The sequence below is a fragment of the Dipteris shenzhenensis genome, chromosome 32, assembly GCF_047967505.1.
Source record: "Dipteris shenzhenensis isolate YYH24624 ecotype China chromosome 32, Dip_SZ_1.0, whole genome shotgun sequence".
Classification (NCBI taxonomy): Eukaryota; Viridiplantae; Streptophyta; class Polypodiopsida; order Gleicheniales; family Dipteridaceae; genus Dipteris; species Dipteris shenzhenensis.
The window spans coordinates 22759410-22831498 of record NC_141627.1 but is presented as its reverse complement, the minus strand read 5'-3'; the positions used below and the strand labels follow the sequence as shown (position 1 = coordinate 22831498).

Below are 72089 nucleotides of genomic sequence, written 5' to 3'. Positions count from 1 at the left end.
AACAAAACAATCTTTCCTTTCTAGATTCCTACCTTGTGGAGAAAGAGTTAGGCTATGCATAATAGGAGGATGACGGTAGTGACAAACAATACAATGAAATAGTAATATAGTAGTGGTAGCGATAAAGTACACATAATAATAAGAATATTGCTTTTGTGGCTATTAATAATGGACAATTCCCTCAATCGGAGACAATATTTTCTTTCGTGGCTATTAATAATAGCAATATTGCTTTCACTACTATTAATAACAATATTGCTTTCGAGGCTATTAATAATCGACAATTCTCTCAATTGGAAAGGTAGCCTCACCACTATGCTTTGTGCTCAGCTTCACCTTAAGTACTTCCAGCCTACTGCCATTTTCAAATAAGTCAATCGAGTCACTTTCATCTAGAGGTTAGGACATCGTCTTTTCATGTTAAAGACATGGGTTCAATTTCCATAGTGGATAGTTGGGGCACAATAAAACCACACTGAACATCAATTCCTATGTCAATTGATAGTGAAGTAAGAATCACTTATGGGCCACAAAATCTCAGTGATTGCTCAAATTAATATTTTGTCTTTAATTGTTATTGTTGTATTACAATTGTTGGTAGTTAAACTTCTCGGATTAATGTTTTGTCTTCAATTGTTGATGTAGTACTCTTGTCGCTAGTTAGACTGCCCATACTTTCAAGTCATCTTATCTAAGGGTTTGGAAAAGAACTCTTTTTAATTCTTATTTTATATCTCCTTGAAAGCTTCGACCATTTGTACATGAAGAGAGGTCCCTAGAGAGACACACACCACATACATAAGGACTTGGAGGCACTTGGAATCTATCTAAAGGTGACTCCCCTATGGACATGTATTAAAGGGATCCAATCTACCGTCCCTTGTCAAGATAGGGTTAATGGACCAAGTAGTAACTGAAATTAGGGATTTGTTTAGTCTCTACATCCTTGTATGAGGTCACCCTAGAATGGCACGAGCTCGGTGGGAGATGAGACAAGGACTCTCAAAGAGTTTACTATGTGCTCCTATCCATGTTTTCCATTTATATTTTCATAATTTTCTATTGAAATGAAGTGTGGCATGGCACTGTAGAGCGTGAAGATATTGGTTTTTAAGAATCTTGCTCTATAGAGCTTGTCAACATTCAATGGAGATTGGAGTGGTGTTGATCTCTCCCGAAGGTGTGATTCAATTGGTTTTTCATTTCCTTCCTTATGATAAAAGCTAGAATTGGGGCCCCTTTGAGGGATAGTAGCGTCTAGAAAAAAATTAATATGATTACTCATTTAGAATTCGCTATTAACTTGAGTCCTAGAATCAAACTCTACTAAGGTTTGCTGGCTTGATCTTCAAAGTGTCCAAGTCAACCTTCATAGATTTCTATTGATTACATATGATGACACAACCAATATCCTATATGGAATAGGCTTGATTGCATCCACGAGCATCCAAGTATCTAGATCACATGACCCCAAGAATCTTTGGCACATGCATAACAATAGATGTTACATTCAGAAGCAATCAAACTACCTCCACCTATATATTACTATGGGTGGAGTTTTAGTTTGATCTAGAAGTAAAAAATAATATTAGAAAATTAAATTTAAGAGGGGGGGCAGAGAAGGGGAGAGAAAAAAATTATTTAATTGGGAGAGATAAAAAATTGGGATAAATAGGGAGGGAAATGATAGGTAGAAGTCATGAATTAAGATAAAAGAAAAAAGAAAAAATGAGCAAAATGGATGAGGTGGTGTTATAGGGGATAAATATAACATGAGTATCAGAAATAAGTATAAGGGAGGGGGAAATTAGATATAAAAATTAAGAGGGGCGCTGGGGGGGGGGTTGACGTGACATTTGAGAAGGGAAAGGATAATTATAAAGGAGAGAAATGCAAGGTAGAGACTAAAGGGAAGAGGAAAGAGGCTTTTGGAAAAGAAATTTGTTACAAGGTAATGAAGAAAAGGGTGAGTAATGTAGGGATATAGGAGCAGTGAGAAAGAATTTAGAACTAAGAGAGAGAGGGGGGGTATAGTAAATAATTCCTAATGAAAAGACTGGACCTGAGAGTCCATGACTTCAATGACAAGTCCAAGGAGAGAGAAGGTGGTGACGATCGCCACTAGCTGTGTGGCGGTGCCCAAGGTTTGAGTTGTAGAGAATCCGTAGCCTTTAGGGGAGCCAAAAAGGGCAGTCGCCAAAGTGCGGATAGTGATGCAGGTGGAGAGAAGAGAGCAGTGAGGAAACGAGCGCAGACAGTGAGCACCAAGTATGGCAAGTGTAAGTACAAGGTGCATGGATGGTAGTGTAACGTAGAGGTAGGGAGAGCATGGGTAGGGAATGTTGTAGTGAGAGGTTCTTACTTTATCGGCAAGTGATGGTTATTCAGGGATGGGTCATGGGAGAGTCGGGGAGATGAGGCGTCCTGGAGAGATGTGGAGCCTGAGGATCTAGAAGCATAACAGTTGGCGTAGAGCCCAAAATGAGGCACGGTAAGAGGCATAGATTGTAGATCGAGGCATGGACGAAAGCGTAAATTGAGGCACAGACAAAAAGCGGTGCACGTGGGGATTACGGGGGGTTATTTTATTAAAGAATGACAATTTAAAACCAAGATAAATAAGGAAAAACAAGGGGGGGAGTTCGGGTTAAGTTTGGTAGAGCTAGGAAAAAAAGGGGGGAATAAGAAATAAGAAAAAATAAAAAGAATTTAGGAAAAATAAAGAGATGTTGAAAAGGAAAAATTTAAAGAAATATTCAAAAGGAAAAATAAATTTGAAGAGAGGGGGGGATAAGGTAGTTGGATAGGGGGGTAAAAAATGCATACTGCATTTGGGGGGGGGGGGAAGTATTAGGAAAAAATGGGGATATATTAAAAAGGTATAAACTAGTAAAAAGGAAAATAAAAGGGAATAATTAGGAGTAAAATTAAAAGATTAAAGTAGGAGATAAGGAGGATAAGTTGATAACAAAGTAGAGATTTTATAAAAAGTACAAAGGGAAAAGTAGTAATTGAAAATTAATAGAGGAAATTAAGAAGGGATTTAAAATAGGAGATAAAGAAGAAAAATATTTTTTTAAAGGGAGATAAAGAGGTAATTTAGAGAGAATAAAAAAGAAAAAATGAAAAAAAGGAAACAATAAGGAGAAAAAGAGGGGTTTGAGGATAAAAGGGAAAAATAGATTAAAGGAGGAATTTGAGTGGAGATTGAATGGGGTTTGAGGATAAAAGGGGGAAAAAGGGGGGGGCGAAATAGGGTAGAGTGAATCTAAAGGGGGAAAGGAATAGGAAGTGTGTGTGTGTGTGTGTGTGTACCCACCTTTTCCCCAGTAGAAGGTGAGACAGTAGGTCATCACCGAGTGTGATGACCTACTGTCTACCCGAAAAGGGAAAGAGGTGTGTGTAAGTTTAATTTAAGATGCGGAAAGGAGTTCGAGGCAATGTAGTCTCATGAATAATTTTCCTGATTTTGTGGGGGAGGAATTCTTTTCCTTTACAAATGTCAATAAGTGATGAGATATGAAAAAAGGCTTCGAATTCATCGGAACATGAGTAAAGGATAGGGAGAATGAAAGTTAGGCAAACTTTGTAAGAGGAGGAAAAAGGTCGGTTGCTATGGCAACAGATAAGGGAGACAATGGGAAAGTTGAAGAGTTTTTTCTTCCAAACAAATGTAGAAAAAAATTGTCCAAGAAACAGGGGGAAAGATGAAGAGACATGGTAGCTAGCTAGGAATGGAATGGAATGGAAATATGGAAAGCAAAATGAAAGGCAAAATGGAAAGGAACGAAGTACAAGTGCAAGGCAATAACCAAAATACTCACAATGTATTGATAGCTTGATGTTGACTGATATTTTAGACAATAGACAAGTACAGCATGGCTACATGACCAACTCATAGGTCTAGGAATACACCAACATCCTAGAACTCGGCCAGGCCTGATAATGAGACCTATCAAAGCCAATACATATGGCTCTTACAGTACAGCCCCCCTTGGCTTCATAACAGGACATGTTAGAAAGCCACACACCAAAATAGGAAAACCAATACATCTTTTTAGGAGGACTATCCAAGGCAGAGGACCTTTAGACTCAATGAAAACCAAACACTCAATACATATCATTTTAGGGGGACTACCCAGGGCAAAGGACCCCAAAATACATCAAGCTATAGTAATAAAAAAATAGATCTCTTATGATAAGAGATGTCCTCCAAGTAGCCATTGCACATGTGCGCACATCCCTACGAGACGATGACGATGTCAAAGAAGCGCTAGGCAAGAATGCCCCAAAAGATGTGTCGGTGAAGTCCATGGGGTAGCTAGATGGAGCACTCACATAGTGACTCCCAAAATGGCTAAGGGAGAGTCACCGATGTTGAAGTAGAGGCCAGAGGTATCACGAGCACTCAGAGAGTCAGTCAAAAGTGGAGCTCGGGCACCAAGGACAATCGGGCAGTAATTAGAGAAGGCGAGAAATGTTTGGAGCTCACATCAAGCTCGGAGCACTCCTATAGAATGTCAAGAAGAAGGAGCAAATGGTGGGCTAGAGCAGAGGTAAACGATGAAGAGGATGGACAGCTCCACGTTGAGCTGGCTACATCATGCTTGGGCTGTCAAATCATTGAGCTCCAAAACAAAATTCGCGCGCAGAAACAAATTTCGTCACTTCTTGCAAAGGCTGTAACTTTTCACAAAAAACTCAGATTGCAATGATGTAAAAACGAAATTTGTAGTACTCAAGATCCTCTACAACTTTGCTAAGACACAAAGCTGTGATTCTGCTTCTAGCTTCGAATAGAATCATCATATCATCCACAGGACACAGAAAGATGTAGCTGAAGGAAGGAGAAGAGAGGTGGCAAATCATGGCATGGAGAAGAGAGCTCAAGGAAGGAGAGAAGAGGGAAACATTCCAAGGAGGAGGAGGAGGAGGTAGAGTAGCTTCATTGGCCTCCCTCACCTCAACCTCCTGGAAGGGAAAGGGAAAGAGAGAGCAGGGCTAGGAACATGGCTCTAATACCATATGAAGAGACATGGTAGCTAGCTAGGAACAGAAAGGAATGGAAATATGGAAAGCATAATGAAAGGCAAAATGGAAAGGAAGGAAAGTACAAGTGCAAGGCAATAACCAAAATACTCACAATGTATTGATAACTTGATGTTGATTGATATTTTAGACAATAGACAAGTACGACACTATATAGTGTGCCGCTAGACTCTAGAAAGTCACAATGTCTATGGGATATCTCCCAATATGACATGTGGCATGTCTAGGACTCACTAGACTATTAAACCACACCTAGACCACCTAGAACACTCATTTTAGACTCACTTTGGCTTCATATTCCAACAAAAGAGAGATGTAAGTGTTAAGAAAGGTGCAGGAGAGTCCTATGAGATTTTGGTTGATGTCGATAAAAGAGGACGTCAGGCTACATTTCAGGAAGATGATAAGTGGGTCATCATCATTGAGAGGTCTAGAGGGGTCAAGAAATTTAGAAATGATGGGATTGTTGATAAAGAGGATGTCGTCGACATACCTAAAGGTAAGAAGAAAAAGACGGAGAAAGTGGGAATGGCCAAGACGTGCTAGTTTCTTTGTGAACTTGAATTCAAAGGAAGTGAGGTAAAGGTGGCACTAGAGAGGTGAACAAGAGAAGCCCATGGGGATACCTTTAGATTGGGTCCAGCAACGAGAACCAGCTTGAATAACACATGAATCAAGAAAAGGTGGTTGTAATTAAGAAAAGTATCAAAGCAGTAAAGGAATTTTATATTATCCCTTTTAGTGACGTGGAAATTACCAAATTTGAGGAAGAAGCCTTTGTAACCTACTTTGGAAGCAAGTTCGCAAAAGTAAGTGAGAGATTCCATAAGGCTAAATGGGCCAAAGTGGGGAATAGCTTCATAGCAATTTGCTATGTCAGTAGAATATAAGGAGTGAATCTCATGGGAACTGTAGGTTAGAATCAATACCCCAAAGCATGTTTGTGGATACATCGAGGAAATTTTTATAAGTGGAGTGTCATTTTTCTCCCTCTACTCTTTGAGCCTTGAAGCTAAGAGATCAGTAAGTGAGGAGAGGATGCAATTGTGTCATTTTTCTAACTCTTTGAGCCTTGAAGCTAAGAGATCAGTAAATGAGGAGAGGATGCAATTGTGAGCATTGGTAAGCCAACGAAAGCTATGCTTGTGTGCCTTATAGGTACACATGAGATAGGGGAGATAATTGAAATTAAAAGGAAGATTAAGAGAGTCAAGGGTATTAGAAAGGGACAAAAGAGTAGCGAAAGGGGGGTCGGATGAGGGTAGGAATTCAGGGGAGTTTAATCTTTCAAGGGTTAGGGTATGTACTAAAATTTACAAAGGATGATGGGAGTTTGGGAGGCCTTATCTAAACTGGTGATGAACACATGGCCAAGAAGTCAGTTAACTTCATCAAGAAGAGATTTGTCTTCTAGAGGAAACTTTTGGATTTTAAGCAGGGGAAAGAGGATGGAATTCTTTCTAGAGGAGATGGGAGAGGATTTTCAAAGAGGAGTAGGGTCCAAATTTAGGGAGAGACAGACAACATGGAAGGTTTTGATAAGTGCTTGAAGAGTGAGATGTGGGTCTAAGGGCATGATAGGAATGTGATTGAGGCCATATTGAATGTGAGAGCAGAGGAAGGGATGATGAAAGAAGTTGGGGTCAGAGGTACAAACATGGAGCTTGTTATCAAAGATTTTGAGGAAGGGTTTAAATCTCTTGAGAGATGTGCAAAGACAAGAAGAGGTGAAGTTTTTAGCTACTATGAAGGTAAGTTTAGGTTTGTAGAGAAAGGATCTAAGAGGAGGTGTATATTTCCAACTAAAGGAGAAAGAGTCAAAAGTTTGAACAGTGTCTGAAAGGGAATTGTAATGTAAAAGAAGAGTATTTTTGTAAAGCAATTTGGGGGGGATTTTAGTTAAAATTTTGTTAGCATGAAGAACATGAAAGTATTTCAGGCTCTTTTGATTTGGAGACAAGTACAAATAAAGTAAACCATTATTGAGAAGAGTAGTAGTGCATACCTCGAGTGAACCAGAAGGGGCAATATGCAAAATCAAAGAGCTGGAGTAGATCAATGTTTATCCCAGTCGATGGAGTAGTGCAGATCATCGTCATCAAGTGCTTTTACTTTGGGAACTGAAGCAGAGGAGGAGCTAGGAAGGTAATTTTTAACAAGGGAGGATTGAGAAAGATTAATATAAGGAGCTAGAGGGGATGTCTTTTGAAGTTTAGGGGTATACTTGGGAGGGGAGTTGTGTTTGTGTTTGAGAGGAGGATTGGTTTTAGAAGAGGAGGGAAGGGAGAGAATGCTAAGAGCAAGAGAACGTTTTGAAAGGAAGAGGGGAAGGTGAAGTCAATGGAGGGTATGAGAGACTTGGCTATTTCAATAAGTATCACTCTAAAATGATAAAAGGTAATAAGGGAGAAAATGACTTCCTTTGGTAACTGAGAAATCCAATTAAGGAAGACGAAGAATTTAGCTTGAAGGGAGTCGAGAGGGAAGAAGATATCTAGGTGATTTAGCATAAACCATAAGACATGGTCAAGCCAAAGAATGGAGGATTTGCAGGAGAGATTGGTCTTTTTGATAAGGCAGGTACATTTAATGTAAGGACGAAAAATGTTCCACTAGTTTTTGACATAGTAGTTATCATCTTTGTTTGAAAAGATAGAGTCCTGCCAGTTGGACCCTTTGGAGCAAAAAAACATTTCCTTAGTGAGACCACACTTGGAATGATCAACGGTTTTTAGAAAGAAGGGAATGTTGAGGAAGTGATTGGAATTTAGATGCTGACGACCATGGGAGGCATCATTTTTGCATTGCTCCACCTCTTTGGAAGATAGGTTACAAATGAAGGCGAGAGATTGAATGGAGAAAGGGGCAAGGAAGCTAAGATTATCAAGGCACTATATTTTGTGATCAAGCAACGGGAGCCTTCATTTTGATGTGTCTGGAAGGGAGAAGTGGTACACATGAAGTGAAGTTCTTAAGTTCCTTGCCATAGAGGGGTTGAGCATGCTGGGAGTGAGACTGGGAGAGGGTCTCAAAGGAAGCTTTTTCCTCAAGGGCGAGGAGGTCAAGGTTGATGAAGGAGTGAAAAGTGCTATTGGGAGGGGCAAGGCCAGCAGGGATGTGGAGGGGGAAAGCACCATTGAGGATAAGTATGTCGTTTGGCAAGGCCGGATATAATGGAGTGATACTCATTAACAGCAATAGTATCATTGAGGTCAATTACAACAAGATTAGAAGCGACTCTTTGAAGTCTTGCAAGAGAGCCGTCCATTTCAGTGCGGGAGAATTTTAGAATTTTAACCCAATCATTGAAGGAGAGGGTTTTGATGAGTAAGGGGGAGGTTTTTGCAAGGGCATTGAGATCGTGAGTCCTAATTAAAAAAAGAACTCAAGAACCTGGAAACAGGAGAGTACCGTTTGAGATGAGGGAGAGGAAGCACGAAGTGGGTTGTTGAGGGACTTTGACTGGAGCGAGACATCCCAAGATTGTTTTTGAAAGGAAAAAGGGAAAAAAAAGGAGAACCAAGTTAGATCAGGGATTCAAAAAGCCAAAGAAAGGCCTTGATGACTTAAAAATCCTATGTGCAACCGTCCAAAGTTGTAAGGGAAAGCGTGTGGGTTAAGAAGATATTACAACACCCCTTTCCATAGTGAAGAGAAGACAATTTAGACTAATATTGAGAAATGTTTTGTTGATAAATAGAAAATCCACTATAAATGAAGTAGCATCACTAGAGGGTGAACATTTTTTTAAAGAAAAAAGGAAATGTGAGCAGTTGAACTTTGATAAGTCATTGGTAGCATCATTTTTATTGAAGAAAGGAATCTGCTTACTTGCCACCATCCAACAAGCAAAATAGTGAGAATCAATTTTAACTTTAGTTGGGAAGACAGGTGTCATAAACACCCCTCCCTTGTTATCGGAGTCACAATAAAAATCAATGCTTGGCCATACACTTATCAAGCTTAATGTAAATATAAGATTGTTTGGGTAGCACAATCAGTCTAGAGGTTAAAGAGAGAAAATAATGAGCCTTTGTAGAAAAAAGGGGGGGAATTTCAATACAAATTAATAGAAGTAATGGGGGGGGAAAGGGTTTCAGAGAAAGGAATTTTAACAAGGGGGGTTAGAAGAGGTTAAAAAAGTAATAATCTAAAAAAAGGTAAGCTAAGAAGAAGAAGAAATTAAAGATAATTAAATGGGCTAAGGAAGTGAAAAAGAATTTTAGAAAATTAATTTTAAGGGGGAGGGAGGGGAAGAGAAAAAATTTATTTTCCAGCTTATGACGATGAAGTCGCTAGCTCATAGGAGTCTTTTGCTGCTATAGGTCGCGGTGGCCGTTGGTTGTCTATGGGCTTTGAGGCTTATTGAAGCATGAGCACTTGAAGCAGGAGGTGAGAGTTGTCTTGCTCATCGATGGAGTATAGGCTACTACACCTTTGAATCACTGGGAGCTGTAGAAGCTCGATTGGGACTGGATTTGTGATCACTGAAGATGAAGGTGCTCAAAACCGTTACATGCTACTAGTTATCCCATGTTGCTAGCGTATGTTGGAGAGAATCATTGACGAGGTTGTTGATGGAGCCAAGAGCCGGGAAGCTAACTGTTCAACTGAGTGGGTGGAGCAGTCGCGTGGCCTTTTGCAAAAGGTCGTTGGTGAGGCTATTGACGATGCGTTGTAGGAGCGCCAGGAATTAAGCTGTGGCTTAGAAGTAGTTGGCTATGTAAACTTGGTGCACCTTAGCCAACAAGGAGTTCTGTGTGCTGGTGGTGCCTGTGAGCTTTGCTGCTCATTGGTTGTTCATTGCTGACTATAGGAGCTTAGATTCATCGGGTGTTCACTGCTTGTTGTTGCAGCCAGCCTTGTAAGCCCACCTTGCAACTAAGGTGGAGCTCATCCTTGTAAGCCTGCCTTGCAACTAAGGTGGAGCTGTAGGTCTTTGGAGCTTCTGAAAACAGAACTTCTCACTTGAAAAAATTCTCAGTATGGCTATATATATATATCTCTCTCTCCTCTCTGAGTACTCAAGCAATCTCAATGATGATCTCTCTCTTTTCCTCTCAATGAACCCTACAAAGATCTCTTTCTCTCAACTGAAATCTCTCAAGAAGAAAGTGATCACTCTTGGAATGGAAGTGAAGTTCACTCTAGAGGAAACTCAAATCTCTAAATGGAGCTTCAATATTTAGCCAAGAGAAACCATGAGTACCTAAGGTGTGCCTACAACTAATCAAGGAGAGCTAGACCTAAGCTCGGATACCATGATAAAGTGCAGATCGTACTTAGCCTAGTGCACACAAGATCAACGGAAGAACTGAGGATCAAAGCACACTAAATAAGGCATGAGAGGGAGATAACAAATCTATATCTCTTGCAATGTGTGTACTCAACAATACATGATAGGCCGCTTATATAGAGAGTGCCCTTAGAATAGTCAACACTTGTGGGATCCTCTGATCCACATCTCTCCTTGTGATATCCTCAATCCAGATCTCCACATCATGTAGTCCACATCCTAGGGTGGCTACTCTAATACATTCCTTAGCACATACCTTAGCCTTTAATCAATGTGGTCATGGCACCATATCTCAACACTTGTATCATATACTACACCACAAGTTGTATTAACGTGTTGTATCATGTACTATACGTTGGATCATGCACTATACATTGTATCATGTACTATACGTTGTATCATGCACTACATGCTATTAACACACAGATTTTGTCTATGCAGAAATTATATTTGATTTCAAACTTCTACACAGTTTTTTCTTCAAGATGGAAGGTTTTGTTGGCTCTAAGCATAAGCATTCATTAACATTAAAACAACACAAGCAAGTCAACCAAGCACTTTGAGAGGAAGTGCTAGAGCAAATAAATAGCTTGCATGAGAGACAAATGGAGACTATAATAGAGTGCATCACTAGGCTGAGTAATTTCAAGACCAAGGTTATACAAGACTTGAAGAGGATGCTAGAACAATGTGTTCAGACCCATGAGCTTGCTAGCATTATAAACTAGGATTCTACTGCATTTCTTTGGGTTGAATCCCAAATTGGTGATGTTCATGCACGATTCAAGCTTGGCAAGTAGTACAAGGGCAATGTTGGTGCTCATAGATGAGAAGCATGAAGAGAAGGGGCCATGTAGATAGCACATCCTGTCCTCATTTGTGTTATTTTTTCTACGTGAAAGGACCCTCTCTAGACCATCACACCATACTTCAATGGTGGTAGCTTGTCTCAAAATTTTCTTCAATTGCCATATAATGAAGGGTCCTTTAGGTGTTATGTTGATACACACTTGAATGGAGGAGCTGAGAAGAAAGCACAAGCACAAGGCAAGCTAGAGGATGCAATCAAAGGCTTTGGAGATGTGATGCAAAGAATAACTTCTTTTGTGCCAATGTGCACCATTTAATCCATGCTCTTCTAGCTAAAGTAACGTGCTTGCATAAGGCCCAACGGTGACCTTGGCAACATCTTGCTTGATTTTACTCCAAATGATGCATGTCAAGTTGGAGTCTTTGATTGGGGAATGGCTCAAGATATTTCTAAGGATCTTAGAAAGGCCTTGAAAAAGATGGTGATTGAAGGACGAGAGTGATAAAGATTGGGCACAATGAATTTGCCATCACGAGCAAGACCATGCTGAAAAACACTGGCTTGCACCAAATTTACAAGTTTTGGCAAAACAAGGGAGATATAGTCCACAATCAGATATGTTTACCCTTGGTTGGATTATCACCGAAATGGTGAGGCTCTCTTTGATGCTCGTAATTATTTCACTCTAGGTGTTCGCATGCCTGATAGTGCACTTTTGTGTGCCATTTCGGCACACGTTGGTCATAAGATGATGGCAAAAGTCCATTGGAGAGGCTTACACCTAATGAGGCAATGCCGTAACTCAAGGTGCTTGGTTGTGATGGAGAGTTCGCTATGCGGCCTATTAAAGAGGAGATGGACCTTACTCTAAGACTTGCGAAGTAGTTAATTGTTATAGAAGGAAAATATTTTCAGCCATCTTTTGTTACAATGATGTAATAACATCACATTTTGAGTCTCATTTGTAACACTGGTTTGGTAGCTCAATGAGTCATAAAAGATAGTTATTGTTTGGACTTGTAGAAATTGCATGCCAATTGCACTTTGGACTCGTAGAAATTGTTAGCTGAACCAAATTCAATCATATATCTATATTTTAAAAAATAGTTTGGTAGCTCAATGGGGCCAAAAATCATATTTTTTAGGGGTCTAAAAGTTTGAGTTTTGCGCTTTTAACCTCTATTCAGTATAAGTACCCATTCAATGTTTTACTCTTAACATTTTTTAAACATTGTTTCAATACTAAGAAATATCTAATGTTCATTAAAATTGAACAAACATGTGTATGTCATCATTGGATGTGGTTTAAAATTTACACACATAATTAAAGTCTAAACCTAGAAATTATGTTAACATGATACAATTTAACATCAATGCATAGTTATTCATTTTTTGACCCTTCAATCATTATAAACCCCATAGTTAGTTGATTTAAGGACTTGAAAAAGTAAATATTATCCTTCAACTACAAAGATATTTCCATCCATATAGAGAAATCTCAAAATAGGGATAGCCATTTTCATGAAAAATTCTTTGATCAAAATAAAAGAAGATACAATTCAAAACCTAGAGACATTCCTAAAAAAATTTCGGACATTTTTATGTTTGAGGACATATTAATGTCCTATTACCAAACTAGTGTTAAGCCTCTTTGTTGCTATCATGAATATTACTGGTATCATGGATATTACTTCTTATTTGAGCCATCTTTCTTTTGCATAACAATATAGATTAAGGAGTCATCTCATTATGGAATTCATTGTGCTCTTTATTACAACTAACTTTGTGGTTTTTAATTGTGTTAGAACATTAATATATCTTATATTCTCTCTGTAATTGATTTTTTAATGCATCTTTGTCAGAACTACTTTCTTGGCAATATGGAAGCAGAGCAACGAAAAAATTGGCTGAAAGTCATTAGACAACATCTTTGTAAAGGGATAGGCTACCCATCTCCAATGAAATGAATGAATATGGAGTGTACATGATTAATAGTGTCATAGGTAATATGAAAAAATGTGCACAAGACTTGCAGGATGAATTATGTGCTAATATTAACATGGACAAATTATATTTTTGGGATTTGAAGTGGAAAGAGGAGAAGGCCAAAAGCAAGAGGGAAAAAGATATAGATTCACATTTCACTATTTCAAAGCGAGTGCGATATGAACAATTAAAACATGCATGTGATCTAGCTTCCGAGGCATGGTTAGCTGTGGAGGGTAGTCAAGGCAATGCTTCTCCCAAAGCACATTCATTGAGGAATGCCAATTGTTCAATTGTGTTAGGTGTCCCCCATGAGGCTATAGAGGAGGGTGAGAATCTCGGTGCTGGCTCATTTGGGGTGTGGTTCAGAGTCACTTTCAATGGCATCTCTTTCTTTCCTCAAAGTATCACTTATGCAGCAAACTGCTACAAAGGGGTTGTATCTCACATACTAAAGTCATTTGATAAGGAATATGGAATGTAAATATCACATCCAAGGATTGTTAGGTGCATAGGATTTATGAGAAGCTTACCTTGGATCAACATTTTTCCATACTTCAATGGAGGGAGTATTGGAGATACGATGATGTAGCTACCCTTTGAGAAAGGGACGTTTAGAAAGGAAGTATTATGCTTGAAAGGAAATGGAGTTACTAGGACAGAATAGTTTTTGATCTTCTGGACCAATACTTGTTATACTCAAAGCACTGTAGTGACTACCTACTCCACGTAAGAGTAGCAACATCTACAAAAGCTAGAGAATGTTTTATTATTTTTAAAAGACCATGCACAAAATACGAGTTCAAAACTTCCCTCCCAGGTTGATTAGAAATGGGGAGACATTATAAAAGATGGTAAAACTTAGCTCTATACTCCTCCATTGTTAAATGCTTTTGGTCCATCCAGTTGAGCTTGGTAGCACATGGACTATTCTCTTTTCTTCTTGGAAACAAGCACGTGGACTATTGTCTTTTCTCCTGGGAAACAAGCAAGGAAAGCATCTCAGAGTTTGTTGAAGAGCCTGATGATCATTTACCTACCATGCATTTGGTCCATCCAGTTGAGCTTGGTAGCACATGGACTATTCTCTTTTCTTCTTGGAAACAAGCACGTGGACTATTGTCTTTTCTCCTAGGAAACAAGCAAGGAAAGCATCTCAGAGTTTGTTGAAGAGCCTGATGATCATTTACCTACCATGCACTTTCACACATTAATGTGTGTATCAGCATTATCAAAGGATTTACCAGAGAACTTGGGGTAGTTCATCATCATGGCAATATGCTAAGTAGATCCAAGCCAAGGGATATATCGATGAAACTATATTGTTTAAGGACACAGGGGTGAAATTGTTTAAGGATACAGGGGTGAAATAGGTATTTCACCTGAGGAAAAAGAGAATAATGAATTTTCAAAATAGCTATATAATGAGGGTCTAGTGCCACTTGCTTCACCATGAGTTTAGAGAGAAGCAAAGCATCTTATTCTTCTCAATGGCATTATTGCTAGTCATGTGCAGACACATACCGTTTGCATTCTCTTGAAGAATGTGGTGGCTAAAGTGTCAACGTGGTTTGTTGCACTAGCCAATAATAGATAGAAATAGTCAAAATACTCAGAAAAATACAAACTTATTTCAATACACAGTTTTGTGATTCAATGTCTAATAAAAATGAGCCAAAAAAGTTTACAAGAACTAATAAATGGGTAAGCTTTACATTTGAGCAGCATGCTCTTCACATACACTTCTTGCCAGCAATGGTCATCCATAGATGTGCAATGTTAGCTATATAAAGTTGAATGCGTGCATAATTCCCTAGGTGGTGGTGGCTACATAACTGTCCTAAATGCCCTATAAATGTGGGATCCTACAATGATATAATATTTAAAACTCTCGGTAGGGATGGCCACCAATGGAGTCGGACTCATCCAAGTTGGAGTGGTTGAACCTCCAACACATTGGCACTCCCGCATGGAATGAGAAATTGTCAAACCCGCAATTATCGGGAAGGTGCATTTCAACGTCGGACTTGACTTGAAAAGTCATTGTTTCAAAGTTAGACTTTACTTGTATGGCATAGCTTCACACTGAAGATCACAGACAAGCTTATGCTTCCTATTATTGACAATAGCTAGTTTCTATTTTAGTTTGTAATTTGTAAGTCAAAATAGAGCTCGATCCTAACTTATCGTGCCTCCCTTCTTTGAGTGTGCTCTAGAAATGACATCTGAAGGGGTGCTTGAAAATCTTCCTGACTATGGTGATAGAGAAGGTCAGCTGTAGACCATATGATGCTTTCTAAAGACCATCATTGGAAGCAAAACCATATTACCTAGGTGTCCACTACCTTGGGGACATTCTCATCCTAGGGAGCATTAGTAGTTGGCGCAATAGCAAGGACAAACAAAGTGGAGGAGGTGGGAGCCAAGGAAGGGTAGTGTAATTTTGTGCATAGCATTGCACAAAGTTGGAGAGGGACAGGTACCACTGAGGTTGTGGTAATTGGGCTGCAACCATTATTTGGGCAAGATGTTGATGCCCATGCTAGTGTCATGGGTGATCTAGCCTCAAGAATCAAACCACCTATGAGTCTCATCAATTGCTTGGCAAGGGTCTACCTATTGCGATTCATCTCCAAATTGCTATGTGCAAGTCTTCCATATCCACACGCATCTATGCTTGACTATGGCCACAACTTTGGGGCATCAGAGGGGTCAAAACTTTTGAAGCTGGGTCAAAAGTGGGGTCGGAGATGGACTATCCAAAGGGTGAGAGGCTACATGAGATGGAGTTGGTTCTTTTGCAACCTAAGCTCTCAAAGTTTAGAATCAAGTTTAAATAGCGTTCAAGTGTAGGTAGACACTTTTGATCTCCAGTTGCTTTTCTCTTGCTTTTGCTACCTCATGAGTAGATTTGTAATATTCCTTGAAAATGAGATTCATCACTGTCCTTGGTCTTTGGTGATCTCAAAGCTTTTTAGGAGGACCTAAATGGCTCCTTCAAGATCTAGACTTCCGGGGGGTAGACCCTTGGGCTAGGTCTGCTGACCACATCTAAGCTGGTGGCTCCATAAGGGGTGCTTTACCCTTTACCTTGAGTCTCTACAACTCTACCTCCAACTACTTGATATGCTAAAGAAGTTTAGCCATTTGTTTCTTGGCAGGTGGTGTGCTACTTGGGGTAGCTACCTCCTTGACTAGTGTGTTGTTTGTGGTCGAGCCAATGATTAACACTGGGGTTGGAAGGGGTGTTGTGGCCGCACTCCCACTTTTGGTATCAGGCCCGAGTCAGTCATTTTGAAGTTTCTAGCAACTCTTCTGAGAGTTAGATGCAATCGCTCAATTGGAACCCCCCAAATCCCTTTCAAGGCATTTGTCAATGTTTCCATTAGTTCTGCTAGTTAATTGGCATCAATTGGAATGGTTGATGTTGTAAAGAGATTAAAAAAGGCTTTAACCTATGCCTCTAAAAATCTTTAACCTATGCCTCTAAAAAGACTATCTAGGACTAGGACTATAGATGACTTTAGAGCCCATGGAGGTGCTCTACTACTCCGACTTCATTGGTGTCTCACAGATTAGATATTTCTTGGGTGAGCTTCCACACCCTTTTGTCAAGCCATGCATGCTGCTCATCAACTTCTTAGTTGGTACAAGTAGCACAACACTCAAACATTAAACTTATTGTTGAAGCATTACCTCTTGGTCATCAGTTTGGAGGTATCAATTGGCATACTTGGCACATTTCCTTGCAACCTCAAGGTTGACAAAATCTGGCAAGTGGATGACTATGGTATCTGAAGGACGTGCTCTTGTTCATTCACCTGAGGGCAATAAATAGTGAATTTCTTGTGGATGATCACCTTATGGGCAACTAGCTCTTTGATCAACTTGTTGAGGAGGTGGGCACCTTGGTCACTGATCAATTAAATAGGACAGCCAAAACTTGTCATTATCATCTCATAGAGAAACTTTGTGATGGAGAATGTTGAGTTGTCATGCATGGCTCTAGCCTCAACCCATTTTGTGCAATAGTCCATTGCCATCAAGATATACTGGTTCCCCGGTATGCCATGCAGTAGGTTTATAGGGCCAAGAAATCCCAACCTCCATTTCTAAAATGGTTCAAGGGGGAGGATGAGATTTTGTGACATTCACTATTGGATTGTTGATTGACCCAAATTTAAATAAAGGACCACTGCTTAGCATGTCTCTTGGCATCTCTAGTCACTATGGGCCATTACAGTCCTGCTTGTAATATTTTTTGACCTGATTAGGTCTCCGGCAAAGTGTCCACTAGACATCCAAGTTACACCTTAACACTTATGAGGCATGCAATGGATATAAGCCACACATTGGGCATCTTCATATATCACCACATAACGTTGGATGTTAAGTCACATAAATGCATCATGGTTGGCTATAATGATGACAGTAAAGCATAGAAGTATGATTCCATCAACCAAAAGTCATCATTTGTAGAGACCTCGTGTTTGATGAAGAATAAGAATGGAAGTCGTTAAACAAGAGATAGTCACATCGACTACTTAGACACATACAGAGAAGGTTAATGAAGAAGAGCAGGAAGTGCTAGAAGATCACCAAGAACAACTCAGATGGTCTATATGAGAATGGAGTGCCCAAGTTGACATATTCTTAGAAAGGCAAAGCAATTCAAGTTGAAAGAACTAATTCTGCTCTTATGACTACTATCATGATTAGAAAAGAGCCCTGTACTTTGAAAGTGCAAGTAATAAGCCAAAGTGGCAAACTACTATGAACAAAGAGTATACATGATTTGTACAAAACAACAATTGGATTCATGTGCCTTGTCACCAAGAAAGAAGGCACTTGCAAACAATGGGTTTACAAAGCCAAGTAGAATCCATATGGTAGCATTGAAAGATAAAAAGCAAAACTAGTTGCACAAGGTTTTGCATTGCACTATGGTCAAGATTATATTGAGCTTATGCACTCGTCAAGGATGGATTCCATAAGATTTTTGATATCTCTAGCCGCACTCAACCGATGGGATGTGCACTAGCTAGATGTTTAAATTTCTTTTCTTAAAGATACTTAGATGAGGACACCAACAAGAATCAAGTTTTCCATCTTAAGAAAAGACTATATGGCTTGAAGCAAGCACCTAGAGCTACTACAATAGAATTGACAAGTATTTTGTTGACCCATGACACAACAAATCCATTATACTACAAAGTTCAAGGGGAAGACATTACTTTCTATGTAGTTGATTTGATTGTAAAAGGAAGCAATGAGAGCTTCATCAACAAGCTAAAAGAAGACTTATTAGAAGACTTATTTGTAGATGCATTATTTCTTTGGTATTGAGTTTTGGAGGACTTAGATGGCACCTTCATGAGCCAACATAAATTTGTGGATGGTCTCCTAAAGAAGGTTCATATGGCAAACATCAAGATTGCATCCACTCACATGGAGCAAAATTGTGAAACTTACCAAAGGTTTAGAAAAGCCTATAGTAAATGATGTACTATCAAAGTAACTCATTGGGTCTTGATATATTTGACTGTCACAGGGTCAAATATTTGTTATGCAATAAGTCCACTAGCACAGTCATGAAAGTCCAAAAAATCCTCATTGGAATGTAGCCAAGAGAGGCTTGAGGTGCTTGAGAGGTACATAACAATTTGGAATAGAATACAAAGGAAGTTATCTAAGATTGCATGGATATTGTGACATTGACAATGTAGGAGATCATGAGATAGAAGATCGAGAAAAGGATATGCCTTTTTCCTTGGTCAAGGTGCCATATCGTGGTCTTCAAACAAAAATCCAATTGTTTCTTTGTCTTCAATAGAAGTAGAATATAAAGCACACACGACATGTGCATCTGAGGCTATATGGCTTAGAAGACTTTTATTAAAATTAGATTACTTTGATGAGACAAAGTCAACAACAATATAATATGATAAATCGGATCAAGAATTAGCCAAGAATTTGATACGTCCCTATAGTAAGGCCAAAGCACACTGATGTTGACGAGCACTTCATTAGAGAAAGAGTGTTATGGTGACATCATGATACAACATTGTCTTGTCCTCTTCTTTGCTATCCACCTCTTGGAATAGCACCTTCTTCTTTCAATGAGTTTGATGCCCCCTTTCTTAATTACAATTGCTCTGTGGAGCAATCTATCATATGTCTTCATTGGGTATTCCATAAATGATCTTGATGTTACAAGAATTTGGACTGTGTCGCTGAGGCCATTCAATAACCAGGATTGTAATACCCTTTATTATTGCACATTGTTGAACTGATTGGTGAACACCCTCATTCATGTCACAAAGTCATACCAAGATTCACCCACCTATTGATTGAGTGCATTGAGCTCCATCAATATATTTTCCTTGCTAGATTCATGCTAAAACTTTTTAGAAAGGAAGCTTTCAAGTCCTCTCATGTGGTGAATTTCTCATCAATGGTACTAATCATACCATTTGATGGATTTTAACAACAAACTTGGTGGGGAAGTATATCATGTACCTTCCTTCATATTGTCTAGCAAAGTTGTTGTCATTTACAAAAAGCTTTACATATGAGATTGTGGACTCTGTCTCATATATATTAAAGTCTTTTGGTGCATAATTCTGCAAGACCACATGTACCATGACAAGCAACAAAACGAGCAAGAAACAATTCAAAGCACCAAAAGCATGAAAAATAGGTGGTCAAACAATAAAGCATGAAAAATATGTATTAAAGTCTTTTGGTGCATAATTCTTGCAAGACCACATGTACCGACAAGCAACAAAACTAGTAAGAAACAATTCAATGCACTAAAAGCATGAAAAATAGGTGGTCAAACAATGCTAGCTGGATTAACATACATGGGTTTCCAAAGTAGTATGCCACAAAACATCACTACTCGCTCTCTCGTTTATCTTACAATGAAAAAGAAGTCCAAATGAGATTCCATCACCATGCACTAGTAAGGCATTCAATTCAGGCTATTCCCTCGGTTCATTCCCTAGGAACATTACCAAAATATTGAGCATGAGGAAGAACTTTGCCATTAAAGGGGTGTGAGGGAATGTAAGGTTTAGTACTTCTCCATTCCCTATAATCATCAACTTAAGAAAAGGCCTCCTCATGATGTTGATCTTGAGGGGTGTTGAGGATTCATCAAAATATCATGTTCATAATGTGCATGACATAATACAAAAGAGTGCTAAAAAGCACAGGGGTTACCTTTAAGTATGTATATATTCATTGTTTTCAAAGGTTGAAACCTTACAAAGGCACAAGAGATATGTATATAATCATTCTTGTCAAGTGTTGAAAACCTTAAAGGCACAAGTGTTAAAAACCCTAACCGGAAAGGGGTATGTATATTAATTGTTTTTAACTAATATAGTATAGAGGTAGTCATTTTTGGTGTGCTCTCTAGCTGTGCCCTCTCTCACATCTCCACTCTTCTTTGTTTACTCTTCATATATATTCAGTTCGAAGGTTAGAGGTGTTGAGAAAAGGCGAGAGAAAAGAGGAGAGATGGAGGAGACCACACAAAGAGACACAGCCAAGAATGTCAACTTATCATCAGCTATCAACCTTATCAACTTATGGTAGGTGGTCCACAAAATACACCAAGGTTTGACCTATTAAATAGGCAATCAAGTCTCCACAATCCTATCCAACCCTATCCAATATATGAGCTTGCAATCACCTTGAACCCCCCTCCAAATACAAAATGAGAGCTCAATACAACACGAGAAAGAAATATTACACTATGTTAGGTGATATAAAAAGAGGAGAAGCCTTTATCAATTAGGCTTATTATATAACTACGTAGTGTATCACTTAATCTCCTTAAAGCTAAAGACTCTTTGAATGTGCTTGATGTCTTGTGTATGACATGCTTCAAATATGCATGCCACCTCCCTCGTATGCTTTGCATCTTGGCCATCCTCACACAATGACCAATACAAGGCTTCCACCCTTGCTTAAGTGATATGCACATGGATCTAATTGGGCTTCCATGAACATGTTTGTTGCTTCTCTTCAGACCACACCTCCTCCAACTCATGAGGATAGCAATGACTCAAAGAAAATGAGGCATGATAATCTCCCCCATGGGCAATGAGGACATTCCTCTAAATGATGGCTATGATATATGGATGTATGAGAAATTGAGGGTCTCATTGCTCGCCTTATATGAACGTTAAGGGTAGGATCTACCCCTTTACAATGTAGAGGACTTGTATGCATGTCATTTCCAAGATACCCATTGAAGGAAAAATTGATGTAATGGGGTGTACCAAGGGGTACAAGGTTTTGTGAGTTTGTTGGTTAGTGTGACCAGGTTAGAAGGTTCTATTAGGTGTGATTGAGAGATTCATGGGCTTGATTGAGAGATCAGTGGAGTGATTTATGGATCTGGAGGTGCTCTCCTTTGGGGCACATGCATTGTATCAATTGCCCTTATAAGGGTCTCTCTACTCTTGAATAAACTCTATTCACTTCATTGCTGATCCTTCCTTGTTGTTCCATCATGTGGTATTAGAGCTTGGTTCACCCTCCTTGAGCCCTCTTTGGGTGCCATGTCATCATCTTCCCCAAATGAAGCTTTTCTTGATTCTCTTCCCATAGTTTTTGCTTAGGCTTGTTCTCCTCCATCTTTGAGAGATTTACGATGCCTTCTAAGCCCAAGCTTCCTCATGTTGGGGTGAATCCCTAGCTGGGAGGAATTAGGGAATAGTTTCTTCATTTGCCCTACCGACACGTTTTCCAGCCATTGAAGATTCACGCAATTCTCCCCATAGGAGCCACCATTCATAAAATGGCTCTAGATCTACTGTTGGGCAATGCTAGAAGGATTTTGATGAAGTCTAAGCAACAATGGTCCAATATATGAGGAGAAAAGGTAGAAAAACCAGTCGAAAATGGTGCTATTCTCACTGACGTTTTGACATGACCTTGCGCAATTCTTCTGTAGGAGGTCCTCTCTTGTAAAAGAGCTTTCATAGCTTGCAAAAGCCCCTTCAATTCTTGCTTCTACATCTTGAATTTCAGCCTCCAATCTCTGCTCATTTTTGAGTTCACATTTTGGCAGTTTTGTGGATTTGAGGGTTGACCAAGTCAACTAAGATTTGGGGCTTTTGTTGTTAACTGAATATTTATTGACTGTTGACTGTGATCTAGTCTTGTAATGAGTATAGACACTGCCCTTGGTTGATATATCAAGTGGTAAGTCCTACTCACTATTGTGTCTTCACAAGGAGAGAGAAATGAAGCTTCCTACCTGACATAAATGGTAAGTAAACTAGTTTCTATTGGGTCCTCTGCCCTGACTTCAAAGACTAAAAGGATTGTAAGTGATGAGCTTGGATGTGATATGATCAAGGTGATAAAGCTTGAGCACTCCACGAAGATTATGAAGGAGGATTTCATGAACAATAAGGATCTCAGCTCCAAGATGAGGAAACCAAGGATGCAAGTAAAACCTTGCACCGGATTACGCTTCTACAACAAGTATTACACCTGCTCTAATGCAAAGAAGCAAGAAAGGAAGAGGAAAAGAGCCAAAGATGATATAATTTTTGAGTTCTATGGTGATAATTTGGTGATTTATTCTCCTATAGAAGATCAAGAAGAAGAACTAGAGGAGATTAAAGCTTTGACTGCTTTCACCACCCAAGTCAATCTTGATGAAGGTGATGACCCATATATCTTCTAAGTTGTTTGTGTGTGTGGTCAATAAGGGCTCTCTACCCTAGGATGCCCCCCTTAAATTATTGTTAGTCTTATGTTTGAGCTTTTACCTTGTAAGGCCCATGGTAATTTCCCATGCATAGTCATTGTCCAGTCTTCCTATTGTAAACCAAGAGACCAAAGTCAGAGTGAGATCATGTTGGGGTGAGGATGCCCAAATGAGTCTACTACTAATGCAACTAGAGTGAGTGCCAAGTTGGGATCATGATGAGTGTTGTCACTAGAGGTGGGCAAGCCATGAAGTTTCCCATGGACTACTGCTAGGGTTGAGAGATCATCAATTTATAGGGGGTATGAAGCACAAATTGATGTAATGGGGTGTAACAAGGGGTACAAGGTTTGTGTGAGTTTGTATGTCACCAGATGGTGGTTAGTGTGACTAAATTAGGTGGTAGAAGGTTCTATTAGGAGTGATTGAGAGATTCATGGGCTTGATTGAGAGATCAGTGGAGTGATTTGTGGATCTAGAAGTGCTCTCCTTTGGGGCATATGCATTGTGTCACTTGCCCTTATAAGGGCCTCTCTACTCTTGAATAAACTCTATTCACTTCATTGCTGATCCTTCCTTGCTGTTCTATCACCCATAAAAGAATGAGGATACAAGCTTAAATAGAGTCAGAATGTGGCTTAATTTTTCTCTCCTCTCATTAAACTTCTCAATTGTAGAAGGCTCCTCAACCTCATCAACCTTCACCGAATTTGTCCCATTGACATAATGCCATAAACACTTGAATATTAATGAATATTTAACTAATGTTTGTCATGAATGGAAGCCCTCAATATTAAACTTCTCAACAATAGAGCTTTCTTTGGCCATTGAAACCCAAGGTAAAAAGAGAAGTCCTCAACAAAAGATGCTTATGGAAACCAATAATCCGACTTGATGAAACACCAAACACTTGACTTTCTTGAGTTCAAAGAGGAGAAACATAGCCAATAAACAACAAGCACTAGATTCTCTAAATTGACTAGCCACATTAGTTCTTAGCTATTATAAACTTTGCATTGAGAAGATTAAAGAAGTGCAACGTGAAACAATGCACAAAGTTAGTAAAAAGATGTTGCACCATGTTAGATAATGAGGCACCTTTGTAATGTTATGCACAATAGTGTGCAAATAGCATCAAATAATTTGCGATGGTTTCCGCATGAGATAGCCGAGAACTGACGAGGAATACATAGTAGATTCTACAACAATACCTTAGAACATTTCCTTTGAGAAACTTTGATGGCAACTACAAAGATAGAACCTTAGCTGACTAGTAATGTTACTTCTAAGAGAAACCACAATGAAACAACAGGAAGAAAAAACTCTAACAATCAGTAGATTCTTCAATCATGCCTTGAGTATAAGGCCTTTAGTATATGTACATAGGTCAACAGAATAAGAAAATGTAAGTGTTTATTAGTTGCCTCTGCTATACAGGCCTTCAACGAACTAGTAACTGGTTCTAGCAACAGATGGCAACGAAGGAGGCACTGTGGATAAAGCAATGACTGTAGAGGTTGCTCTTGGAAGAATACATGATTGCTACTAACCAAAATGGAAACTAGCAATAGGGAAAGAGCATTGGCGACTAGCAATTGAATGGTATAGTTGGCTAAAGGAAGAAAAGCTATGAATGGCAAGGAGATGGCGAGATAGAAGTAGGAGGGAAGAGAGCAGCCATGGCTCTGATACCATCTTGAGAAAAGGAGAGAGAGGAGAGGAGCTATGCACAACATCAGATGAGGAGAGATGGAGGAAAACAAACACAAAGAAATAAAGCCAACAATATTAACTTATCATTAGCTATTAACCTTGTCAAGACAAGGGTCCTAGGTGCTCCACACAATACACCAAGGTTTTCACCTATGAAATAAGTAACCAAGTCTCCACAATCCTATCCAACCCTATCCAATATATGAACCTCCATTCACCTTTGACGATAATTTCTCAATAGAACGTGGGGGATGGAAGGTTGGGATGGAGTAGCTTGTAGTGAGTGTTGAAATGGAGACGAAGTCTAACAATAGGGAGAATGCTTTTGAGTCCCAAAGCCCACAAAGTGAGAGCTTTGTAAGAAAAGAGCTAGAGTTGCTAATGGGTTGACAAATCTTCATGAAAAAACTTGGGAATTGAAGTGCTCCCTATCACAACATTAGTCACGTAAAGACTCAATTTGGGCTAATTACGGACTCCCAAGTGATGGGCTTCACTCATAGTTAGTCTCACTAGGGGATGGCTTATAGTTTTGCATAGCCAATGAAAGTAAGAAGTTGGCTCAAGAAGCTAGGGGCCTAGCCTATAGTTGTGCATAGACAATAAAAGCAAATAGTTGGCTCAAGAAGATAATATATATATAGAGTCATATAATAATTTGATTCATTATATAGCTATATAATAATTTGATTCACTATTATACTAAAAAATATTATATATAGTGATATATATAGAGTCATATAATAATCTGATTCACTATAAAAATATATAGTAATATAATAATCAAATTCACTATTCATTTCACTATGCTTGTGCCTAACTTGCTTAGTCCTGCCTAACCTACTTGTCTTTGAACTCTAGTCATTTTGTTTGCTAGCTCTATTTATCTGAACAGTTTACTCTAATCCCACTTGCAGATGTTTGAGAGATTTAACATAACTAGACGCCCTTGAATCCCAATGGAAATGCACACTTTTATTAAAATCCATAACTAGACTCCCACCAATGGGAATTGGCCCTTATTCTTTCTTACTTAAAGGCTTGATGGGATACACGGATAATCGTAAGTGCGTTAAATTGAGGGTTTGAAATTACTTGTTTCTAGGTGCTTTTAACTAGACTTGGGATTGCATAGCAAGTAGGAGCACTTGAGCATATAAGGTTGGGTTATGGTGCTTACAGACTAGCATGCCCATTGACGATGGACGGGCAAGATTGCCCATACCACGGCCTAGTTCAATGCATCATGGGTGGCTCTAGTCTATACGCACCCTTAGGTAAGGGCCTTATGCCATGGAAGGGAAAATACATAAGAAATAGCTATTTCAGTTTTATGATGTGTAAATGCATCATCGGAAATAGAAGGGAAATAGGGTGGGACCATGGGAAATAGCACTTCATGCTCTAGACCTCAAGGTGCTATTTCCCACACTCTTGAGAACCATTGATGTGACATTTCCTTTATAGCATGTCTCATTTTCCCTTGGATCATTATGTCATGCATCATACGAAAAACATCCAAATTAGGCTCTTCAAAGGGAAAAGCATCCAAAATAGCCATCTTATTTCCCTCCTTTTTCCCCTCCATGACATAAGCACCCTAAGACATAGAGAGGCTAATTAGTAAGGATTAAGGTTGGCTAAGGGTGGATTCCCCACCTATGGAGAAGCAAATAGAACTGGAGGATGGTCACCGGGTGTGATGGTTCACATGAGCCGGCGGTCGCTAATCACAAGTAGAACTGGAGGTGGTTCATAGTAGCCGGCGGTCACCACCAAGTGATTGGTGTAGCCGTGAGTTATTTCTACGCCTCATACGTTTGTCGTATGTGCTTGGCAGGAAGTGCACCGGAAAGTGCATTGCACATATGTGCAGAACGGGTGATCGCTAAGATTCGAACTCTACACCTCACCTTTGTGAGGCCGCAGCTCTACCACCACACCATCTGTGCGTTCGTGCACATGTGTGTGCACTCATTGCACATATGTATCACGCTTGTGCACCTGCAACTCTGGTGCCGAAAAATCGCCACCGGCTGGATGGGGCCCGCTGTCACGCGGAAACGACAAACCTATGAGGCGTAAAAATAACATCATGTAGTGGTTGGAGGAGTTGATCATGTAGACTCTAGAGCATGGAGTAGCCTTCATAGCCCTTCACAGTAGCACTTCACCCCTCTAAGACAGCCTTAGATTAGGATGGCTCGTAGGAGCAGAGCTATGGCGATGGCGATGGCGCCTCAGCTCAGCTGAAGCTCAGCTTCATCGAGACAATGGGCAGGAAACCACGTAAACCTTGTGCCTTCTTCGATCTCAACGTTCACATAGATGGCTTGCCTCTCGCAGACCGCACTTCCACCCTTACCACCGCTTTGCATGTGGGTCTCTCCGGAATCGCCCTCAATCATGTGGTCAAGGGAGCTATGGCTCCCTCGGACACTTGCAAAAGTCGTGCCCTCGACCTGAGGGAAATTGCATCTCCGGACAGTGAAGTTGCTGGTTCTGCCAAGTTCCATCAGGAGGTTCTAGGAACGCCCGGCGGTCGGCCTTTCAAGCAATACAATCGACTGACTTTTGTCGCTGAAACTGCGGTCCAGGCCGCTGCGCTGAATGCTTCAAACCCGGTGATCCGTTCCTACGACCTGGTCGCTGTTCAGCCCACTAACCAGAAAGTATTCGATCAAGCTTGCACTCATCTCGAGGTAAAGAAAAATCCAAGAGCCCGGGAGGAGTACAATTCCTGGCATCACACTATGCAGCACCTGAATGTGAAAAATCAGACTTCTTCTTCATCTATATTCACTCTAGATATCCATCTTCTAGTTCTATTTAACAGACCGCCACATGGCAGGCTAACCTATTTGTCCAACGAGACTTTTCCTTAGGGCCTATAAAAGGCCCCTTACCCCTCCATTACTAGGGCTCAGCCCTCGACCAGGGCACATACGCTCATCGACCTATTTTAATAGACCAGCCCTCTACCTGGGCTGCCCTAAATCATCCAAGAAAGACATAGACATGCGGTCCATGTGGCAGCCAGATTGCTGTCCACATGGCAGCTTCTCTCCATACCTTCGATCCCCATCGCATGCTGCATGTCAACCTACCCCATGACCTCATATGAGGGCTCACAGATGGGGAGGTGACAACTGGGCTCACAAATGGGGAGGTGACAATTTTAATTCACATATGGCATATGCATCATTGCTCGCCAGAATGCAGCGGCCCTACACTTATTGTTGTGCACTTAATACTGGTACGTATTTTAATGCTGCTGATTGTGGATCTATGACACGGCCTGGTCCTTCCTTGGGTGAAGCCACCAAAATGTATCATACTCCGGAGCATGGTATAGCGGGGTATCAAGCACCCAACTTTTATGGTAGATTGCAAATTTATTCTTTAATGATGTAAATGATATAGGTGTGTAAGGCCAGGCTCTCATATGATAGTGGAGGGGAGATTAGGCACATAGTTCGAACATTAAACGACGAAAACAGAGCAGCACATGTTTTTGGAGTGCAAAAGCAAAACATTTGGTGTTCATAATGCATGCTCATCCAAGAGAGTTAGGACATCAAGGATGTAGAGCATGTGCATGAGCACCTAGTCTGCCATGAGCTGAACTAGGTCATTAGAGAGGATCTCCCACAATGGCACACATACAAGACCGGCTAGCACCTCTCTCTCTCTCTCTCTCTCTCTCTCTCTCTACCTTATAATCTCCAACAATAAATGTGCATTATAGTCACTTGGACTCTAGAGGAATGCAATGGATAAGATCTTAAAGAAGGGAGAGACTCCAATGGTAGTTGATATGCCTATCAAAACACATTTTACCAAAAGCAACGACATGGAATGATCAAACACAAAATTGTCTTGCATGTTCTTGATTTCTTGGGGACAGCTTTTGTTTTCATGCGCTTATAAATTGCAACTATTTGCAGGTTGATGTTATCACGTTGGACTTATGTCACAGATTGCCTTTCCGCTTGAAAGCACCTTCTGTTAAGGCTGCTGTTGGGGTATCTTTCTTTCTAAACTGTGCTGTGCTTATTATTTGCTAAGGTTAATTTTGAAAGATAATGCTTATCTTGTATTTCAAAATGGCACATAGATGAGTAACTCATCTTCTTCCAATGCAGCGTGGTATTTTCTTTGAGGTAAACTTTTCAGGAGCATTGGCAGATTTGAAAGCGCGAAGAGAATTGCTGGCCAATGCACAGGTAGGCTTCCATTTTGATGCAAATTGATGGGATTTGTTGAGACAATGTAAGGAATACAGTTTTGTTAGAGACCAAATCAGGACATTTTTTTTGTTATTGTAGAGTAGCTTGAGCAGGAAGGCAACAGCAGAAACAAAATTGCAGTGGAGAGGTGAATTAAATGTATGTAGATTGCACTAGTGAAACAAATGAAAGTCCAAGTCATAAATAAGGACTTACCTTAGGACTACTGTTAGGACTTGTAGTACAAGAAGCCGTAGGTTGACTAAGTGGACTAAGTGTCCCAAAATAGCTAGAACTAGTCCTACAAGGCCATACCAGGGGAACTAACTCTAACAAACCCCCCTCCATGGTATGGGTGGAGTGCTTTGGAAACATCTCAGAGATACCTAGAACTAATACCATGGTTGCATGTGTTCGTCCGAAAGGATATAGCAACCTATGGAAGTACAGGGATGGCAGTATCATGTAACAAATGGAATCAAGTGTAAGCTTCAACCTTGTTTCGTGAAAGTGCTTTGGTGAAGAGATCTGCCAAATTGTCTTGCATCAGAACATAAGACAAGTGAATGTCTCCAGCTGACAGTCTCTCTTACGTAATGCTAATGAACTTCAATGTGCTTAGTGCGTGCATGAAACATTGGATTGCATGCAATGGCTAAAGCACTTTTGACTTTCAACATCAAGATTTGCAAGTAATTTCCAGAGCCAGATACATTCCGCCGTAGAGAGCCTTGTACTCATTTCACAACTAGAGGTAGCAAGTGGAGGCTGCTTTTTGCTGAACCAAGAAGTACTTGAAACTCCAGCCTTTAACCAGAAGAGGTGCCACTATGTGATACTCTAGTGTCATAACATCCTGCCCAGTGACTGTTTATTGGTGCATGCAGAGTCAGGACTCAGTGAAGAGTTGTAACCTTAAACAAGGCCCAAACCTTAGGTGCATTCCAAGTAGCAGAATACACACCTTCACTGTTTGCCAATGCTGTGAACTAGGACTATGCTCAACTAGGAAACAACATACTGCGGATCAGGCCGTGTGTGATACACATATCAAGCATCCAACTGCTTGCTCACAGAAAGTGGCATCAAAAGATTTAGTAGCATCATCCAAGGAGAAATGGAAACCAGATTCCACGTGTGTAGAAACTGGTTTACAAGCCTCATATGAAATGTGTGTAGGAGCTGTCCAATGTATTTGGACTAACTCATCATAATACCCCTCTCAACATGAGCAAACGGAATTCCAAGATAGTAGTGAAGTTGATACAAATCTGTCATTGCAAATGACTGTTGCAAATCAGCTTAAAAGCATAGCATCAACATATAGAATTAAATTCAGCAAGTCTGCATCACACTTGTGGACATAAAGATGCTCTCTATCGGACTTTTCTGAAAAACTGAGCTTATCAAGATGAGCATGCATGTTGGAATACCTAGCCCAGGGTGCCTGCTTCAAACCATAAAGGCCTTTGTGCAAACTGCATACTTCTTTTCAGATCCTTTGACCGATATACACCTTCTCGTGCAAGTCTCCATGAAGGAAAGTGGTCTTATGCACTTGCCAAGGATGATGGGCTGCAATAGCAATGACACACCTGATGGTAGTCATACATGAAGAGTGAGCAAACGTTTCCTCAAAATCAATGCACTGCTGTTGAGCATAACGTTTTGGAACAAGACGGGCTGTAGCGGTCAATGCTGCCATTGGCCTTGCCTATAACACGCTTGCATTTACAGTGCTTATAACACGCTTGCATTTACAACTCCCAAGTGCCATGATTGGGAATTTAGTCTTGTGACACAATGGCTTTTAATTGCAAGCTGTAGCAATCAATTCAGGCTGAAAAGCAGAAGTGTTTTGTTGCTGTAATATCACCTGCTAGTGGCTGAGCTGGAGCCTCCACGGACTCCTGATTGAACAAGGGTGGCAATGTATCAAAGACATCACAAGCAATAATGGTTGGCTGTTTTTGCCCTAGGTCTCCCTCCCCCACGCTCTCCTCATATGGGGTTGTTTCAACCTGTCCTTCCTTTGGCAAGGTCCGCAACAAATGAATATCTCCAGATAGCCTGGACCACGAATTCTCACTGAGCTCTCAAGCAGGTACTCTTCGGGCTTCAGTACACCTTGTCCATCACCTTCCAGCAATCTGTGTGCGAGATTTGAAGAAGCACCCACACTTCAGTTGGGTGCAAGAAGCAATGGTACGGGAGTGGAGTGCGGGAAGCAAATGACAAGCTGGAGCAAAATGTAGAACTGCTAAAATGGATAAGAGCACAATACAAAGGGTGGCCTATATGTCCCCCAAGTCAACCATACGGTTGACCAGAGAAGTCAACTCATAGAGTTGACCTGACCTACAAGGCTCATACCAGGGCTAAGTGCTAACAAACCCCCCTCCATGGTATGGCTGAAGTATCCTGGAAATATTTCAGGAATACCTAGAAACTACATCATGGTTGCACATATTCGTCTTAGAGGGATATAGCAACCTATGATATGTGCAGAGTGATCCCTTGCGTAACAAAAGGAGCCAAGTGTAAAGCATGTCGAAATGCCTCAAACTTGGGCTGCGGTAAAGCTTTCGTGAAAAGATCTGCCAAGTTGTCCTCGGTGGGAGCATAGGACAACTGGATGTCTCCACGAGAGAGTCACTCTCGAACATAGTGATAGTGGACTTCAATATGCTTTGTGCGCGCATGAAACACTTCGTTTCTAGCAACCGCCAAAGCACTCGGGCTGTCAATGTAGATTGTAGTATGAGGCAACCAACAGCCTGCTGATAAAGGGATGCATCAAATGGCAGACTTCCATCCTCGGAGGAGAAACGAAGGCCAAGCTCCAATGGAGTAGAAACTGAAGGAAATAGAATGAGTGAGAGATAGCAAGAGAGAGTAAGAGAGCAGGAGGCTTGGAAGCTGAAGACGTAGTTGCAATAGAATAGAGTGAGAGTACAACACACTGAAGGAAAAGATAAGGTTTTGTCCTAGTGACAAAACCTTAGTAGTCACTAACCATAGTTAGTGAACTAACTGCGGTTAGGGGGAAAAACCTCTTAGTGAGGAAAAAGTGCCCCTAACTAGCTTATTGTATTACATTGGTCACTGCTGAATTATGTCTATAATTCTAACACCCCCCTGCAGTGCCAATGTCATGTACAAGGCTGATCAATCACCAAACGGATATAAGTTCAGGGCACTGCGAAATGCCTCAAACTTTTCACGTGGTAGTGCTTTGGTGAAAATATCTGCAACGTTGTCATGTGTGGACACAAAGATCATACTGATCTCTCCTGCATGCAACTTCTCTCTGACGTAGTGATAGTGAACCTCAATGTGTTTCGTGCGAGCATGAAACACTGGATTCTTTGCCACTGCAATGGCACTCTGACTATCAGTGAGAATTGGAGAGGGACCCTCCAAAGACAGATGAAGATCAGCAAATAGACGTCGCAGCCAGACACATTCAACTGTTGCTGTGAAAGCTGCCTTGTACTCAGCTTCACATGATGAGGTAGCCACTGTAGATTGTTTCTTGCTCAGCCATGAAATACAAGATTTACCCAAAAAAGAAACAATTGCCACTAGTGGACTGCCTAGTGTCATAATCACCAGCCCAATCTGAATCACTGTAGGCATGCATCTGCAAGTCACCCCCCCTGGAAAATAGTAAGCCAAAAGACTTTGTGCCCTGCAAATAACGGAAGATGCGCTTAACTGCCTGCCAATGCATAGTTTTTGGGCTGTGCATGTACCTGCTCACCTGAGATACTGCAAACTGAATATCAGGTCTAGTGTTGTAGAGATATATGAGGCATCCAACAGCCTGACTGTAAAGTGTGGCATCAACTGATTCTCCTGCATCATGCATTGTGAGTTTCAGCCCCGGTTCCATAGGAGTGGATATGGGCTTACACTCTTGCATGTTAAATCTGTCCAAGAGTTTCTGAACATACTTGGACTGAGACATAACAGTGCCACGTCTCTCATGAGAGAACTGGATCCCCAAATAAAAGTGAAGCAGCCCCAAATCTGACATGTCAAAGTTGGTCTGCAAATCAGCTTTGAAATCTGCAATTTTTTCTTCATTGGACCCTGTGAGCAGTAAGTCATCGACATAAAGAAGGATGACTAAGATTTCCCCCCCATCCATCTTAATGTAGAGGGTGCTCTCAGTAGGACTATTGTGCAGCCCCTTGCTGGTCAAAAAAGCATGTATCTTGGCATACCATGCACGAGGGGCCTGTTTCAGCCCATATAAAGCTTTATTGAGCTTCCATACTTGAAGTGCATTTGCTGTAATTTCAAAGCCCGGAGGTGGTTTGACATACACCTCTTCCAGCAAGTCCCCATTTAAGAAGGCTGTTTTGATGTCCAACTGATGAACATTCCACTCAAAATGTGCAGCCATTGCAATTACTGATCGGATGGTGGTCATCCGGGATGTAGGAGCAAATGTCTCCTCATAATCTATGCCCTTTTTCTGAGCATAGCCCTTAGCAACCAGCCTGGCCTTATATCTGTCAATGGAGCCATCTGGCTTCCGTTTGACTTTAAATACCCATCGTGTGCCAATAGCATGTTTACCCTGTGGCAAGTCCACAACATCCCAAGTCTGATTTTTTGCAATGGACTGCAACTCATCATGCATGGCATTCATCCAATGCACATTACCTTTTGCCTCTTCAAATGTGGCAGGCTCCTCCTCATCAAGGAGAGTACCTGCATATGCTGATTCCACTGAATTAGCACCTTCCATGTGCCTTGCTGCACTGCGAGTCCTGCCAGGTAACGGAGCATCAAGTTTACTCTCCCTGAGAGTTTGTAACAGCCAGTTTGGGACTGTTTTTGCTGCATGTATGTCTGCAATTTCTTGCTGCACCACCTGTTCCACTGCATGTGGAGGGGGCAAGACATCCTGTGGCGGAACTGAAGCATTTGGAGGTTGCTGTAAATTCTGATTTGGATCAGAAAAATCAGCAGGGGAACCCAAAGCAATGGGTAGCAACCCTTCAAAGACATCCTCTGAAGACGAAGGCATTTGAAATTCAGCCTGAGTGTGAGCTGAATTTTCAGAAAATATCACATCTCTACTTACAATGATTTTGCATGTAGCAGGATTGTAGAGACGGTACCCCTTGCTTTCTGCACTGTATCCAACAAATATGCATTTGATGGCTTTATCTGACAATTTGTGCCTAAACTCAACTGGCACATGTGCATAGGCAAGGCATCCAAAGACTCGGAAGTGATCCACTGAAGGCTTCCTATCATTCCAGACCTCAAAAGGAGTTTTTGTTTTTAAAGCCTTAGTGGGAGCCCTGTTCAAAATGTAATTGGCACACATCAAACCCTCTAGCCAGAATTTATGAGGCATGTGTTTGCTTTTCAGCATACATCTGTCCATCTCCATGAGAGTTCTATTTTTCCTCTCAGCTTTGCCATTTTGCTGAGGGGTCAGCCTGACTGTGAGCTGATGCACAATACCCTTTTGCTTGAGAAAAGCATCAAATTTTGCAGATAGGTATTCCCCACCTCTATCCATGCGTAATATCTGTATCTTGAGTCCGGTTTCATTTTCAACCATGGCTGAAAAGTGTTTAAACACCGTGAACACTTCAGATTTCTTTTTCAGCCCATAAACCCAAGTAAAATTGGAGTAGTCATTAATAAATGTGACAAAGTAGAGGTGACCACCCAATGACGGAGTCCTCATGGGACCACAGACATCACTGTGTATAAGCTGCAATTTGCGAACAGCTTTAACTGAACCATCCTTCTTGAAGGGGAATCTATGCATTTTACCTAAAATGCACCCTTCACAGGCATGTGGAGGAGGTATCTCAAGAGGTGGCAATGCATCAACCATTGAAAATTTCTGAAGTGTCATTAAGCTGTTGTAATGCATGTGGCCATATCTGGCATGCCATAATTCTGCATTTTGCATGGCAGCTGTAGGGGTAGAAACTGCCAGAGCATGGGCTGCTCTTTTCTCAAAAATATCAAGCTGAAAAAGCCCACGCAGCAAAGTACCAGATAACCTTAAGGCATAGTTAGCTTCCCTGTCTCGGACAGCACATTTGTCATCCTCAAAGATGACCTGAAATCCCCCTCTGTTAAGAGTGGACACTGAAAGAAGATTTTTGGTTATGCCAGGCACATATAAGACATCTGAAAGTCTGAAAATTGAGCCATCAATTGCAGTGAGCTCAACCTCTCCTGTGCCACGTACTGAATATGAGGAGTTGTTGGCACAAGTGACTTTCTTACCAACAGGAGGTGGATGCAAGGAAGTAAAAAGACACTTCCTAGAAGTGATGTGCTTGGATGCACTGCTTTCAAAATACCATGTGTTCAATGTTTCATTAACACTGAAAGCAGATGCATTTGTAGAAGAGTCAAAGCTGCAAGTCAAAAATGCATATGTATCATCACTGCAAGAGGCTGTACTATCCCGAGCATCTGGAACAGCCAATCTAGAATCTGAAATGCAAGATAAAAAGGCATAATCTTGACCAACAAAGTTGGCTGCAGCATCCCCACTGTCAGATGCATGAGGGGCTGAATCTGAAACAGCCATACCTGAGCTGTTTTTCTTTTCTTTTGCAATCCTTTTCCTGCATTCTGCTATGTGATGACCTGGCTTTTTGCAGTAGTGACAAAAACCCTTCTTTTTGGGTTTACTTGCATCACTTTTAGCCTTTTGTGAAGGCTGTCCTGACCCACTGGAAGGCTGATTTGCTGCTGTCTTTGCCTGTCCCTTTGTTTTTGATTTAAATTTTGAGAGCATGGCTTGTTCACCTGCACGTGAAGCCAAATTTTTCCTGGTCTGCTCTTCCTGAAGCAGAAGTCCTATCAACTCATGAAAAGTGAGGGGATTTGCACCCCCCCTCATTGATAAGTTCAGCGAAGTGTGAAAGCTGAGATAAGACTCATGAATAGAATTCAGAGTGGTTGTAATCATCTCTGAATCAGGAATAATTTCATCTATGTTTAACAATTGCTCTCTGATATCCTGTAGCTTTGTGAGGTGGACTGACATGGAGTCACCCTCCTCCATATGTGTATTGCTCAACTCTCTTTTTAAGAAAGATACCCTGGCATCATTCCGTGCTGCATACATGCTTTCCAATATATCCCATGCTGCCCTGGAGGTCTTACACGACCGGATATGCGGAATGATAGATCTTTTTACTGAAAGAGAGATGCATGACAAAGCTAAGGCATCCCGTGAATCCCATCTCTTCTGCTCTGGAGTATTGACTGTAGCTGCACCAACAACTTGTCCTGCAGCTGCACCCTGTGCACGACCTCTTCCACCTCCTTGCTGAGGAGGGGTAGCAGGTGCAATATCTGCTGGTCGGATCTCATCCCCATTGACATAATCCCATAGATTCCGAGAAATCAGAATATTACGTACCATAAAACTCCAGAGGGAGTAGTTGGTACCATCCAACTTGTCTTCTTGTAAAAGACCACCAAATGGAAACTCATTCTGATGTTGATGGGCCATTCTTGAGAAAAAGATTGAAGCAGATACAGATCTGAATTCCCTTACTGGGAATGGAATGCACAACTTCCAAAGAACACAGCCAAGCACGGGCTGTATATGCAACTTAGATTTCTGTACTTGAGCTGTCAGAAATCTGTCCAAGCATCAAAAACTCTCCAAAATCTGCCAAAAGTGTTTCAAACACTCCAAGAAAGGCAGTATGTACTGAATACTCCAAAAAATGCTCTCTCAACACAAAAGCCCCAATTTGTGGCTAGAAATTGCAGCCAGAAAGGGGCAAAATTACTAAAAGCCCCAAATCTGCAATTTTTAAACAAAAGCCCCAAATTTCAGACTAGATCTGCAATTTTGCTCCAGATGTAGCTCCAAACCTGCACAATGATTGCAATGTCTGCAATATACAAAATGCCCCAAATTTACTCCAAAACAACTGCACCAAACTATGGTTTTCTGCAAGATGAGCCTGCCCAAGAACACCTGTGGCTGAAGGCAACCGGTGTAGATCTGCAAGTATAGATCTGCAAGTACAGATTGTACGGATGAACAGACTGTTGTCACACGTGTGGTACTGATGGACTCCACGTAGATCTACGGAAGATACAGTACGGAAGTAAGGATTGTACGGTAAGTACGGACTGTACGGACTGTACGGTATTGATGGCGCAGGTACGGTCAAAAAGGCGAATCTGTACGGGAGATTCGGCGCTGTACGGCGAATCTATACGGAAGCAACGGAAGATGTACGGATGGTGTACGACGCTGCAACGGACCTGTACGGAAGCTTTTACGGGAGCGTACGGATGCCTTTACGGAAGTGTACGTCGAGTTGTACGGAGGCAGTACGGCGAATTCCGTACAGTCGTACGGACTGTACGGACGACTTGGAGCAAGCTGAAAACGTGAGGCTTAGGGCTGCCACGAAGGGAGCAGGGAGCCCGAGCCTCTTGAACCCGCTCTGATACCAAATGAAGGAAATAGAATGAGTGAGAGATAGCAAGAGAGAGTAAGAGAGCAGGAGGCTTGGAAGCTGAAGACGTAGTTGCAATAGAATAGAGTGAGAGTACAACACACTGAAGGAAAAGATAAGGTTTTGTCCTAGTGACAAAACCTTAGTAGTTACTAACCATAGTTAGTGAACTAACTGCGGTTAGGGGGAAAAACCTCTTAGTGAGGGAAAAGTGCCCCTAACTAGCTTATTGTATTACATTGGTCACTGCTGAATTATATCTATAATTCTAACAGAAACTGGCTTGCAATCCTGAAACTGGAAGCGATCAAGGAGCTGTCCAATATACTTGGACTGACTCATCATTATACCCATCTCAACATATGCAAGCTGTATGCCCAAATAATAGTGCAACCGGCCCATATCTGTCATGGCAAAAGACTGCTGTAAATCAACCTTGAAATCTGCAATTTGCTCCATATCTGGCCCAGTGGTAAGCATGTCATCCACATATAAAATCGCAATTAAAAATTCTGATGCACTCTTTCGGACATAAAGAGTGGCCTCAGTTGGGCTGTTCTGAAAGCCACGGGCTATAAAAAATGCATGTATCTTTGCATACCATGCCCGGGGTGCTTGGTTCAAGCCATATAGGGCTTTCTGAGCCGGCAAACCATATTTTCAGAACCTAATTGCTCAAAACTAGGTGGCTGAGTGACATAGACCTCTTCTTGAAGATCACATGAAGGTAGTCATTCTTGATGTCCAGCTGATGAACCTCCCAATGCCGATGAGATGCCATAGCAATAACACACCTGATAGTAGTAATGCGTGAGGTGGGAGCAAAGGTCTTCTCAAAGTCAATGCCGTGCTGGTGTGCATATGTTGGGGTAAAGGCACATTGCCACCCTTTAAAATGTTATGACCACTATGACTGTGTTAAGACAGTCATAGGGTGAATACCTAATCCTAATAAAACCTTTGAGTTTGTGGTGTGGCTCAACACATTTTTACACACCCACACTCCTGGTGTCTCCCTCTCCTATCGTTCCACTCCTCTCTTTCCCTCACAAGTGGTATCAGAGCCACCCTCTCCCTCTCACTCCGGTCTACCCCTCCCTCTCCCCTTGGGCCTCGTGCCCTCTGTTAGAAGGTGCGCGAGCAGGGCGCAGCAGGGCAGCAGCGTGCGAGCAGGGCGCAGCCAGCACGCGCAGCGCGCAGGAGCAGCTGCGCGAGCAGCTATAGCTGCAGCAGTAGCTAGCTGCTGCTAGCTGCTACCAGCTGCCAGGCAGCCGCAGCTAGCGGCTGCAGCCAGCCGTACCGGCTGTACGGACGCCGCGACAGGCAGCCGTACCGGCTGTACCCTCAGCCAAGGTTCGATATTTTTTTTGGGGATCCGTGCCCTCACAAGTACAGGGTACAGCAGGTACACTGTGCAGGCACAGCAGGTACTTGCAGGTACAGCAGGCACAGAAATTTTTTTTTGGGGAAGAAGGAAACAGTGAGAGCACTCTGCTCTTTTGCGTGTTCCCAGAATTTTCAGTTTTAAAACTGTGTTTGAGGTACAGCAAGTACACTCGTGTCCCTCGTGCTTGAGGTGACTAGTGCCACAGTGTGTGGTGGTTGCACAGTTATTTTTTCGGGAAGGTCAGATGCCTTGATTTGCAGAGGGCTTTTATGCTTTTGCTGAGTGCAAATCTCAGTTTTCGGGTGACAATTTCATAGGGCTTTTGCCTGGAAGTGTATGCAGTGTATGCCTTGAGGCAGTGTGGAGCCAGGGTGCCCACATTGGTCTCGTTTTCCGCAGTGTATCAGTGACATTTCTTTGCAGGTCACATTTTGTGTACGGCACTTAGAAAATCTCAGTTGAGCCACGCTTGGCCAAGGGGCATCGAGTTTACTCGGTCCCTAACTGTCCATCGTTGACAGTGCTCAAAAGATTTTCTTTTCGGTGTTTGTACGTTGGGATCTGTGTTGCCACTGTGCACACAGGCAGTTTATGCATTACTTTGTCAGGTGAAAGTGTCAGGAGAGCGCTGTATTTTGTATGCTACCTCAGTGTTGAGGTGTTTTTCACTTGGTACAGGTGTCAAATCAAGGGGCTTTTGCCCAGACTTTGCTTGTGAGCACTTGAGTTACTGTTTGAGAACTTCAGATGCCTTTTATCCCCTTAGCAGAAGGGTGATTGCTTGGGATTTGTCCTCCAAATCCCGCAGTCAGTCCCGTGGCAAAAAGGATATTGAATGCTTTTACTGTGGCAAGAAGGGACACGTGAAGTCTAAGTGCTTCAAGTTTATACGGGATCAGAAAGCCAAGAAGGCTGAGACAAAGGATGCAGGCAGTGGAAGCAAAGGCAAAGGCAAGGCCAAGGCAGATGACTTGGATGCAGTGAATGTTGCAGCAGAGGACAGTGACAGTGACAGACATGATGTATTATGTTCTTCTGCTGTAATTGCACATACATTGGTTGTTGATGGCCATGACATGCACACCTGGCTCTTGGATTCACGTGCTTCTTTTCATGTTACACCTCATAGGGAGTGGTTTACTTCCTATATAGGTACTCATGGAGTTGTTCATCTTGGGAACAACTATGCATGTCAGATTGTAGGGATTGGCAGTATACAGATAGTATTCCTTGATGGACGCATATTTATGCTTGATGGTGTTCGCCATGTGCCGCAAATCAAGAAAAATCTGGTTAGCACTGGCTTGTTGGATGACAGTGGTTACCACACCACATTTGGGGATTCCAAATGGGTGATTATTGATGGCCAGGTTGTAGTGGCTGAGGGTTATAAGAGTGGTACCTTGTACCCTCTTTATGTTTCCAGTGTAGGTAATCATGTTGTTGCCATAACCGAGCTGCCGAAGGTTTCATTGTGGCATAGCCGGTTGGGACACATGTCCGTTAAAGGAATGCAATGACTGTCACGTTTGGGTTATCTGCCGTCTCTTTCATTTTCAGATTTGCCTACTTGTGATCATTGCATTTTTGGAAAGCATTCTATGACTCCTCATAAGAGGAGAACTCCCCAGAATAGAGCACCGCTTGATCTAGTGCACACTGATTTGTGTGAGATGCCACAGCTATCACTAGGGGGTGCAAAGTATTTCATTACTTTTATTGATGATGCCACACGCAAAGTGTGGGTCTATTTCTTGAAGCATAAGAGCGATGCCTTATATGCTTTCAAGAAGTTTGTCGCTCAGGTTGAGAATCGGACAGGACGCAGGCTGAAATGCCTCAGATCCGATAATGGGGGTGAGTATGTGTCACATGCTTTTGTACAGTTATGCGAAGCTAAGGGCATTAAACAGGAACTCACAGCCCCTCATAATGCATCTCAAAATGGTGTGAGTGAGCGGATGAATCAAACTATTCAGGAGAAAGTTCGATGTATGTTGTCTTATGCTGCATTGCCCCATGGCTTTTGGGCAGAAGCCGTGCAAACAGCAGTTCACCTAATTAACAGGTCGCCGAACAAGGCTTTGGAGTTGAAAGTGCCAGAGGAGGTGTGGTCTGGCAAGCCACCTTCATATAAGCACTTACGTGTGTTTGGCTGCGAGTGCTTTGCTCATGTACGCAAAGAACTGCGCACCAAACTGGAGCCAAAGTCTTTCAGATGCATCTTCATGGGTTACGGTGACGAAGGTGAAATGGGGTACAGGTTATGGGATCCTGTCAAACGGAAGATTATACGCAGCAATGACGTCATCTTTAAAGAGGATAGTGTACACAAAGAACCCATGCAACCTGTGGAATACAGGAGGGTTGTTTATGATGATGTCGGACAGCAAAGAATGCCCATTAATATGCAGCAGCAGGCTGCTGTAAATAACCCTGTTCAAGAGGGTATACAGGCTGAAAATCAGCCAGACAATTTTGCCAATGATGCACCACTGGACATGCCAGCAAATGGCGCTGTAGAACAGCCAAATATGGTGGTACAGCCACCTGTCATGCATGACGAACAGGCTAGACAGCAGCCTAATACGGAACATTTTGTTAGGAGGAGCACCCGTGTACAACAGCCTCCTGACAGGTTTGTTCCAGGAGCCAATAATGTGGCTGATTTTATCATGCTGACAGATTGTAGTGAGCCTTCCAGCTTCAGGGAAGCTATGGGAAGAACAGAGAAAAGGAAGTGGGAGAAAGCCATGCAGTCAGAAATGGACTCCTTACTTCATAATGATACATGGGACTTGGTGCAGCTACCTGCAGGCAGAAAGGTTTTGCCATGCAAGTGGGTTTACAAAGTCAAAGTGGATTCAAATGCTTTACCGAGGTATAAGGCCAGATTGGTTGCCAAGGGATTTAAGCAGGAGAAGGGCATTGACTTTGATGAGATCTTTTCCCCTGTAGTCAAGATGACTACTTTGAGAGCAGTGTTAGCTCTTGTTGCTCATGAGGACATGGATTTATGTCAAATGGATGTGAAGACTGCTTTTCTTTACGGAGATCTCCATGATGAGATCTACATGAGTCAACCAGAGGGATATGCTGTTAAAGGGAAAGAGCAGCTTGTGTGTAAGCTCAAGAGGAGCTTGTATGGACTCAAGCAGGCACCAAGGGAATGGTACAAGAAGTTTGATGCCTTCATGCACTCCCAAGGGTATCATAGGTGTGAGACCGATCACTGCTTGTACACCAAATGGGCAAAGGATGGCAGTTTGATGCTACTCATTCTATATGTGGATGACATGCTGATTGCCAGTAAATCTCAGCAGGAGATCATTGCTTTAAAGAAGCAACTACATAAGTCTTTTGACATGAAAGACTTGGGTGATGCAAATCACATACTAGGTATGCGGATTATTCATGACAGGTCCAAGGGACTTTTGTTTCTGTCACAGGAAGAGTACATTGGCAAGGTACTGCAGAGGTTTAACATGGAGGGGGGGAAGTCTACCCCGTTGCCTCCTCATTTAAAACTCAGCAGTAAGGACAGCCCCAGATCAGATCCCCAGATCAGATGATGATAAGGCTGAGATGGCCAAGGTTCCGTATGCATCTGCAGTTGGTTCTTTGATGTATGCCATGGTTGCCACTCGTCCGGATATTGCTTTTGCGGTGGGAGTCATCAGCAGGTATATGGCAAATCCAGGCAAGCGGCACTGGGAAGCAGTGAAAGGCGTCTTGAGGTATCTCAAGGGTACCAAAGACTTGTGCATATGCTATGGTAGGCAGGATGCATTGGTGCATGGTTTTACAGATTCAGACTATGCAGGGAATGCAGATAACCGGAAGTCTACTACTGGTTATATTTTCACATTTGCAGGAGGTGCTATATCATGGGTGTCTCGGTTGCAGAAATGCATTGCACTGTCAACCACTGAAGCTGAATATGTTGCAGCCACTGAGGCTTGCAAGGAAGCAATATGGCTTACTCGGCTGGTGGGAGATTTGGGCATTACAGGAGATATGCCAGTTTTGCATTGTGATAGTCAGAGTGCTATCATGTTGGCAAAGAATCCGGTCTTTCATCAGAAGACCAAGCACATAGATGTGAAATACCACTTCATCAGGGAGGTACTGGAAGACAAGCGGCTTGAGCTTGTGAAGGTGCATACTGATGATAATCCTGCAGATTTGCTCACTAAGAGCTTGCCTACAGAGCGGTTTGCACATTGTCGCCACATCATGGGATTAGGATGAGACCATTCTTATTTTATGGTCTTGTATACAGTAACTGTATATTGCTGTAATTTTTATTCTTTTCTCCCCTTTAGGCACATTGGCCTTTAGGTGGGAGGTTGTTGGGGTAAAGGCACATTGCCACCCTTTAAAATGTTATGACCACTATGACTGTCTTAAGACAGTCATAGGGTGAATACCTAATCCTAATAAAACCTTTGAGTTTGTGGTGTGGCTCAACACATTTTTACACACCCACACTCCTGGTGTCTCCCTCTCCTATCGTTCCACTCCTCTCTTTCCCTCACAGCATATCCCTTTGCAACCAAGCGGGCTTTGAGGCGGTCAACACTGCCATCAGCTTTCCTTTTCACCTTGTAGACCCACTTTGTGCCAATGGCACGCTTGCCTGCTGGCAAGTCACACAACTCTTAAGTGTTGTTTGCATGAATGGACTCAAGCTCAGCCTTCATGGCATCTATCCATTCCTTGCTGTCAAAGGCATCCTTGTGACATAAAGGTTCCTCATTGCAAGTAGTAGCAACCAAAGCTACAGCCAAGCAATTGCCATGCATCTGTTTATGCACACCTCTAGTGCGGGCTGGCAAAGGCTCAGCTTGTTTGCTGTCCCTGAGTGTGTCCAAAAGCCATCTCGGGACTCATTTTTGCTGTTTAATGACAGCACTCTCCTGTGCAACTGCCTGCTCAATAGCATGATCATCAACTAAAGGCATATCAGGATGAGCAGGAGCTACATGGGAGGATGGGCACTTGCACTGCTAGGAGTTGTAATGAAGGGGAAAAAGGGGCTAAGTTAGAGGTCCTTTAGGTGGAAAATGTGGAGGGAGTATATAAGGATCCATCCACCCCCTACTATGTACTTTTTGATGTGACATCTAATCCTATCTACTCTCCCTTCCTCCTTTGTGCCTACGTTCACTCTCTCTCTCTCTCTCTCTCTCTCTCTTCCCTACTCCCTCTCATTCTCTCCCTCTTTCCTACCTCATTCTCTCTCTCCTACCCCTTCTCCCTTCTTCTCCTATCTCTCTCCCCTTCTGCTAGTCTCTCCCCCCTTTCTCTAAATCTACCCCTACCTCCTTTCTACATTGGTATAAGAGCACCCTTTTCTGGCACCTTTGCGCTTCCCTTTCACCCTTCAGTTGTTGAGCTGCTGTCCAACTGTGAAAATTGAAGGGCACAGCCACAAGCTTTCATCCAAGTGCAATTGCAAAAGCCACCAGTGCGTGCAGCAGACACGGTCCAAGCTTGATGATCAGTGCTGACGATCCAAGCAACGCCTGAACGACAACAAGCCCTCTTGCATCTACTTTCAAATCAGCATCCCGTTGCTCCTTCCTCGTCCTTCCCCGACGTCCAATAGCAACCAGTCATGAACCACGAATTAGCCCTTCCGTTTGTGATCCTGCCTCTTTCGCTATCTGGTTCGATCGATTGACTTTCCTTCTCAGGTCATACGTGAGGCCTTCACCTGCAAGCTGCTCGTCAAATCGTAAATCCCTACTTGCAGCTGACCTCTCCCGCGACACCGTGACGTTGCTGACTCTGTGACTCTGTCGCGACCTGCTCACCCTTGCTATGCGTCGTCGCCCCGCCGCCCTCATCGCGCCGCTGCAGTGCGTCTAGCCTTGCCAAAACAACCTTAGTCCTCACTTGTTTCCTAGGTTAAGTTAGCCAAGGTTAGTTTGGTTGGGTTTAGTTAGTGGGTTGGGTTTAACTTTAGTTAGTTGGGAGCTAGGTTAGGTTGGTTCTAACTAGTGTTAGGTTAGCCTAAGTCAGTGTCTTAACAGTCCTAGTAGTCTTAGGTCAGGGCTGTCATAGCTATCTTAGGTGACTTAGGGCCCCCCCCCCCCCCCCCCGGAAAAAAAAAAAGGAAAAAAAAGCTCAAAATTTCCAGCCTCTTTTTAGGGCTTTCCACAACCCTATTTTGGCTCCTGCTGGCCCCGTTTTGAAGCTTCTTCAATGACCTTTCTCCCGAGCCTCTTCATCGACCTTTTCGCGTTTCCACACACTATCTCAGGTGCTCATTATAGCAGGGATTCGCTATCCATTTCTCTTTTTCTACATTCTAGCTTCTCTCTCCAGGGCCCGTCACCATGCCACCGAAGTGTGCCCCTCGTGATATATTGCATGACAGTGATGAGGCTGCTATGTATAAGCAAGTGCTTGCCACAGTGGTTGCATCCACTGGCGGTACGGTGAAACCGGCCTCTAATCACTCAGAGGGCAGTGGAACTAAACCTTTAATCACTTCAGCACTTATTTACAGCTCACAAAGCATATATCACAACCATTAACCATTGCATGATCACCATTTGGCATTTACCCATTTGTTCATAAACAAAACCACTGAAAAATGGATGGAGGCTAGAATGCCCCTTCTCAACAAACATAGACAAATGCACCCGATTGGCCCCAAACACCGTGGCACCCCTTTCGGTATTTCTTTATATTTCACAGTGAAATGATTACAAGTTGCATCTGGGAGACCTTCCCTCCAAAGTTGTCACGGTCTTCTAGTACATTAAAGTACTTAGAATTTCACGCCTCCGTGACATGTTCCTTTCACTTAGCCTCTCTCTCGTGCATTCCGGGGAGTCCTCTTCTCAGCCCTTTGGTATGCCATATAGCCAGACGCAGCTAGTGTATCAGATGGCAGCAGCTACTACGCAATAGGGAGTTAGTGGTGGGCAGCAAGCCACTTTTGATGACATGTTGGCAGATTCTTTGCGTGCATACAAGGCCCTACGTGAGGCCATCAAACTTGAGATGTCCTTCTATGATTATGTGAACCTCAAGCGTGATGATGCCCGCACAATTACAGGCAGCAAGATGCCATATGCTAAGCCATACAGGTCATTTGATGCTAAGCTAGGAGCTAAGCCAAGTGTTGGGATTGAAAAATTAGAATTTAAACAACACACCAGGGCTATTATGGATAGCAGGAGGAGGGTAAACTTATGCTTTAAGTGTGGTGAGAAGTGGACTCCTGAGCATCGGGAAGTTTGCAAAATGCGTAACAGTGGTACTGCAAAACTCAGCATGATTATTGAGATATTGGATGATGAGGATTTGATGGATGCTTCTGAGACTTTCGATGCTACTCAGGATGATTCAGAGGGTGCACAAATCGTGGAAGAAGCTCCATATGTTGGAGCCACGAAGGAGGCTGATTTCCCCTTTGACCCTGGTGGTGCTAATGAACATAATATGCATGGTATGCATTCCGATGACACTGAGCCCGTATGTAACATGCGAGGCCGTTGGCCTAAAGTCTTTCATGTGGAGCATCAGGTTGCTATGCCTTTTCTTGTGCGAGAGGATGCAAATGGCAATGCTCCTGTAGACGAAGAGGAGATCTATTGGGATGCGCAGCAAGCCACTTATGCTATCTCTTCTCATGCCTTGATGGGTGCCAAAAGTGCTGAAAATTGGACCGGCGGTGTTCGGATGGTTCCTCCTCAATGGCTGGAGGTTCTCTGCCGTCCAAAAGCTGCTTTACCCACTTCGGGAATGGCCGTTGCCGTTGTGGTTCTGCAGGCTCTTCTTCATCTTCTTTGTCTTGAATCCTCCCAAGCATCGTTGGGGGAGTTTGGTCTGCTATTGGTGGCGGTATTGGATGGATATCATGGTCCTGGTTGTCTGGGAAGGAAGCATCCTCCTCCAATTGATGCGGCTGTTCTGAGAAGACCACATCGCGACTTACAATTACCTTCTTGGTAACAGGGTTATAGAGGCGGTAACCCTTCGCTTCTTCACTGTAGCCGAAGAAAATACACTTCAGGCTCTTCGGTTCCCATTTGGTCCTAGTAGCATTAGGGACATGCACAAAACAGTCAAATTAATGGCAGGACTGTTCACATGCTTGTGGACAGCGGTAGCACTCATAGTTTCTAAGACCTTATAGAAGGTGGGACTGATTGCTACTGAGACTGATCATGGGTTGAGAGTAGAGGTGGCAAATGGACATCATTTGGTTAGTAAATTTTGTTGCCAAGATGCAAGGATTAAGCTATTATGAATTTGCTTGGGATCTCTTGGCACTGGATATGGGCCCAATAGATGCTGTCCTGGGCTGCAATTGGCTGAAATCTTTGGTTAAAATCAGCATGGATTTAAATGCACTATCACTGAGTTTTGTCCACAAGGGTAGAACTGTAACATTGCATGGCATTGCCACTCCTAAATTGCAGGTCATTTCAGCAAAGCAACTAGCAAGAGAGCTCAGGAAGGAACATGCTCTCTACGCATTGAATGTGTCAGTATCTCAGGGGGGTAGCATTTCCCGTGTTGAGGATTGTGATATGCAACAGTTGCAATCGGAGTTTACTAATGTATTTGCTGATATGCCATCCCAATTGCCCCCCAAGAGGGATGTGGATCATGCCATTGTTCTAGAGACTGGCAGTAAGCCCATAAACAAAGCCCCATACCGCCTTTCTAAGGTTGAGCGGGAGGAAGTGGCAGTACAGGTGCGGGAATTGCTTGAGAAGAGCTTCATCTCTCATAGCACTTCTCCTTTTGCCTCTCCGGTGCTTCTGGTGAAGAAGAAGGATGGATCATACCGCATGTGCATTGAATGCAGGGATCCAAATAAGGCCACTATCAAGAACAGGTAGGATAGATGACCTGTTGGATGAACTCAAGGGTGCTCAGTTTTTCGCGAAGATAGATTTGAGGTTTAGTTACCATCAAATTAGGGTGAAAGAAGGAGATGAGCACAAGACGGCCTTCCGCACAGAATGAGGCTTGTATGAATTCAAGGTGATGCCTTTTGGATTGACTAATGCACCGGCCACTTTCTAGGCATTGATGAACAAGTCCGCGGAGGGGTTGTAGAGACCTCTGGAGGCCCTAGAGGTGTTCTACAGAGAGAGACAATCAACCTTGGAAAGACCAAGGTTATGGTCTCCAACTGTTCACGCACAGTGGCCTGTCGACTCAGCTTCACCTATCATGGTGATCCAGTGGAGCATATCTAGGAGTAGTCTTCACAAGGCCCATTTTCACAATGACCCATGCAGCCCAGGCATGACTCACGAAGATGGAGTGCTTTGGCTCGACTAGAGTGACAGTGCTTCCAGGCACACTTCCAGGATCCACCGACGAAGGGTTGGCTTTTTGATATGCTTGGAGCCGGCCATCATGTATGCAGCACCCTTCCGGGGATGCAACCTCCCGAGGATAAATTGGAGGAAATTTGAGCAGCTATAGGTGATTAAGGGATTCAGGATGATTCGATGTAAGCCCTCAGTCCCACATGAGATAGTACATACAGCCGCTTATTTTCAGATGCGTGTTGGTTTTCTTTGATGATATCCTCATTTACAGCAAGGATAGACAAGAGCACATTAAGCATGTGAAGCAAGTGCTGGAAATTTTGAGGATGCATCAGCTTTATGCAAAAGCCAGCAAATGCACTTTTATGGCAAAGGAGGTTGAGTACTTGGGGCATATTGTAAGTAGATGTGGCATTTGGGTGGATCCTGCAAAGGTGAAATGCATCAAAGATTGGCCACAGCCACAAAATCCCACCCAGTTGAGAGGATTTTTAGGTCTTGCTTCCTTCTATAGGCGCTTTTTGCCAAGAGGGCAACTCCTCTTATTGACCTTTTGAAGAAGGATGCTTTTGGGTGGTCAAGGGAAGCACAACATAGCTTTGAAGACCTGAAATTTGCTCTCACTCATGCACTTGTCTTGGTATGCCCTAATTTTTTGCGTCCTTTCATTGTGGAGGCAGATGCCAGTGGCAAAGGATTGGGGGCTGTTCTGAGGCAGGAACACGGGGTAATAGCCTTTGAAAGCAGGAAGTTTGATGCCAAAGAACTCAATTTCCATGTTTATGATCAAGAGATGTTGGCTATCTTGCATGCTTTCAAGAAATGGCACCACTATCTGTACGGAAGTAAAATTAAGGTGAAAACAGATTAGTACACTCACATTCTTCCTCACCAGTCAAATTTGTCATATAAGCAGAAGAGGTGGTTGGCTGCAGTCCAATCCTATGATTTTGACGTTGAGTACAGAAAAGGGAAGGAAAATGTGGTTGCAGATGCCTTGTCTAGGATGTGGGCATTGCAAATGTGTGCTATCTCTACCATATATCAGGAGTGGATTCATGTGTTAAAAATTACCCAACAGAGGGTACGCACAGCGGAAGACTGATAGTAATTCCCAAGAGCTCACATAGTGTGCGTGTGGGGTGTGGAATCACAAACTTCTTAACTTATGTGCATAAAATAGATGTGCAGAGTCATCAATAGACAATGAACCAGCCAGATAGAGAAACCACCAAAAGAATATATTTCCGTCCAAAACTATGGACACAATACAAAAGAGATAGATCCAAAGTCCCACCAATGGTGTGGTCCTTTGATCTTACCACAAGGTCCTCCTATCTACCGGCTATCTCTAGACTCGAGCCCGCGTGCTCCACCTCGAGTGTCTGTAGACTTTCCGTCCAGTGTGTTCTTCTCGACCTTACTGCCTGTGAATCAGCCTAGGTGGGCAGCCCCTGCCAAGCTTTGTGTGCCCCTTGGTCCTCCTGAATGTAGGCCCCAAGATAGCTGTTCCACTGTGCCAACCTGCTTGTGAATGGCTGCTCCAGAAGGTATGATGATCACAACACCTTGCTGCCCTAGAAGACAGCCAAGGTCCAGTCTCTAGGGAACTCAGTCTGCAGCTCACCTTCCACTCTCCCTCACCCCCAGTGTGAGGCCCAAGGGAGTGGCTTCTGGCTGCTCCTGTCTGCTCCTGAACCTGTTGGATAGTTGGATGATTTATGAGGGCTGGAGGCCTTCCTTTTATAGGCCCAGGGGCCTATCATAAAAAACCAACCAGTCAGCTTCATACTGGCTGACCAGTCTGCTGCTGGTCCAGCCCTTTAAGGGCTCTAAAACCTGGGCCCTTTGGCCCAAACTTCTAGGGCCTTTGGCCCTCCAATTAAGGCAAGGGCCCAGCCCTATATAAGGCATGCCACTAATTGGGGGAGAGCTCATTGGCGACGAATGCAGGTTGGAGGTCCTACCCTTCCAAAGCCAAGTTCACCTCCTTGACCGGGGCTAGATCATCATATCCTTGGGAGCACCCGTCTTCTCTAGATCTCTAGGCCTATTGATATAAAATTTTGCGATCCTCGATCATGTAGGCCTTGTAGTGGGTTGGTACCTATCATAGGTCTTCCTTCTCTTCACCTTCCTCCTATATTTCTTCAGGAGGAGTGGTCCTCTTGGCCTTAGCCGAGCTTTTGGATAACGAGAGTCTCGGACCTAAACGGGGCTCTTTCATGGCACTTATAGAGCCAACTGGGGAGGTTACCTTTCTCACACTGGCTCCCCAATTGGAAGAGAACTCATGGTGAGCGGTAGTGGCGCCAACGTATGCTAGCCAATGGAGGTTTGATTTAACCCTTACTTTCCCCTTGCTCACCTCACAGGGTTTGAGCATGTTAACCATTCTAAGAGGAACCACCGGTGGGGACATTTTCTCGAGCTCGGGGGTTGTAATTTGGAACCCTCTTCTCCCTGGAACATCAATGTTGGCTAGGATGTGCATCGAGTTCTAAGAAAATTCTGGCTCAAGCAGAGGTGCATACCAAACTTCATCGAATTCTTTTTCGTGCTCTTCCCTCTCACAGTGTTGGAACAGCTTCAAGAATGTTGTCCGGATGGTTCTATCAGATTCCGCAGCGAAACGGTGTCTTAATAATGGGTGGGCCTTGTAGGTGCGCAAGTCCACTCGCATGATCTGTTCCTCGTGCCGCAGATAGATGTTATCGATATGCCAATCATGTACGAGCTCGAACATTCGTAACAAGGGTCTTCCTAGGATGGCTTCATAACCCAGTCTATGACTACGAACCTGATGGGATACATGAATCTGAATACTTTAATGTTAAGACTAGTAAGGATTCCCAAGGGTTCTGCAGTCCCGCCACCCTTAGCCAACTTTACCACCAGATGGGTTTGCTCGAGCACAGGTTTTCCCCACTTTCCCCAGCATTCCTTGATACAAACACTCATTCCCGCTCCCCCATCCAAGAACATGTACATGTTCTTCCAAAGTTGCCACCTATGGATGAAGAGGGCCACATCCTCTATGCCCCGGAGCGCATCGTGGGTTTCAGAGATCATGTACTCTGGAACAAGGCTTACATAGAGTATCTTATCAAGTGGCGGGGACTCCTTGAGGATGAAAATTCATGGCAGCTATGAAATTTTTAGGGCAAAATTCTATGGGAAGGGATGGCTGTAATGAAGGGGAAAAAGGGCTAAGCCTAGAGGTCCTTTAGGTGGAAAATGTCGAGGGACTATATAAGTCTCCATCCACCCCTACTATGTACTTTTTGATGTGACATCTAACCCTATCTACTCTCCCTTCCTCCTTGCTACCTACGCCCGCTCACTCTCACTCTCTCTCTCTCTCTCTTCCCTACTCCCTCTCATTCTCTCCCTCTCTTTCCTACCTCATTCTCTCTCTCCTACCCCTTCTCCTCCCTTCTTCTCCTATCTCTCTCCCCTTCTGCTAGTCTATCCCCCCTTTCTCTAAATCTACCCCTACCTCCTTTTCTACAGAAGTTATGCCACAACACTTTGCACTGGCTGCTCTAGACTTGTGGGCGACTGAAAGAGAGGCAACAATGTATCAAAGATATTTGAGGAATCAACAGTAGGCTGTTTTTTGCATTCCAGCCAAGGTAAAGGCACATTTTCAGCGAATACAACATCCCTACTGACAATGACCTTGACCGTGCTGGGCTGATACAACCTGTATCCCTTGCTCTCTACGCTATAACCAATGAATATGCATTTTATAGCTTTGTCTTCAAGCTTGTGCCTCAGCTGAGATGGCACATGAGCATAAGCCAATGTTCCCTTCTGAAGTACAACATCCATCTGAACATGAAACCCCAGGGCACTCCATGGAATCCACCCTTGTGTCGGTATAAACAGCCACGAACTTGCCTGCAACCTTTGGCTGTATGATAAAATATGCTGACCTTTTGGGAAGATGTGGAATATTTGGCTGCAAAAAGAAGCTAGGAAGATGATATAAGCTTTTCAAGTCTCCAACTGCCTATGCAAGATTATTCACACATTATTCAGGTCCTGAGTATGCTCCTTGATTGTAAAAGTAGGGAGGATGAATTTCCCTAAAAATAGAGGCCCTTCTAAACTTCAATGTCATTGTATGATTTGATACTCGAAGCTGTGTTTTTTGTTTGATACAGTGTATTCTTTTGGTTGCTTCATATGTAATAAATTATTGATGCCCAAGGGCCAATGCAAACATTGAAGGTGACACGTTGTGTGTGATACATTTTCTCTTTTGTTATTGCTCCCTATGGTATTTCAAGTCCTACTGTCTATGCTGTGTCTTTTAAAGGTTCGATTTAATGACAGAATTTTCAGTCACCACATTCCATTTTGAGCGTCTGTCTTGGTGAAAGCACTAGTATCATATTGCTGTAGGTCAAGCTATGCTTAATACTTGGATAGGCTGGCAGATGTTGCAGGTCCTGACCCGAGGAAGAAATATTATTCTTTGCAGTGGAGCTCGACGAGGTCTGGACATGAGGGGGCCTAATGATGTTGCGAACATTGGTACTCTATTTGGTTTATCGAGGGAAGCTGCAAAGGCTTCAGTCTCCAGGAATTGCGAGTGTGTTTTCTTCTAATCTAATGGATATCATTGAGAATATTGCAACACGTGTTTGCTATTCCTGAATACGAGGAAGAATAAGCAGTAAACTGTATATCCACTGCCCAGGCTGAGTAAGCATGAATCTGGCTTCTTTGTCTCTTGCAGAGATGCAATTTTGCATGGTTTAGCAAGGAAGACGACATACAAGTCTGCTATTACAGTTGACATACGACCAGGAGGTCAAGTTATGGGCTCTGAGGCCTGGTTTGATGTTCCTAAGGTCTGGGATCCCCTCTCAAATACCAGGGTAGGAGATTCTTTTTTCTTATCAGAGGAGACTGAAGAGCCTTTATCTCTTGAAAGTACAAAGGGAAACATTAGCAACGAATTGCCTGCAGAGAAAGAATCTGTTGGCGACCTGCCAAACTTAAATACTGCAAAATTAATCATTGAAACGGGTAATTCAGAAGAATTTGCACAGAGAGAATTTGCTGGGCACCTGCAGAACTTGGAGACCGCGAAATTGGCTCTCCAAACAGCTAGTTCAGAAGGGCAGGCAAATGCTGCAGCAGACTCAGAAACAGGATTTATTGGCATCGATATCAGTAAGCCTAAAAATCTTAAGAGTGCAGGAAAGCGCAAGAGAGGGCTGGATGGTGAGGTCAAGAAACACCATTCCTCTAGAAAGTCACAAAGAAAGGAAGCAAGGTAGTCTGGATTTCATTACTCTATATCTTATCAGTTGCAGCACTTAAGACCGGGACTAGTTGTAGAGGCAGACAAGAGATGCCCTTGTGAAGAAGAAAGGGCTGAAATTGGTCTAATCTCTAAGAAATAGTTTTGCTGGAGTAATGGTAGGAATGAGTGTCCAGAGGCCTACCAAGTGAGGCACAATGTTTTTTTGGTACCCTTAACGGAGGCAAACGCTTGGGACTTCAAATTTAGGATTTTACTGTTGTCTTCACGTTGGAAGATAAGACTTATATTCCCTATGTTTGGGGTTGAATACTTCAGTTTATTAGATGTTTAAGGCAAGTATGGATATTATTGATTAACGTGCTTTGATCTATCTTGTTACAAAAACTTAATTGCTTTGTCTACTTGAGCTTTTAGACTTGGTGGCATTTTTAAAGCTAAAGGCAAGGAGGTTACTCTATGGACATTTTGCTCTATTGAACAAAACAAGTTTTGATGCATCTTGCTGCAGGTTTCCATTGCTTTGTTGACAAAAAGAGAGATCTCCCCCCCCCCATGCACTTCTCCTCCCATGCTCCAACGAATGCTGGATCTGGTTGTTTAATGATTGTAGTCTCCATGAGTGCATGAGACTCTAGACCCTGCAATGGGTTGTAATTATCAAGCTTATCGTCTCCAAATTTGGGATGTGAAGAAGATTAGTAGAGAGTAAGGATGTGAGAGGACATACTATTGACCAAGAATTTACTGGTGTCAAACTCTAGAATACCTCAAGGAGTAGGGTGGATACAAAGCTATTCACATGTCTATAAGGGAATTGCTTTTATGGAAAAGCAAGCTTTTTAAGGCATAATTCCCAAAGTAGGAGTTGGATGCTAAAGATAGAGGAGCTAGGCTTAATGCAAACCCATCGGCATCCTAGGAGAGGAAATTCCCGACGACGGAGGAATTGTAGGTTTTGTAGTAGCTAGGAACTAATGAGGCCATTTTTTGGGTTGAGAGCTTGTGATATGGAACACAAGTTTTGACTATCAGGTGGGCTACCTCATGGTAGTTTAGACCTTATGCTTGGGGGTGCGGTTGGTTATTGAACCTATGGATGCGAGTTGTGCTCGCTAGCTCAATCCTTAGCATCATTTTACTTGATTTTTCACATAGAATAAAAGAATTTATGGGCTGGTGCAGTTTGCTCAGGTAAAATTTGTTGAGGAACTAGAGAAAAGCAAGTGAAATTTATCATAAGATCCCATTATATTGCATCAAGAGCTCAACTCCAAATAGAACTGAGGGACAGCTTTAGGCCCCATAGGTGAGGAATTATTGATGGGGATAAAACTCCAATCATAACACTTATTTCATTTGGACTCGTCAATGTACAATTTTATTTTTACATATACTTTTGGACTAGTTTTCGGATGAAATTTAAGGAAAAATTCAAATTTCAAAGCACAGATGAAAACATAAAAACAAGTAATTTTTTTGATATTTTTAAAGGAGATGAAACTAAAATTATAAAATTTAACGCAGTCTTAGATAAGTTACATTAAAAAATAAGATTCAGTAGTCGTAAACTCTCTTAATATTTATAATAGTGTTAACAAATACCTTCAAAAGTTATAGTATTAAGGAAACTCTCACAATATTTATAAAAGTGTTGACAAACATTAAAAGTTACAATAAGCCTAAGATTAGTTACACCAAAAAATAAGATTCAATAGTTGTAAACTCTCTTAATATTTATAATGGTGTTTAGGAAACACTTTCAAAAGTTACAACTGGACGTAGGAAACTCTCACAATATTTATAAAGGTGTTGACAAACACCAAAAGGTATAATAAGTCTCTCATTGGAATGCAAATCTATTTTCTCTTGAAATCGTACATTCAATCCATTCAAGGGTTGAGTTCATCTCATCATCACCGATGTAGTTAAAACTACATTAGAAAAGTAAAAAATTATGAATTTTCTTCTGTATAGCACTTTGTTTATTTCGAATGGCTTGCGTTTCCTAGGGTAGAAATCTTCCATAACGAGCCACACGTGAAGATATCTCACTTTGAAAGTCTGTTAGCTCTCTCCTATATGAATGTAATTTATCTATTTCGTTAGTAGTCATACTTATTTTTCCTCTCTCCTCCTCCTCTAAGCCCTTCAGACAAGCAAACTCGTCCTTCTCGTACTGGGTTAACGGAGCTGGATTTCTCTCTCTCTCTCTCTCTCCCCTTTCTCTTCCTTTGGTTCTCGGCAATCCATTCTTTGCTGGTGCTAATGGCTTGCTCGATGAAATCGATGACTTCGAAAAGACCCATGGAAACGAGAGGAGAAAGGTAACGAAAGCAAAGTGGAAGAAGTGTTTTGCTGTAAGGTTGCGGGCAAGATGGAGTAAGCTTGAGGAGAGTAGGTAAGGCTACGGGCAAGATGGAAGGAGTAAGCTTGAGGAGAGGAGTAAGGTAACGAGAGTAAAGTCGAAGAAGTATTTGATGCGAGCGAGATGTAGAAGACGAACGACTAGAGAGGGATTTATAGAACTGCAGAGTCATAATGTGAGATAAAAGATTTAGAATAAAGAATTGGGAGAGGTTGAGATGACTAGATTGTGTGAAGTAACAGATGGAAGACCGTAATGCGAGACATGTGAGACGATAGATTTTAAGTACATTGAAATCTATAAAATAAAGTGATGGAACACAAGAATGATATAATTATTAGAATCTCATCATGAGATATTTATTTTATATAGTAAGTTAGACTTGTAGATGCAAGACCGTAATGTGAGACATGTGATTTTGAGTACATTGAAATCTAGGAATGATATAATTATTAGATTCTCATCATAAGATATTTATTGTATATAGTAAGTTAGACTTCAAAAAAAGTAAAACCGATTCAATAAATTTAGAGAGGTGAGTTGTCCATTGAGTGAAGTAAAAGATGAAAGACCGTAAATCTGAGAGACACATGGGATGATAGATTTTGAATCGGTTTAAATCTATGAAATAAAGTGATTGAAGACAAGAATAATATAATTATTAGACTCCCTTCTTTCGTCCATTTTAGTCCTTCTACAAGTACATTTTTCGTTCATCACTCTTAATTTATCATCTCTCCACCTACCATGGATGTCCTTGGCATCGTCGGAGACGTGAGTCTGGAATCGGCAGTCTCAAAGAATGGATTGCTGACCAAGGAGCAAGGAGAGATGCAAGAATTCGACAAGGCTCTCCACTGACACGGATGGAGAGAGAGGAATTCGATGCACAGAGGCGGACAGAGAGGGAGGAGACTCAAAAGATAGCAGAGAGTGAAAGACTTTTACAATGTATTATAAAAGCACAACAAGATCTCTTGGACTTCTTAAGCAACCTACATTAACGCAGCACTCGGTATGGCTAATTTGATGCAGATGCTAAAAGAATAATAAGGGCCTCCCAAAGAGATTATAAAGAAACAATATGTGACTACTTGAATTTCTTCCTTCATTGTAATTATGTTGAGGATACAGACATGGAGTCCGTGGAAGATTGGATTGTTGAGAAGATAAGAGATACTAATGATGAGATCTTCTAGTGTGATCCGCTGAGTAAGATATCGTGGTGCCTCCCCTCCTAGCTCTGAAGTTAGACGACGTGTGTCCATTCTCTTCCTGAGGTATTGGCTTTTCACTCAAGGTGGGAGAAAGTCTGTCTTGTCAGAGGATCCCTGAGCCCCTTTTCAGGCTCGACTGGCGAAGGTTGGCTGAAAGTGTTCTTTCTCTGGGGAGTTTGGGAAATGTGTCTTCAAAGGTCACATCAGAAGACCATTTTGGCTGGGATCAATGATCCTGTCGAGTTAGGCTATCAGTTCTGTCTGCTAATACCAAGACTTCATCATAGTCATTTCCCAAACCTTTTTCGAGTCATTGGACTTGGAACTGTAGCTCATGAAGTACTCGCCTTTTGCATTTGACGTCGGGGTTTATTTTTTAGGGGCTCTATGTGAACCGCTTTAGATCACCCTACTTCTTCTTTTATTACCTCCACTGCAAGTATACTCAAGGATTGCAATTGTTCTGTTATTCCATCAACTTCATGAGTTATACCATCTAAGTGAGTAATACCATGAACGAGAGATGCATGTGCATGTCCTGTCTCATTTGATGCATGTCGTTGTCTCAACCAATTCAATTCCTATCTCAGATACATGCGCATGTCCTGTCTCATCTAATGCATGTCATGTCTCAGCCAATTTAATTCCTGTCTTAGATGTAGATCCCTTGTAAGCATCCACGTGTACAAGACCCTCATCCAACACTACAATGTGTTCTATCTCATCCACTCCATTTCCTCTTTCATTTGTATTACCCCGAACTAGGTCTATATGGCGTGTCTCATCACTTCCTTTCTCATGTGTGGATTCTTGCACCTTAGGTCTCTCCAATAAAGTTGAACCTTGTTCAATGACACCCTAAAAGTATTCAAGGATTATCTTTGACTGCATTTTTCTTGCTTCCTCAATGGGAAATTCCTCCCACACATGTTGGAGGATCTCCAATGCAGGAACCAATTCAAGAAATCAAGGTGCTTTTGGAGGCGGCATCACAAAGTGCATTGCATCTTTCTTTGAAAGAAGAAACAATGTGTTGATCATTCTTGACTTTGTGTAAATCATCATTGTATTGCTATCTTTTTTAATTTTTATTCCTAGTAAGGTGCCCCCTTGAATCAAATTGCTCTTTGAGAAAGACACATCTGATGCTTGCTCATCTTTCTCCAACTCTCTCTTTGTCATCACTAGAATGAGATTTCCTTTGCTTAGTACCAAGAACCATGCTTTCTTTGTGGTGTCAACAATGGTCCAGTTTGTGAAGTCCTTCGGGGCATAAATTCTTCCATTCTATTTCAGTGTCATACCATTGACAAATGTTGTAGCCTCAAGATCCATCCTCTACTAAAGATAACAAAAATTTTAGGTACAAATAATATAATACTTTTGCATGAAAACTACAATTACTTTGATAAACAAAAAGTATAATGAGTCCCATTGATACACCTCAAGTTTTCATTCTCCCCAATGGTATAAGTGTCAATTTCATGCTTTGGGAATAGCCTAAAAGGCTTTACAAGGCTCAGATACATGCATAAATGTGAAAAAAAATAAGGATTTACAATGAACTCATGGATAGTGTAAAATGAAATAATGTACAATCGAATACAAATTTGAAGTCTGTCTGATACAAGTGCAATATGCTCTGTCAACTCCCACAACTAGTACAAATATAATCTGCTCTGCCCACTTCCATAACTGATACAACTTCCAATCTTCTTGAAAGTTTTAAAACCTTGATCGTTGCTTAAATGGTAGGGTTGTTGTGAGTGTGAAACTGCATGTGAACGAATGGCTGACTCTGATTAGGAACTAGTAAGGAAATTATGAGCATGGCTTTGATTAGTTTTTTTGGAGTTCTCTCCTCTGAGGATAAACTAATCTATGCTAATCTAGACTACACCAACCGTCGAAGTGAATAAAAGCAAGAAATAATTTCTTTTCCATTGTTCTTTTTAATATGCTTAGATTGCGAGTTAAAAGCAAGAAATATTTTATTTTCCATTGTTCTTTTTAATATAGTTAGGTTGCGACTTTAAAAAAGACAATTACTATTGAGACAAATAATTAAAAAATGAGACAATATTTGTATTTACAAAAACTAATTTACTTACAACTCATAAGAATTTAACATTCACATTAATAAGAAGTTAAAATCTTAATAAATTTAAAATTGACTTTATGAAATATAATAAAAACTAAAAATTGAAATTGAGTCCAAACCCTAAACCCAAACTCCCAAATCCTAAACCCTAACCCCCAAACCCTAAACACAAACCCTCAAACCTAAACCCTAAACCCTGAACCCAAAACCCAAACCCCTAAACCCTAATCCCCAAACCCTAAATCCTAAAACCTAAACCTAACCCCCAAACCCTAAACCTTAAACCCAAACCCCCAAACCCTAAATCCTAAACCCAAACCCCCAAACCCTAGACCCTAATCCCCAAGCCCTAAATCCTAAACCCTAAACCAAAACCCCCAAAACCTAAATCCTAACCCCCAAATCTTAAACCCTATCCCTAAAGCCTAAACCCTAACCCTCGAACCCTAAACCCTAAACCCTAACTCCCTAAACCCTAATCTCAAACCATAACCCCAACCCCTACCCTAATCCTAAACCCTAAACCCTAAACCCTAAACCCTAAATCCTAATCCCTAACCCCCTAATCACTAACCCCAGACCTAAACCCTAACCTAAAACCCTAAACCCTAAACCCCTAACTCCCAAACCCTAAACCCTAACCCTAACTCCCAAACCCTAAACCCTAAACCCCCAATCCCCAAACCTTAAACCCAAACCCCTAAACCCTTTTTTAATTCAAATTAATTTAACTTAAAACTAATAAGAATTTAAAATTCACACTAATAAGAAGTTTAAATTTTGATAAAGTAAATTCTTATTAGTTTGAATCACAAAACTTGAAATATAAATAAATTTAATTTAACTTAAAGTTTATGGAAAAATGTCAAAATTTGGACGTAAAATTAAGAAAATAAGACTTAAAATAAAAGTTCAATATAAATTTTTAAAAAGGTGAGAAATTTGAAATTATACTTTCTATATTCCAACACAAAATGCATTTTTTTCTACTAAATTCCATAAGTTTTAATTGAGAAATTAAACTAGTGAATTGAAAATGTAAGTGAAACTCATTTTAAATTTTAAAAAAGACGAAAAATTTGAAATTCAAGTTTCCACAAGTTTGTCTTTTCACACACTTTTCAAGTTTCCACACGTTTTTCTTTTCACTCACTTTTCAAGTTTCCACACGTTTGTCTTTTCAAACACAAAGGTTCATAGTTTAAAAAAAGGCGGAAAATTTGAAATTCAAGTTTCCACACGTTTGTCTTTTCAAACACCAAGGTTCATAGTTTTGTTTTTTTAAGTTTCAACTAACTCACACACCAAGGTACATAGTTTTGTTTGTAAGTTTCCACACGTTTACATTCTCCTTCACCATCTCTCCTCTAATATCCCTCATTGATCGTGGCTCCCACATCCCTCCATCAAAACATCTCTCCTCTATCTCTCCTTGATCGTCACACACTCCTTTCTCCTCCTCATTGGTAAGATTTTCTATCTCTTTCATTCTTACTCTCTCTCTCTCTCTCTCTCTCTCTCTCTCTCTCTCTCTCTCTCTCTCTCACTCCCTCCCTCTCTAAATTTTCATCTCTCGTCCCTCTCTCTCTCTCTCTCTCTCTCTCTCTCTCTCTCTCTCTCTCTCTCTCCCTCTCTTTCTCTCTTCTCTCTCTCACGCGAGCACCTCTCTCTCTCTCTCTCTCGTCTTCCCTCTCCCTCTCCCTCTCTTTTTCTCTTCTCTCTCTCTCTCTCTCTCTCTCTCTCTCTCTCTCTCTCTCTCTCTCTCTCTCTCCCCTCTCCTCTTCATTTCCTCTCCCCTCTCCTCTCCGTTTCCTCTCATCTTCATTTACTCTCTCTCTCTCTATCTATCTCTCTCTCCCCTCCTCTTCGTTCTCTCTCTCTCTCTCTCTCTCTCTCTCTCTCACACACACACACACACACACACACACACACACACACACACACACACTCGTGCTACCGCAGCAGTAGCACTCTCTCCCTATACCTCTCTTTCTCTCTCCTCTCTAGCCTTTGCCTCTCTCTCTCTCTCTCTCTCTCTCTCTCTCTCTCGCATTGCTACGACAGTGGCAATCTCTCCCTACACCTCTCTCTCTCTCTCTCTCTCTGTCTCTCTATCTGCCCTTCCTCTCCTTTTCTCTCTCTCTCTCTCATTTTCCCTACCTCTCTCTCTCTCTCTCTCATGCTGCAATGGCACGGCACTCTCTCCTTACCTCTTTCTCTCTCCCTACCTCTCTCTCTCTCTCTCTCTCTCTCTCTCTCGTGCTGCCGCAGCAACAGCACTCTCTCTCTCTCTCTCTTTGTCGCGGTAATAGCGGTACTCTCTCTCTACACCTCTCTTTCCCCTCCCTATCCTTTGCCCTCTCTCTCTCTCTCTCTCTCTCTCTCTCTCTCTGCCACGGCATTGGCACTCTCTCCCTACACCTCTCTCTCTCTCTCTCTCTCCTGTGGTAGTCGCACTCTCTTTCTACAACCACACTCTATCCCTACACCTCTGTGTCTCTCCTCTACCTCTCCTTTGTGCTCTCTGTCTCTCGTGCTACCGCGGTGGCAACACTCTCTCCCTACACCTCTCTCTCTCCCCTCCCTCTCCTTTGCTCTCTCTCTCTCTCTCTCTCTCTCTATCCCGACATCGGTACTCTCTCCCTACCCCTCTCTCTCTCTCTCTCTCTCTCTCTCTCTCTCTCTTTCTCTCTCTCTCTCTCTCTCTCTCTCTTTCTCTCTCTCTCTCTCTCTCTCCCTTCACCTCTCTCTCTCTCTCTCTCTCTCTCTCTCTCGTGTGCATGCCACTGTTGCGTCTTTTCCTACCTCTCTCTCTCTCTCTCTCTTGCTGCCATCGCTTCTCTCCCTTCACCTCTCTCTCTCTCTCTCTCTCTCCTTACCTCTCTCTCTCTCTCTCTCTCCTTACCTCTCTTTCTCTCTCTCTGGTGCGGCACTATCTCCCTTCACCTCTCTCTCTCTCTCTCTCTCTCTCTCTCGCGCACGTGCGCACGTCGCCTAGTCTCTTGCTTCACCTCTCTCTCTCTCTCTCTCTCACGTGCACTGTCGCTGTTGCGGGAGCGGCACTCTCTTCCTTCACCTCTCTTTCTCTCACCCGCATGCGTCGCCTAGTCTCTCGCTTCACCTCTTTCTCTCCCTCTCTTTCTCTCTCTCTCTCTCTCTCCCTCTCTCTCTCTACACGTCTCCCCTCCACCTTTCTCTCGCTCTCTCTCTCTCTCTTCTCTCTCTAGGTTCTCTCTCTATAATAAAATTACAAAGAATAAAATTTAAAAAAAGTACCGGGAAGAAAGTTGGGATGTATGCTTGTGCTTGCTTTTGCTCTTGCTCCTTTTGCTTCTCCTCTTGCTCTTCCTTGTTGAAATGAGAGAAACAATGAGAGGAGGAGAGTATATATAAGAAAAGCTAGGATTTTAAGTGCTTCTCTCTCATTGGTCCTTACATTTCATTGTCTCCTCTCCCATTGGCCTCTCCATCACATTATCTCCTCTTCCACTTGTCCCTCCATCCAAGTACCTACTCTTCCATTGGTCTCTCCTACCCTCCCCTCTCCCACCTCTCCCTTTGCCACCCGATTAGGGTTTAGGGTTTAAAGAGCTTAGGGTTTAGAGTGTTTGGGATAAGGATTTAGGATTTAGGGTTTATTTTAGGGGGTAGGGTTTAGAGGATTTGGGTTTAGCAAATTGCCAATTGGTAAATCTTAAATCCTTTATCGAAAACACGGATCTCTAAATAAGACCTCCCATATTTTTTAAACAAGATCTAGATTTCTAAATAATTAATAAAGTAGATTATTGAGAAGAGACTAATGTTCTTTATAATGGTTGTTATAGCTTGTTTGCAAAGGAAACTCACAAAGGAGATGGCTATAAAATTTATTCCAGGGATGGAGGTGATTCTATGTTACAAAAGAGAAGTAGTCGCATTTGCTACAATCCATGAAAGTGATCCAAATTCTATTTGTCATTTTAGAAGACTTGGCAAAGATAAGGTGGTGGTTATTGTATCAAAGATTCTTAGTGCATATGTTGAGCTAAAGCATAAGTGTGGGGATATGGAAATCCTTGGAGATGTTAAGCCCTATAATACTTCCAACAAAGCATTTATTGCATGGGACAGAGTTGAGACTTATACAACACATGTCATCAGGAATACAAAGTGCATATCTTTGGATTTTAGAGTGGGAGATATTTTACAAATGTTATCATTTGCAAATAAGAATGTAGCAGAAGGTCAAGTCTTGGGATTTGAACAAGTGGAACACTGGACATTTGTGCAGATGAGAATTCAAAAAGTTACTGATGATGGTATGTATGATGACTCAATCTCATTGGATGGTCCCTACTATGAGGTAGGTAAGCATTTGAGATGGAGCATGCAATTTTTAAAGATTGGAAAGACTCAGCATGTGGTTTTTAATGATAAACATAATGTATACTACAACATCAAAGAAGTGAAAGAATATGCCAATGTACCAAGCTGTATTCCTTCAGAGATGGATGATTCAATGCACTCAACTATAGCACTGACATCTTATCGATGAGTTCATTGGTACTGAGAAAGAAAAAGATTTCACAAGTGATGCCTTATCCGGGTGGATGAGTTCATGCACATTGAGAACTTGGGCAAAGATGTCAAAAGTGATATCTTATTAAGCATGGATGGCTTCATGGATACTGATAAAGTTCTTGGAGTCAAACCAAGTAACTATGGAATTATGGAAATCATGCACGATGATATAATGAGTGATCTTTCCTCAGGAGTAGAGGAGTTTCAAGACTATGGAGTTATGAAATCCATCCAATATGTGCCATGTGATAATCCTGTAATAATGCGATATGCATTATTGCAAATACTTTTTCCATTTATAAGAGGCCTTATTAATTGTCCTAAACTTCGCCTTCTCTTATCATTTACAAGAAAGCAAGATAGTCTCATGAGTAGGTATTCATTTCTTCTACTCCCTTTCCTTTGCCATACATGTTCTCTACAACCCTCGATGTCATGTAAGTTAATGGATCACATACATCTACGCTTACAGCATGTACATTGCATTGCTTTTAGCATAATATCTTCATTCATTACTCTTATTCTCTTTGGTTGCTTTTCTGGATCTGCCTAGACTCACTTTCGTTTCATGCATCTGAATGTCCGTTTTGGGACCTTGTGGATTTTAGAATGCATCTTATTGTAACAGAGTCATAAACGGTTCAACAACATCATATTGGGTCTAGTCTCCTCCAACTCCACTTACAAATGTGGGTCCCTCCTTTGACACACCATGGCCAATCAATGTGCATGTGATACATATATCACATTTCATACTATTTGGCAATCCTTAAAGGCAATCCCTTGAACGCTTTCCAAGCTACTCCAAACATATCATCATAAAGCAAAGTATGGGGTAAAATTTAACATTCATGGAAACACAGGAAGGCCCAAAACAAGAGCCTCAATGGTTGCGGCAACAGCAATTTTGAAAGATTACATTCATGAAAATGCTTTACCGCAACCCCATCTATAAAAAATGCATCTTTCGATAGGTTTGACAAAAAATGAAGTATTTAACTCTATTGGAGAAACACAGAGGCAAAGAGGGCATGCACCGACATCTTTTCATACTTTGTATACTCTTTGGAAAAAAAGCTTTGGACATGTTAAAATTCCAAAGAGGCAAAAAATGTCAAAGTGCAATGACTATGATTATCTAAAGCGAGCACTTGAGAGTGCAACATCTCTAGAACAAAAAGAAGCTTACAAAAAAAAGAGAGAATTTTATCATGGACTTGTTCGACATTCTAGAATAAATATGCATTTTGGAAGGAGCAAGCTATTTCTCATCCAAATGAGTACATGTGCATTATTGTAGATGGTATGGATCAAAATGCAACAACATTACCTTGATTCGTTAACACTCCACCTAAGCTACAATGAAAATACTTTTTAAAGACACATCTATGTGGAGTGTTAGTGCATGGATTTAAGTTTTTTGCAGACATATGGATTGATTCCTTGTATCTACATGATAGCAATCAAGTTGTAACATCCGTTATGAAGGCAATTCACAATGTACACGCAGAAAAAGGTTGCCTACTAGCAACTTTGAGAGTACAGGCAGACAATTGTGAACGAGAGAATAAGAATGTACTCTTCTTTGCATTTTGCTCAATGATAATCACTCATAGAATCTTCAATGAGATTGAAGTTGGGTTTTTGTTGGTTGGGCACACACTTGAGGATATCGATTAGGTATTTATCATGGTTTCAAGAGAATTAAAACACAAGGACATGGAGATGATGGATGACTTGATAAGAAAATATGGGAGGCAAGTTGGTGGCCACAAGGAAGGAACAGTATGCTCAATGGTTAAAAGGGTGCATGATTGGAAGCGCTTTATTCTACCTTTCATATAGAAAGGTGGTGATGCTAGGTCATAGCGCTCCACACTATTTTCGCTTTTTCTTAAAGGATGAAAAACTAGTGATGCAGTGGCAACACTATTCTCTTGATATAAAATGTGAGAAATCCAAAGGTGAAATAGAAGGCTTAAAAGCTTTTATTACATACAAAGAGGAAATGCTCCGGAGATTTCTTAATTGGAAGTCCTCTTGGAAGGAACATACTACTATTGTAATTGGAAAGAACTACCAATTGATAAAGGACCTTGCAAAAATGCAAGAAGATGAAATTAAGGTAGCACGGCCTTTATTTTGGCCAAATGTTGGTAACGACTTGTGCCTAGCATGTGATCTCTTTGAAAATGAGTTTGAATCGCTACTCCCATGTCCATATTGTGGACCCAAGAAGAGAGAGTTTATACCACAAATAGACATAGACATCCATTGTTTTGTTGTAGCTCGACCATTAGATGATGAACATGAGAACGTGAAGTTTTGGGTTGCAAAAGTAGTGGACGTGAGCATGGATGATTGGGGGAGAGCTACAACAGTTACAATGGTATGGTGTGAGCCAAGGGGTAGGAAGGAGAACCAGGATAACAATACATTGTATAGTAATTGTCTGAAAAAGAAATGGGTCCCAAACCATGATGCAATTTCAAAAATTTCCACAGAGACAGTCATAGTATCTTGGAAATCAAGGATGAAGAAAACAAAGAAGCACATGGGGTATGATGTAGAAGACAATAAAATTACTGCAACCAATTATTTCGCACATTACAGAGTTCATAAAGATGCTTGCCAGGGAGGAAGTAGAAGGAGATAGCGCAAATGAAGAATGACCATGATAACACCATTCAAATATCGAGAAAGAGTGAAGGTGGTGGTGGTGGTCAGATGAGAGTGAATGAAGATGGCACCCAAGTGACAAGTGATAATAGAAAGGACATTCGAACAAGCAAATGTTTGGATCACTCATTTTTGTGATGATAGAAAAGGACACGATTCAAATAAGCAAATGTTTGGATCGCCCATTAATTTTCTACTTAAGTCACTGTAAAGGCAGAATTAAATTATTGAAAAGGCCATGGCAAATCCTTTCATGTTTGGATTGCCCATTTGTACTTAACTCACTGTAAAGGTAGAAATAAATTATTGAAAAGCCACGGCAGATCCTTTGTACAAAGACTCATCCAGAGCACTATTTCTTGTAAACTTATGATAATGTAAAATTGGAAGCATAGCTATTGCTATTTTTTAGAGTACAAAAGAGGCTTCCATCATGTCTCATGTCTATATAAACCTCTTAATTTTTGAATATTCAAGAGTGTTATATTTTTCTACATTGGAAGTAAAAAAAGTCTTGCAAGTCTCTTGTGTATACCTTTTTAAAATTTTGTGAATCTTCAATAATATGGTTTTCATGGATTTAAACTAATATCTTAAGGGATTTTTAAATTTAAGAATACGATTCTTAAAACAATAAATACAAAATTAGGATTTAATAGTAGTTTTTGAATTATTACTACAACATTGTAGAGAGATATTTTGAAATGTATTATGCGGAAATGACAGTGCCAGAAAGTAAACTTTTGATTCTTGAATGACATTTTCACAAAGTAAATTTTTCATTTGGGAAGGATTTTAAGGAATAGTCCAAAAGTAGACATACGAGTCCAAAAATAATGAAATAAGTGTTTCATGGGGAAAGACTCCAATCTATGGGTGGATCAATGGCTTTGCAAATGAAGGAATAGATCCATATTGAGCACCCTAATCACACAAATTAAAGTACCCATAGGCATATTCCTAAAAAGAAACAAGTCCTATGGCATGAAATAGTTGGAGAGATAGAGATATGGGCCTTTTAGAACTAGATGAAGGTGGGATTCCGTTGAACAAAATTCATAGCTCATTAGAAAAATGATGTTGAGAATGCTATCATTCCTTTAGGAGCATCAGGGGATGCGTAAGAAGCGAGTTTTTTGAACAAGTTTTGAAGTGAAATTTTTTTTTGCAACCACCACATTTTGTTCCACCTATTCCACTTGTGACACCTCTATGTGTGTGTGTGTGCATAACCCCTCTCTCTATGATGTCTCTCTTTGTGTGTGTGTGTGTGTGTGTGCGCATAACCCTCTCTCTCTCTCTGTGCATAACCCCTCTCTCTATGACATCTCTCTCTCTCTCTCTCTCTCTGAGCATAACCCCTCTCTCTCTGACGTCTCTCTCCCTCTGTCCCTCTCTCTGTCTGTCTGGCTGTCTGTCTGTCCGTCTCTCTCTCTGCTTAGCCCCTCCGCTCAACCTTCTTTCTGCCCCCCCTCAAACCCTCCCACTAGCCCCTCTGCTCAGCCTCCCGCTTAGCCTCTCCACTCAGCCCCTCCCGCTAGCCCCTCCAGTCAGCCTCTCTTTCTCTCCATTTGTACCTCCGTACAGCCTCTCTCGTAGCTCTCCGTCTGTACAGTCCTCTCCGCTCATCCGTACCTCAGTCCATACCTCTGTACCACAGTCGTACCTTCATCCTTCGTTGTTTGTACGACATCTCGAAGTCGTACCTCCATGTACCTCCCCCCATCAACACCTCTCCATACCTCCCATCCGTACCTAGTCCTAGTCCTTCCTAACCCCGAGTTAGGCTAAACCCCCAACCCAACCCGAGCGTTAGGTTAAGCCAAGGGGTTCAACATACAACCAATTATGGACTGGCCTACCCTCTCCTCCAAGTCCCCCTTAACTCCTTCAACATCCATCAGGACTCGGTACTCTACAATTACAGCCATGACACCCTCTCCATATGCACGGAATTACCAACAAGCAGGCTCAAAATGACCCATCCTCGAGCAATAGGATCATATTTTTTTATCTGCAACAGGCCGTGAGAGAGCTACGATTGTTGGAGCTGGCAGAAGTAAAGATCCGACTTCACATTTTGGAAGGGTCTAGTAAGTAAGCAGTAATTAATGAGGCTATAAAATCTTGTAAGGATTCCCCCCCTACCCTATAACTAGTCTCTACAGTCAAAGATCTTGTTCACTGAAGTACAAACTGCTAAGAAGGAAGTGATTGTGGAAGTGGACAACAAAGCAAGTAAGTCTGATATTCAATCAAAGATTAAAGAACATGAAGCAAGATGTGATAATGTGCTGAAGATTAGAATAGGGGGACTCCCAAAAGATTGGTACAAAGAGGACACATATAGTGAAATATTGACAAAAATCAAAGCAAGCTTACCCAACATTGAATGGGTGAATGATGATGAGAAGAATGATGATGACTCCAAGCCAGCTTCTATTTTGCACTATGGAGGTCATGCAATCCTTACACTGAAGTCAAAAGATATGCAGATTAAGCTTCTTCGACAATCTTACAAGTTGAAGGGCACCAAAGTATGGATAGCAGAGGAGCTTACACAAGCTCAACTCAAGATTAAGGCAACTGAATTAGCTAAAGTCAGGGCTGCCAGAAAGGATGGAAAATGGGTAGTTTACTATGAAGGCGTAGCACTAATCAGAGAGTTTAAATCAAAACCAAAGGACTCTTAGTTTTAAACTGATGTATGGTTGTTTACTCTTCCAAAATATCATGTAGGTACTCTAAATAATATGGGTTGCTTTTGGCACTCCTTGGGAGCTACCATGTGCCCTCCCTAAAGCAGATGTACTAGAGGGTTTCTTGCTATCCCATAGACCTTTTGGTCTCTAGTGGACATTAATAGACTTTCTTTCTTCTCTCTCTCTCTCTCTGTGCATAACCCCTCTCTCTAGGACCTCATTCCCTCCTCCCCCCCACCCTCTCTCTCTCTCTCTCACCTTAATTGGATGCAATAGACATGAATTCGTGATTATTAAACCTGAGCACATGTTTTTCTTCTTGTCTATTTGCATGATGTAATCTCTCTCTCTCTCTCTCTCTCTCTCTCACGATGTGATCTCTCTCTCTCTCTCTCTCTCTCTCTCTCACCTTAGTTGGATGCAACAGACATGAATTCATGATGCACATGTTTCTCTCTATCTATTTGCATGATGTAATCTCTCTCTCTCTCTCTCTCTCTCTCTCTCTCTCTCTCTCTCTCTCTGACACATGTATGTGTTGCTTGTTGAGAATATGTTTCTTTATTTCATGAATGTAGACGAAGAAATCATGTGCAAGCATTGGACATAAGTCCATTCGACTTTCTTTTAAACAAAAATTTTAGTACTTCGAGTCTCAAACAATAGTAATTTTACTGACATTTCAAAGTAGCATTACGATACTGTTTATTCTTCCATGGGCGGCACATGGAAGGGGTTTTTGGACACAAAATCCTCAACTGTCTTGGAATGGTTTGCTAATCTGTGTAGATAGGGCAGGAGACTTGAGTGGAGAACTGTATTCATGCAATCCCCAATAAAAGTGGGAGGGACAATGTACGTGTTTGGGGGATTTGATCCATCTTCTGTGCATTGTCATCCACAAATGCTTTGCACGCCACTGTCCTCTTCCTACATCTGTGGCCTGTGTGGTACATCTATCCCTAGCTATACTCAAACACAAAAAAAGTGTGTAGCCAGTGACTTGGCGACATTCCTCCCTTTAGTAGGCCCAACAATCTCTGCAGATTGTCCTGTTGTACTGAGCTCCAAATAGCCACATGAAACTGCCTCCCCACCTCATGTAGGAACTTGGCCACACCAGGTCATTTCGTTAAGTAGCCAATCCACATGAATATCCTTTGGGAGTGCTCTTAGATGCTCAACGTATGGTACATAAGATCTGTGGTGTGTACGAAAGAGGGCCCTTTCTCCTTGTCTTCTTGCCTTGCATCCTCGTATCTTGTCACCCATGTTTTCATCACATCACTATTAAGCATGCAATAGAGGTTTAGATTATTAAGCAACTCCATGTCCATTTACTTTGCTCCATCCTTTTCCTTTAGGCACAATCGATCATTTCATAGCGAACTTCCTGTCGAGAATGGATTGCATATAACAACCCATCATTTCGATGGAATGTGCTCGGTGGATGTCTCCATGCTCATAGTAGACATCTCACATGCAACATCAAGATGCCTCTCTCGGACCTCCTCACCCCTAGCTGTGTTCAAGAAACTCATAGTTACAAGTGCCTCAACAATGGAATATTGATTTGCATGGATTCTTGTTGCTTCTAGACCCTACTTATAAGTGGATTGTTTGCGCTCTCTTGGTAGGTCCTCGTTCTCTTTGCGTCCACCCGATGCTTATATGTTTGCAATTCTGGCCACGTTAACTGTGGCTATAGTAGCTAATGAAAATTATGTTTTAGAATGATGTTTAGGACAATACTTTAAAAACAAAGGAGCATGCTACTCGCTTGTTTGGGTTGGATGTGTGGACATAGTTGTACCCCCCCACTTGCACTGGCGGATTGAGGGCCAACTGGTAGCAGTCCCACTTGACTACTTTGTGTCGATAATTCATCAAGCGCCTGCCTTACTGCTTCTAGGAATTCTGCCATTGATCTTCTCCCCTTACATCTCCTATTCGGGTGCTTCTAACTTGTGCAGCCAGTGGCTCCGTTTTTGTAGAAGCTAATACATTGCCAATTATTTGAGGCCCTCTAAAAAATAAAAAACAACATCCATGCGACTCTTAGTCCAACTCAATTTTTATCACAATCTTGTCTCATACCTTTAGGTGTAGGATTGTCCAAGTCTATCGTGTTTATCTAGCCTCGCGATCTTTTTTTTGCCCCCTCATTCTTTCAGCCGCTTTCTTGCCTGCTCCAGTAGATGCAGGCACCCCCACCTTGCTTGCTTCACTTTCCTATAGTGTAGAGTCCTTTGTAAATACATAAAATAACCTGGAAGAGAAATCTTTTGGGGCACACTTGAGTTTGTACATACTGTCATTGTAGGATTCTGTGGTTCTTTAAACCCCGAATAGGTTTTGTACCAATGCACTTTCGTAGCTGCCTTCTTCCTGTGGGCGTCCAGCCACTCTTTCTGCTCAGTTGACAATCTTCGGTGGATTGCCACATCTAATACAACACCCAACACTCTGGCCTCACAAATGAGGTCCGAAAAAGTGGTGTGACAACCCCCTTCTGTGCTAGCCTGGCATCGCAAGCAACATATTAAATGATCCTTCAGCGAGGGTGAGGTAGCTAAAGACATAGTGTGTTTATTAGGAATCATCAAACTCACCTATACGTCCTTGATAACATAGACAATAACTCTCCTTCATCTTCCGAGGGCACCTTCACTAAACGGCATTGGAAGCGTATATGCTGGCGCTTGTCATTAGGAAAGGCTGGCACTCAAAAGAAAAAAAAGAATTCATGAATTGAAAACAAATGAAACGTGGCTACTAATGTTGAATCACCCAAATCAATGGACTATAATACTTACATGTCCTTATCTCGGTCATCGACCCTATGTGGCGATGGTTCCCATCCCAAATGTAAAACAAGGAATTGGACAAGAATGCCCACTCTGTGTTCCTAATTTCTTCCTCGTATTCTTCATACTTCCAGAGCCAGTGCGCATTCCACTCCCTTTTCACATCCTCTTCCACATCTCTCTTTTGCATCTTTGGTGTGGCGATGGACATGATGAAGACACCCCACTTGAAAAGAATGTTTCCTGCATCTCTTGGGTGTGGGATGTAATCTAGCAGATAGTAGGCATTGGAGCAATCAACACAAGGGGATCGGGGGCAGAGGGATATTTTTTCCACCTACAAAGGAAAGTTTTGTATTTAGCCCAAACATTCATTCTCACT

The 72089-nt window shown here is 41.9% G+C and overlaps 1 protein-coding gene across 1 annotated transcript; it reads left to right on the top strand.

The window, feature by feature from the left end:
- Positions 1 to 26789: 26789 nt before the first annotated feature.
- On the top strand, positions 26790 to 53628 carry GAF1 (Polymerase/histidinol phosphatase-like protein). Its single transcript, XM_087370830.1, has 5 exons — positions 26790 to 27290; positions 28536 to 28613; positions 28734 to 28814; positions 52438 to 52592; positions 52740 to 53628. The coding sequence occupies exons 1-5, from the start codon at positions 26862 to 26864 to the stop codon at positions 53284 to 53286; spliced, it is 1290 nt and encodes a 429-aa protein (XP_087226956.1). The 5' UTR covers positions 26790 to 26861; the 3' UTR covers positions 53287 to 53628.
- Positions 53629 to 72089: the final 18461 nt, after the last annotated feature.

What these genes read in the sequence shown, in the direction of transcription:
- GAF1 (XM_087370830.1), top strand. Translation starts at nt 26,862, where the DNA reads ATGGGCAGGAAACCACGTAAACCTTGTGCCTTCTTCGATCTCAACGTT. An exon ending in AAGCTTGCACTCATCTCGAG is followed by an intron (nt 27,291 to 28,535) that starts GTAAAGAAAAAT and finishes AACTATTTGCAG; the next exon opens with GTTGATGTTATCACGTTGGA. An exon ending in TCAGTCTCCAGGAATTGCGA is followed by an intron (nt 52,593 to 52,739) that starts GTGTGTTTTCTT and finishes TGTCTCTTGCAG; the next exon opens with AGATGCAATTTTGCATGGTT.